Source organism: Phoca vitulina, unplaced genomic scaffold (assembly GCF_004348235.1).
Source record: "Phoca vitulina isolate PV1807 unplaced genomic scaffold, GSC_HSeal_1.0 scaffold80, whole genome shotgun sequence".
Classification (NCBI taxonomy): domain Eukaryota; kingdom Metazoa; phylum Chordata; class Mammalia; order Carnivora; family Phocidae; genus Phoca; species Phoca vitulina.
Window position 1 is genome coordinate 3,078,794 of NW_022589783.1, and position 67,223 is coordinate 3,146,016.

Here is a 67,223-nt window from a genome sequence, read left to right on the forward strand (position 1 = left end):
CGTTTTGATTAAGAAATCCTTCCCTACGTTTGAGCTCACAGGAATGTTCTCCTGAGTTCTCTACCGGGAACTTTACAGCCCCACCCTCTGTTGGCCGAGGGACACCTGCGCACCCGGGGTAGACGGGGACCCGGTTTCAGTGTTTCCCTGGGAGAGCCCATTTTAATCCATAATGTGACTCACACCTTAATTTCTCAATTTCTTCCTAGGGACGGATTTTTTTCCTTCTAATGATGCAGTCGTTTTTCTCTGGAAGAAGACTGGTACTTTTTGTACAGGAAACCGAGCTCTCAGCTCTGGTAGCTGCGATTTCTTGTGAAAATACGGTGTCTATTGGTGACCGAGCAGTGGCACGATAAATTAGGTAAGAAATGGATTTCTGGCTTAGTGGTGGGAGGAATCATTAAACTTGACATTTTGTGCTGTTTGAAGTTAGAGCCTCTATAAGAACTAGAAATAATTCCAATTTACTTCCTCTCTGATGTCTTGGAGGGGAGGTTCCATGTCCTATACATAAAACATAATGAGAACGAGACATCCCCAATTCTAAGGGCAAAAACTTAATTTTATCACCGTAACAATTGGGGATGTTGAATCGCCTTCTTTGTGTGTCTTCGGTCGCTTTACCGTGCTCAGTAAAAACACTGATTTCTATTTTTTTCTCTTTCTCTTTTTTTTTCTGTTGGACTCACACACTAACCTCCCTACTTTTCTGTCTCCAAATTTGTAGTTAATTATGAAAAATGGAGAAATTTGAGTAAGCAAATATCTAAGTCGACTTTTCCCTTTTATTTTACTGCATTTAATTAAAGTATGACATGCAGACAGAAAAATACGCAAACCATGAGTGTACAGCTCAGTGAATTTCACAAAGTCAATGGATCATATAACCAGCTCCCAGGTCAAGAAAAAGATGCCCCTGACATCTCAGAAGCTGTCCAACCCCTTCCAGGAGTTACCCCTGCCCAAGGGGAGCACTGTCCTTCCTGTTGGCAGCAAAGATTAGAGTTGCCTGGGTTCTTGAACTTTTTCTCAGAAGAGTCACGGAATGTGTACGTGCTTCATACGTTTGTGGGACTCACCTGCATCGTGCTGTGGGCCGTCTGCGTGGCTGGGTGGCAGTCCTTCGCGTGGGTGTACCGCGGTTTATCACCTGTTCCCTCGTTACCAGTGTGGGTTTGTTTCCTGTTCGGGGCAATCGGGCTTGGGGCTGCTGTGAAGTTGTTGTCTGTGTGTTTGGGGAACACACGGGCGTTCTCTGCTGGGCTCGGGCAGCAGAGAAGTTGCTGGAAGAGGGTGCATGCACGTCAGCCAGCCAGAGCTCCCGCGTGAACACACCATTCACCCCACCAGCAGCGTGTGCACTGAATTCTACACATCTTTGCACACGTTTGTTGTATCTTCAGTTTGTCACTCCGCCGGGGATCTCATTGTGCTTGGATTTGCGTTTCGCCAATGACTAATGAAGTTGAGCACTTTTTCATCTGTTTTTGGCCTTTTGGATAAACTTTATTTTGAAGTTCCTGTTTTTCCAGTTTTATTGGTTAGTCTGTCATTTTCTTATTGACTTTGGTCAGATCGTGTGTGTGTGTGTATATATATATTCAATATCACTCCTTTATGTATTGCAAATATGTCTCTTCAGTCTGTGGCTTTTTTTTTTTCTTAAAGGTATCTCTTTATGACTAGACATAGCTAATTTCAACGTAGTTCACTTTACTGTCTTTTTTCTTTAAGGTTAGGACTTTTTGTGCATCCCGTTTAAGAAACATTTGCCTATTCCAGCAACATGAAGCTGTTCTCCTAGGTCTTCTTCCAAAAACCCATTATCTTACCTTTCATTTTTAGATCTACGATCCTCCTAGAATTGCCTTTCTGAGTGGGTATTGCAGGAAGTAGGCGTGGAGATTCATCTCGGTGTTTCATTTGGTGGCTGTTTGACCCAGCAGCCTTTACTGAAGACCGTCCTTTCTTTGCCGTGGTGTCACCTTTGCAACAGACAGGTGACCGTGTGTGTGTTGGTGGCAGGTGGTCTTCCAAGATGGTCCCCCGCATGTCACTATCCTCCACCCATCGAGAGGGTGGGGGGTAGCTCGCAGTCCCTCCGCCAGTCCGAGCAGGCCTCCTGACCCATCTCAGCAGCGGAGGATGGTGGGGCGTGGCCATGCCAGTTTGGGCCCCGCCCTAAGACACCTGGCCGCCCTGCTCTCGTGTGGGGGCAATCGGGTGCTGTGTCAGAAGCCGGGACACGGAGGCCTGAAGCAGAACCGTCTCCGTGGCCTGTCGCCGTGTGATGGCCTCTTGTTACAAGTGGAGTCCACTCCAAGGGTGGGATCCCCCGGGGCAGCACACCCACAGGGACCACGGTGCTTACTGTGTACTTGCTCACGTACCCTCCCCACCACCTTCTGGAGGAAGAACTGCTGTGGCTGATATTTTACACATGAAGAACCGGGTCTCAGAGGGGGTAAATAACATGCTCAAAGTCACCCAGAGAGTGAGGGGAAGTCCAGGGTTGGGACCAGGCTGTCTCTGACCCGCCGATGAACAGTTTGAAGGCCCCAGGCCCCAGGAGGGTCACGCCATCCCTGGAGTCCCTGGAGTCTTGTTCTATTTTTCATTTTTCCATCTGTTGGCTCCAGCAGCTTTGGCCATATGGTGACGTCAACTCCCGTGCAGGTTCATTTTCTTCTCAGGAAGGGGTGCCCATACACCAGTTGTTGCAAATCACGGAGGCAAAGGAGAGGGGGACCCCTGGGGCAATGGGGGCTGGGGCACAGAAGCTCTGAGGAATGGCATGCGGGGGGGCTCTAAAGATACACGGTGTGCTACCAAGAAGGGAGTGTCGTCCCTGTTGGCTCGGAGACTTCTAGGACCATGTGGTTGAGTAGGGTTGTGACAGTGTTAGGGTGGAGACCCCAGCTCACGAATCTTTAGTCTGGGGCTCTTTGCAGCACACACGGACACCCAGACACAGAGAATCCCAAATGCCAGTCTAGAAAGAGCTTGGCCTGGCCTGCAAAGGAAGCAGCACTGCCCACCGGCCCCCCAATAACACTCTCCATAAGGAAAGCAATCGGGGGATCCTTCTAGCTGCTCAGCACTGGCCGCCACCAGGGGCTGATGGATCATCCCGCATGCACAAGTCATGCCTTTAAAATCTGTCTTCCAGGACTCTCAAGCTGGGAATCCAACGGTCTGGGATGTACTGGCCTGGAAAATTGCCATGTTTGTATTCTTTTTGTGAAGCTTATGAAATCGCCACTTTGCAGGTCAAATGGTTGAATGTCAGAAATTGCATTTGGTCGAAATGAATAAGAAGGGCATTGCGGGCAGTTAGGATGGCTGTGAGACCGGAGATGGTGGGCAGAAAGTGGGCGGCCAGGCGGCGGGGGGAGAGGTGTTCCCGCTGGAACTGAAGGTCCGCTGGTGGGTGCTCAGGCAGGTGGGCAGGAAGGCAGGTGTGGGCAGTGGTCAGAGCCGGGAAGCTGGGGGCCGGACTTCAGGGAGGTGGGGGGACAGAGGACAGGAAGGCGTCCATTCCCAAGCATAGTTTCCCAGACCTGCTGTCCCTTCCTCGCCCCCGCCCCCCGGAGTTGCGGAATGCTGGGGGTCGGCCCCCGCGGGCCCTCACTGCCGCCACCAGGAGTCCTCGCCGTGACTCCGCTCTGCTCCGCTCGGCCTCTCGGCAGACAGCTGCTGCTTCTCTCAAAACTTGGTTTTTTAATTTTTAATCTACTTTATAGAATAATGGATCTGGACCTCATTCTACCTTTTTATAATCTAAAGTATCATGTTTGCTATGCCATGAGGATAAATGTGATGTTTATTCAATAGTAACCGAGTTAGTTTGAAAAGATGTATACACATACGCCGCGTGGCCGTGAAAGAGGCCGCTCCGTTTTAAATATCAGGCTTTCGTTGCTCATCAACTACTCATTATGTTTTGTGAAGAGAACATTTTGAGAGTCATTAATAGTACTTTGTTACTTTTCTTTCTTAAAATATCCACACATTTCCCACAGTTTTGAAGCTAAAAATGTACCAGAACATAGGAGTCACTCTGATTGACTTATTTTCCTAGGTGGGATTTCCTCTCCACTCTCCCTGGTGGGGGCTCGTCCTCTGGTTTTTGTTAATAAAGTTTTATTGGAACTCAGGCGACTTCTTCACCCTTGTCCTGGCATCCCTGGAACACCGACCTGAGCCACCAGCCTGCTGGCTGACTTCCTGACTATACTACTTGCACTGATCTTTTAGAGTCTCTTTCTTTCATATTTGTTTTATTTTATTTTTTGAGACTTGGTGTTTTTCTCAAGGATTTTTAAAAATTTTTCCTTTTTTCTCTTTCTTTCTTCTGTGGTGGTTGGGGTTACTTGACCACTGACCTGTGTTCTACTATATTAGCATCTAGAGAAAAACTTATTTATCCTGCTCTTGGGCTAACTGACATGTGGAGTCACCGATGGAAGCTTCTCTGACCCGGTCCCTTTATGTGGCCCCCAGTGCTGATCTGTTTTTCTCTCCTGACTTGTAGTGTTTACCTTTTCCGGGAGTGACTCTCAGTTTCCCGTGTTTAGTCTTGGTTCGCCAGATGGAGACAAATAGATGCCTGTGCACTGTAAGCTGATGTGTCACAGAAGAAGCAAAGCACTCCCATCCATAAACATGCTCCGCTCGTGAAGACCAATACAGGCTTCTCACGCGCAGTGCAGAGCAGTGCCCGGTCCCCTCACTGGGCACCACTTTGAGGTGTGGTGCGTCTTTGAGTCGCTGCGAGTAACTGACGTTTCTATTTGTTTGTTGTCTTATTTATTGTCTCTTTGCCCTGGACCAGATGGAGCCCCGTGAGTGTAGCCAGAGGGCCAGAAAAGGTGACTGGCACAATATTGGGTTTGGCAAGTATTTCTTAAATAAGTACATGAAAAGGAAAGTCTGAGTCAGGACACAGAGGAGTCCAGATGTTCTAGGGTGCTTGTGGGTAGGGGTGGGCAATGACGTGGGGGTGCAGGGGGGTGAATGTGGGAGGCCAGGGGGCATGGGTCCACACGGGGGGCTTCTGTTGCCTGCTCAGCTTGGGGGCCTGTGTGCCTTGGGACCTCAGGGAGGCTCTTGCCCAGGCTAGACCCCAAACACAGAGCAAGTGGGGCCACATAGGGAGGGTAGGCGGGACCAGGGAAGGCAAATGGTGGGGGGGGGATTTAGCTTCAGGACGGGGAGGTGGCTGCCCTGCCCTTGTGGAAATTCTCCGGGCCTGAGAATCCAGGAAATATGCATGGGGTCACTCCCCACACCACCACCTCCAAGGGCATGCAGGTTAAGGTATGTAGCAGCTCTAGGAAGCCAGTCTGGCTCTTTCCTGACCCTTGCTCTCACTGCTTTTGGGTGGGAGCGGCCCAAGCCCCGATAGATTCCCAGGGCCTCTGCACGCCACTGTCCTCCCTCCGTGCTGTCTGTTACGCCAGGCCCTGCCCGGAACTTTGGGGTTGGCGCCTAGGAACCAGACCTCTGCTGTCTCCTCCGTGACATGCCTCTGGGGGTTCAGCGGGCACCTCGGTTTATAATCATCTGCCTTAATTACCGAGGGCCTCTCCCCAAGCCAGTGGCTGTGGCTTGCATCACGTACAGCGTTGAAAGGACGGGAAAGAAGAGGCTTTACAGGCGGGAGGGCTGGTCCAGACAGGGCTGGAAGCATCTGTCACCTGTTCCTCATTCACTCTTCACGGCCCCCTGGAAGTCGGTGCAATTATTGTGCATTAGATTATAACCTGCAGGGATGTGTGGGCAGTTCAGAGAGATGCACTCCGAATGACACCTGGTCTAATCAATTCTTTTAGTGTATGTTATTTCAAATTGGGCTCTGGTTCCAAATGTTGATATGACCCACGGGCAGGAATTACAAGTCCTCTCTCCATCACAGTTGCACAGCCCGGTGTCAGCACATAATTGTCTGCCTTTTGCCCATTATTTCCAACAATAAATTGTGGGCCTGTGGCTCTCCAGCCAGGACATTTCTGATGATGTCAGGGGTGCCCAGGAGCTGATGACTTAATTTTCTCGGAAACTGCAGCATCATCTGTCACTGCCCAGGACAATGGGAGCCACAGCCGCCGGGCCGTCACTTTTGATTTGGGGAAGGCGAGGCAAGGGCGGACGTGTCCGGGTTAGTCCAGATCAGTGTGAGGCAGGGAGAGACAAGACAGCCCCCAAGACCCAGGAGCTGCTTGACGTCCTGGGTGACGTTCTTCTTGTGGGAACACGTGCCAACCCCAGCGGGGCCACCTCAGGACAAAGAGCGCTGTTGGGCCCCTTTGTGCTTTCGGAAGGAGATGTTGATCGCTCCATGTCGATTTTCCTCACCGGAATAAATACTCCAAGAGGGCAGGGGCCACAGAAGCTTGGCCCCAGGAAGGCAGCAGAAGCGTCTGCGGCCCGAAAGAGAAATCCCAGCGGAGGGCGAGGCCCAGGAGGGCTGCGAGCCTGGACAGGGCGGCCAGACCCAGGGGGCCTGCGGCCTGGATGTTGGGGGCCGCCGCTGGTCAGCCCCCCCGGGTGCTGCCGGGAGTCACCTCACCTTGGACACTGCGGACCAGGGAGTAGAGCCGAGCATGCCCACGAGACATCGCGGGCACTTGTCACGTCCTGGTCCTGGTCCCTCTGCGTGTTCTCCTGGCTCCTGGGCCGACCCGCTCCACACGTGGGGAGGCTGATCCCTGGAAGTCTGTCTGTCTTCCAAAGGAGGAAAACACATTTGCGTGATAGTATCCTAGAATTTTAGAGCTGAAGGAACTTTATGGGGTTTTTATAAAATATACAATAAACAAGGGACTGTACTATTTCAATGAGAAGGACCAGCAGGCTAGTGGTTCTGCGTGAGAAGGGCTGGAAGGTAGGTCCGTCTGACCGCACAGTGCAAACCCTGGGTCGGGGGGCAGGGAGGTGTCCGCAGATGGGCCCGGAGGTCATACTGCCCGCAGGATATGGGCAGGAATTCGGCCAGTGTCTGCGGTCTCCTGCAGAAGAAATAGTAGAAGGGAAACTGATATGGAATACTAGGTCCTCCCTTCGGAGATGTGCAATCAAGTTATGCAGTCAGTTCCGCAAAGGAAATCCTCTCTGGGTATTCAGATCTGTGGTAAACACCACTGTAAGCTGTGTCAACTGTAATGAGCTCCTTCCTTCCATTACTTCTCCCTTAAACTCGTGAGGCTGGAGGGGATCGCTACCTTTGCAAACTCATCATCTCAGCCTCAGGCAAGCTGGTACTTCCTCCAGTCCTCAAAGTCTGAAAGCCAAAGTTATTTGCATAATCAGGAAGAAGAGGGTCAGATGGGAACGCCTTTAGCTGAGCGTTTAGTGTCCAGCCGGCAGAGAGGACCCGAATAGGTAGACTGTAGATCTCATTTACATCTGAGGCTGCTACCTTCAGCTACCCCAGAGCTTGTCCTCACTGGTTCTCTGCCTATTTCTGAGTCCTTCGACTTAGTCATTAGTACCATGAGCAAAGTAGAGAAACCTCAACTCTATCAAGTCTGACTTCCTGAGCAAAAGGGTGTGTGTGCGTAAAGTCCTAAGAAGTCAATATAGGTAAAGAGACTGAGTGCTTTTCTCATAGAAAATCCTGGAATTCTTTCTGATCCTTCTGCTCTGAAGCTAGAAGCATCTCCATGGAACAGGTGCCTTTTAGGTATTCAAAGACGTTACAAGACCCTGTGCCGATCCAGACACCTTACATGCAGGACACTCCTCTGCTTGAGACAAGGTGCAAGCCTCCACCGAGATGTCTTCCTTCTTGGCTCTGCAACACAACTCCTTTCTCGTCGTGTGCTCGAGAGCAGGCCTCACCCTGTTTGTGCGAGGGGCGTCTTCAGCGCAGGATTCCCGGACAGCTGTTCTCAGCGGCCAGAAACATGAGACAAGGGCTGAGTCGTGCAGGGCGTGTGGAAAATCTGCAGCCTGTGGGAGCTGTCCTGCCCAGGCCCGCTTCCCCTACATTCCTGGCACTGTCTGGACACCTGGGATGCATTCCAATCATGGCGAGAGAGCCCGTGTGTGCTCACCTCATTCAGCACTGGTCTGTAGAGCGTGACGTCCCACAGAATCCTCCATCTTGTGTTGTTTTCTAGAAGCGCGGGCGTCTGTTTCAGCACCTTATAGGATAGAAACGTTTTCCCCCATGTAAAAGAGGTTTTCTCAGAACTCTAGATCAATGGTGCCAGAATGCACAAATCAGCCTGAGGGGCCCCGACCAGGTCACTGTGTCCCAGAGCTGGGTCTCAGGAGTGTATGGATTGCTGCATTAGCCATTCATTCTTGCGGTGGAAACTTGTTTCTAGCCAACTGCTCATGCTATCATATTTTCTTTTATTCAGCTTTATTGAGGTATAATTGACAAATAGAATTATAATATACCTAACATGTATAACATGATGATTTGATACGCATATGCAGTATGCAGAGATGTTCACAATCAAGTTAATTAACACACCCATCACGTCACACATTTACCTTCCTCTTTTTTGGCATTAACACTTAAGTTGTACTCTCTTGGCAAATTTTAATCGTACAATATAATGTTATCAACTATAGTCTCTGTGTTATACATTAGCTCCTCAGACCTTATTCATCTGATAACTGAAAGTTTGTACCTTTTACCAACCTCTCTTCACATTCCCTATCCCCGGCCCCTGGCCTCCACCACTCTACTCTCTCTTTCTATGAGTTTGACTTTTTTAGATCCAAATATAAATGAGACCATGCAGTATCTGTGTCCGTACTACCCCAAGAAATCGAATTCAAAGCAATCCCTATCAAAATTCCAATGGCATTTTTCACACAAATAGAAAAAACAATCTGAAAATGTGTATGAAACCACAAACGACCCCAAAGAGCCAAAACAATCTTGAAAAAGAACAAGGCTGGAGGCATCACACTTCCTGATTTCAAGCTATAGTACAAAGCTTTAGTAACCAAAATAGTATGGTATTGACAGAAAAACAGACACAAAGATCGATGGAACAGAATAGGAGGCCCAGAAATAAACTCATGCATATATGGCCCATTAATTTATGAACATGCAAGAATATGCAACGGGAAAGGAACATTCTCTTCAATGAGTGGTGCTGGGAAAACTGGACCATTATACCATACACAAAAATCAACTCAAAATGGATTCAATTGTCTTAATAATTACTAATCTAGAGGGTTAGGTTATGAAAGTTGTTTGAGGTTGTAACATCCTAGGAAAAATCACAGAAGTGTATCTGATGAGGGTGTTCTAAAGTCCACGGAAGGATGGGGTGCCTGGGTGGTTCAGTCGGTTAAGCATCTGACTCTTGATTTCTGCTCAGGTCATGATCTCAGGGTGGTGAGATCGAGCCCCACGATGGGCTCAGTGCAGCTGAGCCTGGAGCCTGCTTAAGATTTCCTCTGTCCCTACCCCCACTAAAAAAATAAAAATAAATAAACTATAGTCTGTGGAAGGAGGCAGGGAGGAGCGGGGAGCACATTTAGGAGATTGATGAGGCTTCTAGGAAAACAATGGGAGACTCCTTACCAGACAGTCATTGGATGGGAACAGACGTGTCTCTGGTGTGCCCAGTCTTTGATTCCCGCTTCCTTCCAGGAGCCAGAGCCAGGAGGTGGACTAGACCCTATTGACTGTTGTTTGAATCCCCTACTGGCACTGGGGCAAATAGCAGGGCTCCTTGGGGAGCAGCTGGCGAAACAGTAGGTGATCAATGAACACCTTGCCCTTGGGCGTGGCGCTGCGCTGGGCGCGGGGGACAGGGTCTCTAGCGTGGTGCCCCGGCTGCAGGGTGGCCTGCACATGCCGCCCTCTGGCGGCGTGGCCCCGCACCCTTGCAGGAGCAGGGCAGGGGGCCTTCGTGGCCTCAAGCCTGGGGCTGCCGAAGGATGACTGCCAAGCTTGGCTTCCTGTTGGTAGTGCTTCGGACCCGGAGAGTCCAAGCTGGTCCTTCTCACTTGGGACAAGGAATGGATACACGATGATTCCCTGTGTTAGAGGACATTCCCCATGCTTGGTTGCCCGGCCTCTGCACCCTTTCCCCGCAGCTGGGGGCTCTTGCATTCTTACCAGGCATCACCTGCCACCCTCCACATCTTCCGTTTCGCTTCACGCGGAATACGTGACCGGCCAACGTTGGCCTGTTGGTGGTGGGGCCGGGCCGGGAACCTCATCTTCAGACTCCCTGCAGCTCCTGTGTTGTGTTGTTCGAGGACAGTCCCTGGTGCAGGGAACCAGAATTGCCCCTGAATGTCATGCTTTTAAAATCTTTCATGGGCATCTTTGAGAAGGTTTAGGGTAAAGCTGGGAAAGCAACAAAGCGGAGGTCTGGATTCATTTTTTTTAAGCCATCAAGGACATTTCTTTAATGTGACAGAATGTGTCTAAACCCCCAAACCAGCACCATGCTTAATGGTAAAATGCCCCAAGGATTCTCATTAAGGAGGCACAAGAGAAAGAAACCCACTGTGGCTGCTATTGAATACTATTGTGCTGGTGGTATTCGTTGACAGAATCATGAAAGAGAAAATTAGGAATACATAATTTATTATTGTTTGTAGGTTATATGATTGTATAACTAGATAATCCAAGACAAAACCCAAATCCACGACCAAGCAAGTAAAAGAATTCAGCAAGGTGTCAGGGTACAAAATTATCATGCAGCAATCAATAGCTTTCACGTACCAAACACAAAAAATAACTAGTTGGAAGAAATCCATTGCCAACACGAAACTAAAAATAATCAGAAATAAACTTAACAAGACATTTATGGTATCTGTACAAGGGATGCTTTCAAATACTCCGCAGGGATACAAAAGACGCTTCGACAAATAAAAAGCCATCCTGTGTTCTTGGTTGGGAAGACAGCAGGGGGGTCACACCTGCCCGGATCTCCCCGACACCGATCTCCCGAGCGGCTGGTGGACGTCCCTGCGGCTCACCCGCCCCTCTGCCGGTCCCGCTGCGTTCCACAGATCTGATTCTTCAGTGGATGGTTTGTTCACGATGTCTCATGTGGGAGTTACTGCTTGCCGTGTGAGAACTCACCCCAGAAGTTAGTGTCTTAAAACCACCACAAACATGTATGGTCTCACGGTTTCTGTGGGTCAGGAATTCAGCAGTGACTGTGCTGAGTGGTTCTGGGGCCTCCTGTGGAGGGTCCATCCAGCTCTGGGGACGGGGCTGAGGTCCTGCTGGTGCGGTGCCCCAGGGGCAGAGTGGGCAGAAGCCTCCGTTCCCCACCGGGGACACCGTGTCCTCGCAGCATGGCACTGGCCCCCGCGGGGGCACCCACCCGCACGGGGCAGCTGGGCAGATGCCGCGTGTCCTATGACCGTCACTTCTGTACCTCTCTGTTAGAGCGGAGTCACGGAGCCTGGCCCGCAGTCGCGGGGAGAGGATCCAGCCGCCCCTTTCAAGGGAGGAGTGTCCTTTCAAAATATGGAGATATTTTAAAGCAACCACAGTGGGAAAGTGGGCAGACATCCGTATAACAGTGAAGTTGGGTTTGCATCTCACACCTGACTCCAGGATAAATTCCAGAGGGATTAAAAACTTAAATGCAGGAATAAAACCTGCAAGTACAAGGGAAATCGGCAGCAGATGTCTTCCAGCCTGGAGCCGAAAAGGCCAAAATGCACAAAGCCCAGAAACCATAAAATCAAAGATTAATAAATCTGACTGCTTATGGTGCTTTTGCCATGCAGAAATTTCTTTCTTTCTATTTGGTCCAGAGAGACATAAAATGGGGGAGGGGGGAAATGCTTTCTGGTAACATCCCGGACAAAGGGTTAATTTTCCTAATAGGTAGAATGTCTACAGGTGGATACAAATAAAGACCCGTGACTCACAGGAGAAGGAGTAAAGCATAAGGAAAATTCACAGCAAAGGAAATAAAAAGGGCACTTAACTTACAACAAGAAGTGCAAATAGAAGTATTTGGAGATGACCATTTTTTTACCTTCCAAATTGGCCCCATTGGTGACAGCAGGGAAAGAGGCTCCCACCCCCCGTGCTCTGCAGAACGGTACCGTGGTGTGACTGTAGAGCTCAAGCTAGTTATACTCACTGAAATTCTAAACATACTCTTTAGCCTAAGAATGCAGATTATTTATTGTAATACAAATATCCACCAATAGAATAAATAGTATAGTCTAGAATACCATGCGCTGCACACGCACACGCAGGTGGAATTCTTCATATGCTCGTGGGGAGAGGGCACCACAATTTATTAAGAGAAAGAAAAAAGGTGTGCATCAGTATAAACTGACCGTTTTTTGCGGGGGGTAGGTAAGGGATATAGCTGGCTGTGACAGACGTGTGAGTGTGACCCTCAGGTGGGAGCTCAATTTCAAAATCAGCCTGATTTTATTAGGAATGAGAAGGGTCCCTGTCCACTTCAATGTCTACAAAACAGCACTCATGTTCTATGTCCCTTTTATTTCTAGACAAGTAGATTGTGATAAAAATTATTTCTCTTTACGAGGTATTCCATCCTCTGCCTTGAGGCCACCCATCTCACCCCAGAAGGAAGGGTTGGTTAAGGAATGTGTTTAGATCTGCGTCCCTGGTGTTCAGACGTTGCTGCTGTGCCAAACGTCATGGGCGCATCAGGAACCAGTTAGATCATGTTTGTGTGCAGGCAGGAAGGGCAAGGGCAGAAAAGGGAGGAACCGTGACCCAGAGAAGCAGGTGGCTCCTGAATTGTGCTTGGGGAGGTTGCAACCCCCCCCCCCCCCCCCGAGCAAGCATGCTGGCTGCCCAGGCCTGGGCTCATGGGTCCCCGGCAGATGTGGGCACAGCGCGCAGATGCTGGACCGCGGGCTTTGGGGGCGGGAGCCACATTTCTGGGCCTGCTGACGCTCAGCCTCACACCATCACTGGACCCCGATGAGACGGCTGCCCGCTGAGCCCCGCGAATGTGGGCTCAAGTTCTGAACTCTCATTCAGGACGGCAACGGGCACGTCTTCCTGGGGTCTGCGGTCCGAGTGCGGCGTTGGCTGCCATCTGAGAGGCTGGCGTGGGGACGCGCTTTCCTTCCTTGTGCGCTGTGCTGGGGCACAAGTCTGCACCTAGACCCGTGACTCCTTAGAAAATGGGCGAAGGACAAGAAAAACCCAAGACAAGCAAATAAAAACAGGCCCGATACCGACACCTGTCTTCAGGTTGTGCCCGGAGCCTGCTGCCTGCCTCTCAGCCGGGCCTGCATCCTTCCGTACGAGCCCCACGGTAGAAGGTGGGGGCCTCTGAGCAGTTCCCTCTTAAAGCGAGCACGATGTAGTCTCTCTCAGTAGAAGGTGCTGCAGGCGCATTGTGTGCGGAAGAAGCTCTGGGGCGATCCTGGCATGGTGGGGGCGGCGTAATAGGTGTGAGCACCTCCAGGGAGTCACCCCTGCTGTGGCCTCGACCGTGGTTCTCCTGCCATCTGGCAGCCTCAGCCTGGTGACAGCCTTCCTGCGGCCCTCTCCCCACGGACGCAGAGCCCCCGCGTGCTCCCCGCCTCCCTGCACACCCGCACCTCAGTCCCTGCTGCCTGTTCCCCACCCGCACTCTGGCAGGTGGCCTTCTGCGAGCCAGCTCAGACCAGACTGGAGGCAGGGGGGCCTCGGGCCCCAGGACAGCTCCCAGGGGTGGTCTGGGGGGTGCACAGGGGGCTGGGCCCCGGGCACAGGGCTCACCGAAGAAGCCACAGCCCAGAGACATGCAGAAGCAGAGGGAGCCAGTCCGGGGACGGGAGACTCTTCGCGGGCAGATGTACGGACCGATGGCAGAGCGGCCTCCCTGCAGCTTTGGAACCGTGTAAGAAGCCAGGACTAACAAACACTTAGTAAGAATAATAGGAACACGAGCATCCTTGTTTTCATGTAGGGGTTTTAGCCACCCACATATAATAAATGTTAGTATTATATCATCTCTGCTTCAGATATGTTTAATCAATATGTATGTTCTGCTAACATAGGGTCTGGGTTTGTGCTTTAATGACTCATATAAATCGTACAATGACTTTCTGCCTCCCTCTCAACAGTACGTGTCAGGTTTACTCATCACCCAAACAGAACGAGCTCACGCGTCTAATTACTAGGAAGGGTTCTCGTTATGACTGTCCCGCAAGTTATTTACCCATTCCGCTACCGACAGTCAGATTTTTCGAGTTTTTCACTGCTACCAAGTGAAGTGGCATTCTTGTGGGCAAGGAAGAGTCTTGTCTGGTTTCTCACACACAAGGGGAGGACTTTCTCCACAAAGGCATGCGACGGGTGCCCTGTGGCGCTCTCTGGAAGGAGACTCTGGGATGGGGATGCGGGCGCGGGGTGTCGCTGGGCTTTCCCTCCGAATCACACCTTGTAGGGGAGCGAGGGAAGCAGGGCTTCCCCCCCGGGGGACAGGGGACTGCAAGGCAATGTGCACAAAAGTTCGGCTGAAGTGGCCAAGCCCCACAGCTGCTAGCGTCTTTACAAAGGAACCACACATCCCGGGTAGAGAGTTTTCGACAGAGGCTACTGCACTGAGCCTGTGCTGGGCCTCTGGGCGGGATCCCGGGCTCATGCTCCCCCTCACCCTCTCCCTGATGGAGGGCTGCGCCTTCTAAGAGAATGGGGGCCAGTCTGTTTTAGTTTTCTGGCACCAGGTAGATGCTGCTCCAGAATTTTAATTGCTCCCTCAGGATGGAGCAGCAGCTCCCAGAAATGTCACTGAGTCCTGAGCGGCCAACGGGGTAACTGATACTGTCAATTTACCTTCCAGCAGTGAGGGAAGCCCTTTATTCTTCCGCAGAAATAGACTGGTTTCCTAGGGTAAGTGACCCCACAGAGAAGGCAGACAGACGATGGGATCATTACAAACACAGCCCCTCCCTAAACATGGCACTGGGTTAAGAATTCGGGACATGAGCGTAGAACTCTCTAGTTACCACGCAAGCACAATGCCGGGGCAGACTGGCCTGGGCACTGCTCAGGTTCAGTTGTCTGAGCAGCAGGTGACGTGTCATTAGAGAACAAGGTGGCCAGTGACGGAACCTCATAGCTGCTAAACAGGTGGAGCTTTTCAGACTGGAGTGTCTATCTGCACGTGGGAGTAAAGTCACTGCTCTGTACACAGAGGTAACCAGAGATACCCAGTGCTGCTTTTGCAGGATGCAAAGCCTCCTCAGTGTACTTCCATCAGCAGGCAGGAGGAGCGCAAGGCTGGAGCCCAGATCTAACTGTCAGAATCCCACTTCTTTTCGGCAAAACAGATCCAACACCTGTTGTACCTATCTCACAAGTTCTGCTGAAATGAGAGCATGGAAAAGAACTATAAACACCATGTTAGCACCAAAAATGTTCTCGCAGATCAATTCCTTGCTGATCCAGACACCAAAAATCTCCTTATAGAACAGTTCTTTGCTGATTGGAGCATGGACCCCAAGGGGAACTCATTTGTAGGTAATCGGAGGGAGCCCATCTGGATGGTCAAGCCCACGTGCTGTGCCCGGAGAACATAGAAACTGATGCCACAAGGTGGCCCAGGTAAGGAGCCATGCTTCGGGTCCAGCAAAGAAGGTGTCCAGCAAATAATAGCCTCATAGTCAGCAGGATCTTGAGCCAAACCCACGCCTATTGCTTCAAGGGGAAAATGTGTTTAGGCTGGAAGTGGAGAGAGCCCCTAAGTCTTCCTAGTGAGTTTCCAAAAGCCTACATTCCAGAGAAATTGAGTTTGAACAGGTGGTCTTGAACAGAAGTTGAGCCCAGAACTTTCCCGCCTGCAGACGAGAGAAAGTCTTCCATGATGGCGGGGAGAGACTGCAAGAAGTGGGCTCGGCATGGGTGGAGTGCACCTGTCACACCCCTGGAGCGGGCCGGGCATGGACTTGGCTTGTGGTTCGGCAGGCCCATGATGCTTTCATCTGACTGCATTGTAGGACCATCTGGGAGGAGCTATATAAAAACCAACATCCGAGCTGCTGGGGCAACGTGACGTCCACGTGCAAAAATAAGCTGGACCCCTACCTCACATCATGTGAATTAACTAGATGTGGGTCAGTAACCTAAATGTAAGACCTAAAACTGTGGAACCCTCAGAAGGAAACACGGGGTGACTCTTCATTACCTTGGGTGTGGTGATGGATTCTTAGATGTGATACCAAAAGCATGAACGATGAAAGAAAAATAGATCAAATTTCATCAAAACTGAAAACTTTTGTGTATCAAAGGACGTTATCAAGAAAGTAAAAAGAACTTACAGAATGGGAGAAGCTATTTGCAAATATGCAGAACATATAACGGACTCCTACAACTCAACAACAAAAAAGACAAACAATCCAATTCAAAAACAGGCAAAGGACATACGAGAGGATGTAGAGATGGCCAATATGCACACAAAAGGATGCTGCACATCCTGAGTCAGGGGGGAAATGCAAATCAAACTGCAAGATGCCGCCTGTCACCCACTCGGGTCTATAGGAGGGCTGGAATAATAATAACTAAAAAAAAGGCAAAAGAGAAAATAAATATTGGCAAAATGTGGAGAAATAGGAACCTCTGTCCAGTACTGGAGGGCAGGTAAAATGGTTCATCCTTGTGGAAACAGTGTGGCAGCTCCTCAGAAAGTTGAACATAAGATTACAGTCTGACCCAGCAATTCCACTCCTGGGAATATGCCTTCAAGCTTTGAAACTCACACAAATACTTGTAACCGACTGTCCACAGCAACACTCTTCATAGTGGCCCAAAGAGGGAGACAACCCAGACGCCCATCAACAGACAAATGGATGAACAACCAGTGGTGGACCCGTACATTGTAGTATTCAACCCTAAAAAGGAATGAAGTAGGGACATGCTACCCCATGGGTAAGCCTGGAAAACACTATGCTAAGTGAGAAAAACTAGGCACAAAGCTCCCACATTGCATAAGCCCATTTATATGAGATGTGCAGAATAGGCAAATCCGTACAAGCAGAAAGTAGAATGACAGCCAGGGGTGGGGGGAGGGAAAATGGGATTAACCACTTAATGGGAACAGAGTTTTATTCGGGGGACATAAGATGTTTTGGAGCCAGATGAGGGCGATGCTTGCAGTAGGTGTTGCTGGTTGTTCACCGTCAATGGTTATTTTATGTATCGTGAATTTTGCCTTGATAAAAGGAAATCACACCCGAGAGCAGTTGAACTCAGACAGAGGAAAGGCCAGGAATCAGTATTTTTTTTTTTTAAAATGAGATTCTAGAATCACAGGTTTAGCTGGGCAGGCTCATCCCCAGCCTATGGCGCTGGGTGAGATTCTAGAATCACGGATGTAGCGGAGCAGTTGAAAGAAGATTTGAAATGCAATTAAAGTGATATTTGAGTACATCTGAGTTTATGACTGGAGCCTAAAAGCTATGTGTTCTCATACATTTTAATTCTCCACATGCTGGGTCATACCATAAAATTCCTGCAGGGTGCTGCAGAGTGGAATAGGAGTCTGGCTCCCGTTTATTCATTCAACAAATATTGACTGAGTCTCTACCAGGTGCCTGGCACTGTTCCAAGCACTGGAGTCACCGCAGTGAACCAGCAGGCTTAGCCTTGTTCACACTGCGGGGGGAACACTGCTCTGGCCTTTGTCCTGAGAGCCCCCAGCCCAGGTGACCCCAGTATCTGTGTGTAGTGTAAGGAACCCCTGTTGCTGTCTTTGGTAGATGGTTGCTCGGGCAGATGAGACCACCTGAACCTTATGTTCTCTTTGCTCCTGAGGCCGGGAGCTGGTTTTTAGGGGTCCCGTGTTTGCATTCCTGTTGTCACGTGCAATCCCACTTCCTCAAACCCTTTCCGACCAGCTTCCTTGGCTCTCTGCGGGTCCACTCAATAAAGAGTCAAATAAAAATTTAACAGGTGCTTATTTAACGTGTTATTTATTGCAACATTTAAGGATTGTGCTTTTATAGTCTGGTCACCTTAAACTATGAAATCGTACCAATTAGCATCGGCGAGAAGCTTCTCCTCAGTATACGAGGCAGTCTTTCCTAATCTCAACCATTATTCTCAACACGAGATGGGGCCAAATTGTAACAATTCCATACAAAAGAGGTTTTATTTTTATTTTTATTTTTTTTAAAGATTTTATTTATTTATTTGAGAGAGAGAATGAGATAGAGCATGAGAGGGTCAGAGGGAGAAGCAGACTCCCTACCAAGCAGGGAGCCTGATGTGGGACTCGATCCCGGGACTCCAGGATCATGACCTGAGCCGAAGGCAGTCGCTTAACCAACTGAGCCACCCAGGCGCCCCAAAAGAGGTTTTAAAAATTAGTTCTCGGGGCACCTGGGTGGCTCAGTTGGTGAAGCGTCTGCCTTCAGCTCAGTTCATGATCCCAGGGTCCTGGGATCGAGTCCCGCATCGGGCTCCCTGCTCAGCGGGGAACCTGCTTCTCCCTCTGCCTCTGCACCCCCTGCTTGTGCTCTCTCTCTCTCTCTGACAAACAAATAAATAAAATCTTTTAAAAAATAAAAAATAAAATAAAAATTAGTTCTTATTGCCAAAGGGACAGCCACTGTGACCCTCAGCTTCTGTCCTGTCTCCCAGAGCCTTTTCGTCCTGTTCAGTGACCATTCGAGTCACCTGAGGAATAAAGTAGCTTACTTCAGAGCAGGTACAGTCCACGGCCCAGCCCCGCCAGGCCTTGCTTCCTCTTTCCCAGCTGCTCCCGCTTGGTCATGACCCAGCTTCTGCCTCAGTTTCTACCTGGGGGCAGCAGATGAGTCTCAGGGCGGGCCTCCCCCAGGCTAGCGGCTGTCATGGATATTGCAGTGTTTAAACAAGTCTTCACCAAACATAATTTGTAACCAACTGAAGCTAAATAATTGTTATCCGATGTCCTTTCCCCTGGTTTACCCCCTAAGCCTCTTCCAGAAAGTGTACCATTCCCACCCAGGGGCTGGCTCGTGGGCGTCCGCCTCCAGCTTCACCCCGAGTGTCCCTCCCCGTCCTCGCTCTGGGGATCTGGCGTCAATCCCACTTCATCCTCTCTAGCGTCTTCAGAGACAGAAATCCGTCCCTCCTCGATTGCTGTCACTCACCTCCAGGGTGGGTTTGGGGCTTTTCTGAGGGTGTGGGGCACTGATTTAGAAGCTCTGTGTTCCACAAGCAATAAAACTGCTTAAACGTTTATTAGGGTAAAGAGGAATTCAGTGCTAGGCCTTTTCTAAATCCTTCAAGACCTGTCCTCATTCAAATATTTGGAGATGAGCTATGACTGGATGTGAGATGCCGGGCGCTGAGGCCGCCTCTTTAGAAAGCTCTTGCCCCGGGCGATCAGTGTCCCGACAGAGGCTTGCCCACCTGTGGGAGCGTGGAGGCAGATCCAGGGAGGGGGTGCCATGCCCCAGGTGGTCTGCGGGGACACGGACCATTTTCGGGGCCTGACACGCAGCCTAGCGCGCTCCTGTCACTTTAGGGTAGGCGTGCCCGCACCCCTCCCTTGCGAGCGCGTCCAGCCAGCTGGCTGCTGCACGGAGAGCAGGGAGGGCGAGGGGAGCGCAGGGCCGGGGAGGGGATGTCATGCGTCTAGCCCAGCACCACTGACCTGTTGGGCTTGATAATCCCTTGTTTCCGGGTTGGTCCTCTGCACACATGGGATGTTGGCAGCATCCTGGACCCTCACCAGCGATCTTTACAGGAACGGTCTCCAGACATTCGGATGTCCTCTGGGGGACGTTCCCCTAGGGACTCCTAGAGATTCTCCGTAAGCGCATAGGTTTCCATACTTCTCCTCAGAGACCTTGAAAGGCCGTTTTACTCTGTCTCCTAAACTGATTTGGACGCAGAAGAACGCTTATGTTCACGTAATATCTATTAACGTTCCTCGGGATTGAGGTTTTATGAAACACACCCTAAAAAAGTCTGGTTCAAGAAATACTGCATGCGTAAGGGTCCTGGTGGAGGGTCAGACACTGATGACTGGTGCTGCCCAGCATCCCAGGGAGAGGACTCGGCTGACGCGAAGGTGACCAGGAGCACGTCTGCCCCCTGCACTGCTGTTCCTTCCGACCACCCTGCTTCTGCAGGTGCCCCTTCAAGCAGACACGTGCCCATTATCTTTCTGGGGCGGAAAGTGGGGAAGAAGTACCTTGTCGAAGCCAGAGTGGGACCCCCGAGCCTCCCCCAACACCCGCGCCCAGACGTTCCCTAACGGCTCCCCCTTCCTTCCCTCTCTCCTCTTCAGAGGCTTCAACTGGTGACTTAAAGGCCACTTTCCGGCTGAATAGAAGTGTCTTGGGGAGATTCTCTCCCCACCCCAACCTGTGAACAGCCTCTGATCAACTAAGGGAGCCCCGTGGGAACTGTTCACTAACCTGGGCTTATCCACGCAGAACCGTGCACAGGTACTCACACACCCACGTGTCTCAGCTGGACTCTGTGTGAAGTGTCAGAAGATGCTTTTTTCCCCTTGTAGAGCCTGGGCCCGGGCAAGAAGAGATTTGGGGTTGACAAGGTGTTCTACTCAGTAAAAACGTACTTCTCCTGCCCTACATAAAGCATCAGGGAAACCAGATGTGTCCCCTTGAATATTTATGGTCTCGCAGCTTCTTCCATTAATAATTCATCCTCTACACATCAACAGGGCTGCGCAGGGAGGAGACGCAGCAGAAAACCCTCCTCCTCCCACCAACCCTGGAAGTTCCTGAACCCGAAGCAGACAGATGGGGAGCCACATGCTTTGTGCAGATCACCCCCCGTGAAAGATAATAAGACACACTTTGTTGGAAGTTTCTACAGCAAGCCTTTATTACTGTGATAAATCATGGGGGGAAATCATCAGGAAAAAAGAGCATTGCTTTTCCAAACAAACTTCTAAGAGGAAAGTTTGGCTTCTTTTGTCATTATGGGACCAAATATGGCTGCTAAGTTGGTCTATTCTAAATACACAGGGAAGCTTTCTGCCCCAAGCAAGCTAGCTGTCTCCAGCTCAATGCCATCAAAATTACAAACACCTTTGTTTCTGGTTATAAATTATATTCATTGCAAGAGTGTCGGAAAGTATTTCAAAAGTTAAAAGGAAAGTCACCTGTAATCCCAACACATGGAGATAGGCACTATTTATGTCTTGCTTTGTAATCTTCGAAGGTATACAAACCTATATAAATAAATATGTGCTTAAAAATAATATCGTGTGATAAGTTCTTATAAATGTCATTCCATAGAAAGGTACTGTCTTCCTCATTTCCTATAATTTACACACACACACATGCAATATAATGTCTTCACGGCCTTTATTAGTACAGATTATTCTGTGACGTTTTATCAAATTCCCTGATTAATATTAATGTTGCTCCTGCTCTTTTCTATTATTACAATAATGCCGTGAGGAGCGCCCTTGCATTGCCGCATCCCGAGACTGACTTTCCTCCCTCCCTCTGTCCGCCCTGGGAGGAGTGTGTGTCCGAGGTGACGAGGTCTGTGATCACCGACCTAAGGTTTATGGCTCTTCTCCACTGTTAGGGCACCGGGCAGAGGTGGTGCCAGTGGACCACAGGACGACCGTGCCCAGAGCAGCCCCCGCAGCTCCCCTGCTCAAAGGAACAAGGGATCAGCCCCAGGATTGCCCGGCAGGGAACGCAGAGCCTCTATGATGACATTTCTTTAGTGACGAGCTGAGAGCTTTGGAGCCTAGCCCGTGGACTCAGGGTTTTGATGTTCTGGTAGAACAAGCGCGGGCCTTTCCTAAAGTTGATGGACCTCCAGATTGCTCTCTTGAGGACTTACAATAAGGAGAGTCAGAGCATCCAGCAAGAGGGTCGCACGCGCCCAAGCAAAGCCTGAGAACGCAAGCAGTGCTGGCACCCTGGCCATCCTGCTCCCCTTCTCCCTGCAGGCGGCCTGTCTGTCCATCTGCAGGCAGCCTGTCTGTCCATCCGCTGGCGGCCTGTCCATCCGCAGGTGGCCTGTCTGTCCATTGGCCGGCGACCTGTCTGTCCATCCGCAGGCGGCCTGTCTGTCCATCGGCCGGCGATCTGTCTGTCCATCCGTAGGCGGCCTATCTGTCCATCAGCTGGTGACTTGTCTGTCCATCCGCAAATGGCCTGTCTGTCCACCTGCAGGTGACCTGTCCATCAGCTGGCGGCCTGTCTGTCCATCCGTGGGCAGCCTGTCTGTCCATCCACGGGCGGCCTGTCTGTCCATCGGCTGGCGACCTGTCTGTCCATCCGCGGGTGGCCTGTCTGTTCATCCGTGGGCGGTCTGTCTGTCCATCCACGGGCGGCCTGTCTGTCCATCCGCAGGTGGCCTCTCCATCCGCAGGTGGCCTGTCCATCCGCGGGCGGCCTGTCTGTCCATCGGCTGGTGACCTGTCTGTCCATCCGCGGGCGACCTGTCTGTCCATCCGTAGGCGACCTGTCCATTGGCTGGCGGCCTGTCTGTCCATCTGTGGGCAGCCTATCTGTCCATCCACGGGTGGCCTGTCTGTTCATCGGCTGGCAACCTGTCTGTCCATCCGTGGGCGGCCTGTCTGTCCATCTGCGGGTGGCCTGTCTGTCCATCCGTGGGCGGCCTGTCTGTCCATCCGCGGGCGGCCTCTCCATCCGCAGGCGGCCTGTCCATCCACAGGCGGCCTGTCTGTCCATCAGCTGGCGACTTGTCTGTCCATCCGCAGGCGGCCTGTGACTCCTCCAGCCACACCAACTCCAGGCTGAGCTCACCAGTGTTTTCTTAAAGGTTCACTTTCCTCTAAAGTAATTCGCTTAAAAACTAGATCATATCACTGCTTCATAGTCTGCTGGCCTTGACCTTCAGACTCAGGACTCCAGATAGAGACAAATCTGGCAAATCCTGGCTTGTTTTAGTATTTCAGGGGTTTGATCTGATCTTCATAACACCAGAGCTGCCCACAGTGTGTCTCCTCCACCCCCTTCCTCCCTCTCCCCAGCCCTCAACCCGAGAAGCTAACGTAGCACAGTGAGAGTCTTAATCTCTGCATCTTCGAAATGATCCTCATTATGTTGTGGAGTAGTTTACACTCCTAGGCATTACCCTCACTTGAGGACAGCATTTTCATTGCACAGCCAAAGACTCTTTCCAAAGAAAAGATTCCCTTCCCCCCCGAGTGAAATCCATTCTCCACCCACAGCAATATTAAAAACAAACAAACAAGGATCCCAAAAAGTAACTTCAATAATTCCAGGCCAGCTAAGATCAAAGTATGTAATGATGTGAAAATGTTGGGGTTCAGGAACGAACAGCCAAGAAAGAATTCTTGAACCATCTTCAGTGCAAAAAAGGTGGTTTTATTAAAGCAGGGGGACAGGACCCATGGGCAGAAAGACCTGCCCTGGGGTTGTGAAGAGTGGCCCATTATATACTTTCAAGTCAGGAGGGAGTTAGGGACAGCATAAGTCTCTATGGAATTTGGAAGCAAGGTTTCGAGGACCTCGAGGGGCTAGCTGCTGTTAAGAAAAGTCATTTACTACTGTCTAGTAAAACTGTAGTCATGAGACCCTTCAGATGTGTATGGGTGGGCCATATGCTTAGAGGATGATTGCTAGCGTGTATCTTGGCGGGGGGCAGAGATAAAGGAGGTTTCCAAGAGGATTTTTACAGGATCCTGGAGGTTGGGCTAATGTCAAGCTAAGGTTGTCTTTTGCCTCTAGCAAAGTATCAACTTTGAGGCTAATGAGTTCCTGGAGGACAGTCACTCTGTATGTCCCAAGTACTCGTCAGTGGGCTGCAAGTTGAAAGGAGATATCATTTTTTCTTTTGCCTTTGTTCTCCACATCACATAACACAACTGTCATCTTCTCAAAAATGATTTTCTGAATGGAAAGCTTCTTTTCTGAGCTCCTGGGGACCCATCCCTAATGTGCGGCAGGAAGAGCAAGTGAAGCTTTTCTGTTATGCACATAGTCAGAGTTTCTGTTAAATAGAGAAAAATGAACTTCAAAAATATTGGGCAATTTTCAATCCCACCAGCTGGGAATGAGGGTGCTCATAATCATTCCAGCACTGGCCATTTTGGCCATTGTGTTATACACAATTTTGGCCATTGTGTTATAATTTCTTACACTTGCTGATTCTTTTCTTAATTAAAAGATTGACTGTTGTTTTAATAATATATTTATTATAATTATTAGTGATATGTAACTTTTTTTGAGCCGCCTACTTGCATTCAGATTTCAGTTTTCTATTCAGATATTTCTCTCGTGTAAGACATTTAACAAAGGCAGATGAAAACTATGACCATCTAATGTAAATTATATATAATTAAACAAGAAAAGAAGATTGCCATGAATCAAAACTGAAATTCAGAAGAGAATCAGAGAACTGTGAAGGGCATGCAGTGGGGACTCCTCAAACTCAGGAAAGAACCAGAAGAAAAAGACAAAGTCAGCTCAGAAATGACAAGTAGATCATGAACATGAACAGTGGATGAGAGGTATAACCAGAAGCACAAGGAGGAACATAAAGGAGGCAAGAAGTGCCAAGGGGAAAGAGAAAAATGATCAGAGAGATTTGTGAAACTAACAAAGAAGGTTCAACATGCAAACAAATGGAGCCAGTAGAAAAATGAAACAATGGAACAAACTATTTAGAATTTAATTCAGGGACATCTTCCTGAAATAAAAGACGGACCGAATCCACACATTGAAAGGTCCCACTCTGTACCTGGGAAAAAGGGGTGTGTCCACCCGGAGGTGGAAGCCAGTAAACCCCACCGTTCTCCTGGTGGGAAGGTCGGGTCACTCACAGAGTGAAGGATGTGAGGTTTGCATCAGGCTTCAACAGCGATGCACATAGGAAGGAATAATTGAGTAACATTTCAAGAAAGTTAAAGGAAGAATGCAAGCCTTGATTAAAAGTTTGCCAGAAAGAACAGTTCAAGATGACTGTTCTTCCGGAAGCAAGCAGTTTAAAGATTTTAAAAATTAGATCAGGGCTCAGATAATTTGTCTCTGTGCCCAATCTGCCACTTATTTTTGTGTGACACACTAGTGAAGGGTGGTTTTTACATTTTTTAGAGAATGGGGGAAAAAATCAAAAGAATAATACTTCACAATACAATACTTTCATGCTCCATGTGTAAATGGTGTGAAATCCAAACCTCAGTGTCACTAAATAAAATTTTATCAGAACACAGCCGCATAGACTGACTTTTGTTGTCTGTGGCAGCTCCCATGTCACCGTGGCCGAGTTAATAGTTATGACAGCAACTGTATGATCCACAAAGCCTAAATAAAATACTTACTATCTGACTTTTTACTGCAGAAATTTGCAAACACATGATTTTTGTTGAGACAGATCAGTCAAAACTCAATTTTGTTCTGAGGCCATTCACTCAAGAGGTCCGGGGAAATGGAGGTTTGCTGGCAGGAAGCCCAGGGTCCTGGGTTAATCCCATTATTTGGAGCACTTGTTTAGAAAGCGAACCCGGGAGGAATGAGGTGTGGCGAGCCTTGGAGGAAGGTGACAAGTCCTCCAGCATCTTTTCTAGCACTTAGTCCACTAATGTCTGTCTCTACCACGGCTACATTCAGTCGTCTTTTCGATGAGGAGGGCTCCTTAGGTGAGTGCCCATGTCTCCCCCTTTTCCTCCTGGAGAAGGCATTCCCAGGGGATGCCAGGCTCCTGACCCAGGAGGTGTCCCCTGGGCCCACCACATCTGTGTGCCGTGGAATGACCAGTCTGGCTTTCTTCCTAAACCCCTGACTCTGAGTTGGGACTGGCCCCTCTTTCCTCTCCAGACCGTGTACTGGGGCCTGCCTCTGAGTCATTTATGTCTCAGTTTCTGGTCCCTACCTGTGGCCCTTTTCATTACCCGTGTGTCCCCTCGAAACAGCACAGCAGGAGGTCCCCTGGGCGCCCACCCAGGTCGTGCTCTGTCACTCTGAGCCAGTCCGTAAGGCTGCAGAGCAAAGACACCACACCACCACTGCTCAGTCTCCCCCACATTAGCCAAATACTTCTAGAGCATCCCACGGGCCTGGAAGACAGGGACCATGGTGCCTGACCTCGTCGGTCCACCCCTGGGTCCATTCCCTCAATTCCCCAGGAGGAAAGCAGGGCTTAGCCTTCCTATTTTCATTCAGAAGATATATGAGCACTTACTGTGTTCCATGCACTGCCTGCAGCGCTGAGGCCCTTGTGGAAAAGAAATCAGGAATATACACCTTCTCTGCTGGGGCCACCAAGTGTCCTAGCTTAGCTGCCAAGGCAGGAGAGTTCACCTCCACAGTAGGGAGTTTTATGTGTCAACTGGGCCATGATACCTAGATACTGAGTCAAATATTACTGTAGATGTGAAGGTATTTTAAAAATGCGGTTGAGGGGCGCCTGGGTGGCTCAGTCGTTAAGCGTCTGCCTTCGGCTCAGGTCATGATCCCGGGGTCCTGGGATTGAGCCCCGCATCGGGCTCCCTGCTCCGCGGGAAGCCTGCTTCTCCCTCTCACACTCCCCTTGCTTGTGTTCCCTCTCTCGCTGTCTCTCTCTCTGTCAAATAAATAAATAAAATCTTTAAAAAAAAAAAATGCGGTTGATATGTGTATTAGTAGACTTTGAGCAAAGCAGACCAACCTCCATGATGCAGGTGGGCCTCATGCAATCAGTGGGTGGCCTTCATAAAAGACTGACGTCCCCCAAGGAACCAGGACTCCCGCCAGCAGATGTCCTTGAGCTCCAGCTGCAACATCCACTCTTCCCTGGATTTCCAGCCTGCAGGCCTGCTCTACGGATTTTGAATTTGTCAGCCTCCATCATCACATGAACCAATTCCTTCAAATCTCTCTCTTCTTCCATATGCGCATGCGCGCACGCACACACACACACACGCGTACGCGCACACACACACACACACACACACCCTCCCTATCGGTTCTGTTTCTAATTCTAATACTCAAAAAGGGGAGTTAGAGGAATGTAGAAAATCCTTCCTTCTCATTGTCTTTTCAAAGCTGAGTCGATCAATCCATCCCCTCCCCTGACAGTCTTAACCTCCAATCTGGATACCTTTGATGACTAGGGAGCAGTCTGTTTGCCTGGAAATGCATGAGAATAAGGCACATGAGCATATTCTTCAAAAAAGTATATCAATTACACCAGCATTTTAATTTTGAGTAAGTAACACTGGGTGTATGAGTGGGCTCGGGCTGCGATAACAAATAGCACAGACTTGGAGCTTATACAACAGATACTACTTTTCTCACCGTCCTGGAGGCTGCAAGTCCAAGATCAAGGTTCTAGCTGCTTCGGCTGCGGGTGTAGATGGTTGCCCTCCCACTGAGTGCTCATATGGCCTCCCAGTGTGTGCATGGAGAGAGAGCGAACAAGTCCTCAGGTGTCTCTTCTCAGGGGGACATTAGCTGCACTATGGGGGCCCCACCCTCATCACCTCACCTAATCCTAATCACCTCCCAGAGCCCCTGTCTCCAAATGCTTCCCATGGGGGACAGAGCTTCAACATATGAATTTGGGTGGTGGGTGGGTGGGACACAAAATTCACATCGACTAGAGGATATGGATACAGATAGGATGGACAAAGGGGCGCACTTGGGTGAAATTGGAGTTTGTCCTTCCTTGAAATCAGCTCCAATGATCACTACAAAAAGTAGCTTTCAATTTGTTGTTGAACTATCGGAGATTAAGTGTTTTGTTTTGTTTTGTTTTTTTACTTTTTTTATAAGTCAGTTTATCTTGTTTTAAAAAATCCATGTACGGGTGTGACTAGTGCAAAAAGAATGAACCCATGATTGTTAAAGATTCCATGGTTTAGATCCCATTAGTTCTGCAACCTCTGCAAAGGACCACTGGTTCACACAACAGATCTGTAAACCATGTCGTAATCTCTCATTGGGACCTCAGCCAGCAAGGATGCCTTCCATTTTTGGAGAAAATGATCTAAGGTCCAGTGCTCTGGGGATAAACATGACTTGTCATCGTACTGATTGTTGCCCTAGGATCTGCAAGAGGGCTGGAGAGAAACAGAGAAGCTTGGCTCCAACAGCACCCAAGGAGCAGGAGATGAGCTCATTCCTCCCGCCTGGGGAGCCCTGGGAATATGTTACAGGGCCCGTCCCTTGCAGCCAGTGTGAGTCCCTTGGAGCCCTTCACAGAGGTGCGGGCACGGTCTGAGAGCCAGGGCCTCTGTGCATCAACAACGGCAAAGCCGGGCTCTCCACGGCCGTGCGGTCCGACGGACTGGGGCTGCTCACGGGGTCCACTGTCATGCCTCCAGCTTGATCCCCTCCGTACTTTGCGGCACGGGGCTCAGTTACCATGCTCCCCAGAATTTGTAAAGGAAAAGCGCTGTGATGGTAAGCACCATTTACACTTGTAGAAAAGCGATCATTCCTCCTAGATGTTCTGACAAGGCTTCCCAAGCGTCTACAACTTTTATTACAATGACATTGTTGTCTGGTTTTCTTATAAGCTGCCTCAGAGTCTTCTGAGGACCAAGGAAGGAAATAATGATTTCATTGCAAGTTTAACACTGCAGCAAAAGCGCAGAGGCATCGCGAGGTTGGGAGGTGGGGAATGAAATCCGTTCATTATTTCCTGAAGTAGTCGGTTCACACCAGGGAGAAATACCAGCTCAGGCTAGCTGTTCCCTTCCAAAGCATTTATGTCGGAAAGCGACTTCATTTTGGATGTGGAGAGAGGAGACACGCAACTTTCAGAATGTTACTGTCTCGACAAGTCCCTGTGGGGATTTTGGCCACAGGGAGCTGAGAACAAATCGGTGTCTGCGAGGCAATAACTAAACCAGCAGGCTTCCCAGTGTCGTGCTCTCCGGGAAGGGGAGGAGGCGGAGGGCCACCTGCCCCCAGCGGTCTCCAGTTTCTTCCAGGAAGAGTCCTCTGAGGAGTGTGCACGCTTGAGCAAGGGTCCCGTTGCTCAGTCGGCAAGCCGCGTGCCTGGGCTGTCGGTCTTCTGTGCAGAAGGGCCACACCAAGCCCATCCCGGGGGTAAGCGCTGCCCAGAGGGGAGGGCACTTGCTTGAGCATCCTCCACGGTGCGCCTGCCTGGACTTCGAGAGAAAGCTGGCTGCAGACCGTGGGTCAGGTACAACTTTCACTTAAATATATTCTTCCCTTCAGCTCCCCTCGAAGGACGGACCGTTGACTTCGAGGTGACACAGCATGACCTCCGTCTTTCTGTTTGTATAAACAAGTCACGCCCTGGCTCCCGTTCCCAGTCCAACCTCTCTGGAAGTTGTCCCTGAGCACCGAGGCTTCTTTCATCTTCCTCGAGAGGCCAGAGTCAAGATTCTCATGACCAGCCCCAAAGAGTGAAGTCCCTACATTCCTTGGCTCTGTGCTCCCTGATGGGAAACCACGGGCCCAGCATCCCGGGCCCCATCGAGGCAGAGAGGTCATGACCCAGGGGAAGGCTGATTTGCGCAGTCGCTGACACAATGGCCCATTTGGGGTGATTTAGGCACTGAGCCCTTCCAGGCTGGGAGATGGGCAGCCAGCATCTTCTCGTCAGGAAGCACCCTGTTGACTTCCCGGCCCATCTGCGCATGAAGCCCCGTGTTAGATCCCACATTCCAACTGCTTGGACAATTGACTGTGACGGCTTTGGAACTTTAAAGTGTTTCTTGGAAGTGGCCCCGGGAGTCAAACACCCATCCTGGGCAGGTTTGCTGGACCCGAGGCAGAACCACCCTTGGTAAATGTGTCCAAAATCTGAGCATGGTCAAAGGTCCGGAATTTGAGGGGGCTTGTGTCTTGTCCATGGCCCCACTGACCTGAGCCCCCCTCGAGCTACAGTGCATAAGCCACATGTGCACCCGCAGCCTCCCCGTGGACGTCTGAACCCCTCGGCTGCTTTGCTGAGAGGTTGCTAAACGGCAGATAGGAAGATCCTCCTGGATTATCTGTTTGGGCCCAATGTAATCAAGGGATCCTTAACAGTGGAGGAGGGAGGCAGAAGTGAGTCAGAGGGACGTGTGGGCAATGGAAGAAGGTCAGAGGGATGAACGTTGCTGGCTTTGCAGCCGAAGGAGAGGCGACAAGCCCAGGAAAGCAGGTGCCTCCAGGGGGAAACAGCCCCCTCACAGATGGTGTGAGGGCCCCGACTCTGCAGAGTGTAAGACAAGGCAGGCTGGTGAAGGAGTGGGAAGGAGTGAACGTGTGAACCTCGAATGAGGACGTCCCTTGCTCTCGGACAGGATGACTCAGCATCAGAAAGATGACAGTCTTCCGTAAGTCAGTTTAGGCACAGAGGCATTTACTTCATGCACCGTTAATAAAAAATACCAGCTACGTTTTATCGGGAGCTCGACATGTGGATAGTAGGGCTTCAACTGGAAAATAGTATTTAACAAAATTGGGAAAACCATGACCGTGAAGGTCAGCAAGAACAAGATGGGAAACCTACCTACCTACCAGATAGCTCAACGAACTCCAGGTCTCAGTGGGTAGAGTGTGGTGCTGGTGCCACGTGGGAGAATCCAAACCACCAGACAGAGAGAGAGGGCTGCGTATTAGTGGCCGGAGTCAGCGCCCTGGGCTGCGGGGCCGAGGCTCCCCTGCTGGACGTCGGGCTACCGGGCGAGCCCCCGCGGGCTGGTTGAAGCTGTGGAGCGTACGACCCCATAGCAGGCTGTTAGTTTTGCAGCCTTGTGTGTTCCTTGTAAATCACACGCGTGTGCGAGCATGCACACACACGCACGCACGCGCACAGAGGCACCCCAAACTCTTGTTTTCTACTGTGTTTTTGGTGACGCCAAGAACCATTGTCCCACTTGTGTCTCGTATTCACCTGTCGGCCTCACTTAAAGCCCCGGCTGAACGGACAGAAGAGCCGGGCAGCCGGTTCTGTTCCCGAGGCGGCTCTGAGCTCCCGTCAGCCCGCTCTCCGTGGCTGCACATGCGAAACAGCACACGGCACCGTGAGAGTCAGGACCCTGGATCCTTCCCCTCTTCGACCTCATTTGAACATTAGATGTGTTCTAAAGTGCAGAAAAAAATTAAGCTCATCAGACGAACCGTATGTGGTCAGAAAGATTCTAAAACACTGTCGGGTGACCTGGAAAGGCAGCCCCTCTGTGGTGAAATAGTGAAGAACGTACTGACTAGTGGTGTGGGTTCCTGCTGATGCTAGAGCAGCTGGGGTCAGCGGTCTGACTGCCGGCATCCTGCCTTCCCCGGAACCCCGCTGCACGTGCAGCTTGGTGCCCGCGGGGACCCCAAGCACCTCGAGGGGCAGGAAGATGCAGAAGGCCAATGAGAGGCGGCCCTCCCGCCCCCTCTGGACCCATGCTCTCCAGCCCACCTTTTCCAATCCAGGCTGGGGCTCTGTCCCCCTTAGGGTGCCTGGTCAGGGTAGCGGGGACGGGTAGCCTGTCTGATGCCAAACAGGAGGCTCTGGGTCATCTGCCTTTGTGAACCTTCTCCTTCAGGTGATGTGGAAACCCTGACCTGTTGCAGGCTGGGAAGGTCACTTGTAAGGCTCTGCCTGAAATCCCGGCCCATCAGGATAACCCTGACCCTGACCCTATCCTGTGTTAGTGTGTCTGGGCTGCCTTAACAAAGTACCACAGACCGGGCAGTTTAAACAAACGAAATTCATTTTCCCCGTTTTAGAGGCTGGGCGTCCAGGATCATGGTGCCGGCAGGTTGGTCCCTCCTGAGGCCGCTCCCCGGCATGTGGAAGGCCATCCTCCCCCCATGTCCTCACGTGGCTGTCCCTCCGTGTGCCTGTGTCCTCATCTCCTCTTCTTATAGGGACACCAGTCACACTGGATCGGGCCTCACCCTCCCGACCTCGCTTTACCTTAATCGCCTCCACGTCCAGTCACACCCTGTGGGCAGGGGGTTAGGACTTCACATACGAATCCTGGGGGGACACGACTCAGCCCGTGACACCCCCGGAGAAGTTGGACAGTGGAGCCTGGAGAGACTGTCGTGTGGAATGCCACCACCCGCGGAGTGTGCCTGTCTGGGTGGGGGGACTGGACCCTCTTCATTCCTGTTAACAGAGACACCGGGGTGGCCAGAGATGGTCTGAGTCAGGAAGGGCGTGCAGCCGTGCGTGCAAAGGGCGGGGGCAGAACAGAGCGCTGGGGTGTGGCTGGGCGACCCATGGAGGACGTGGCCCTCCGGGGCTGTGGCACCCTCGGCAGAGAGCTGACCTGGCCCCCATCACTCAGGGGCTGCTCGGGAAGGCGAGCACCCCAGCCTGGCAAACAGACGGAACTGAGCGTGCGGACTGCTGGTCAGCACCGGACGGCCGACTGGGGGCCGGGGCAGGGTCGCAGGTGACGAAACGCACCCCAGATACCCTAGCTTGACCACCATGTGCATTTTGTAATATTTCCTACCTAGTCATAGGCAACTTTTAGTATTGAAATGGAAGCAAAATGATGCATTTGTTGCCACTTCGTCCTCCTTGTGGACAGTGTTTCTTGCTCTGGGTGGTATATGTAGAGTGTTTCATACCATGAATAGTTTAAGTGACGTCTGGGAGGTGTTAAATACGTATTGAATACTAATAGGAATGGGACTTGTGCATCTCACAAAAATATTAATAACCTCAGTAGGAGATTGAAATGAATATAACAACATATTTCTCCAACAAGGAGTATAGAATCCTGGGGGAGTCCAGGAGTTATTGAAGCCACCAGACAAATGTGGCACGTCTTCCTAAAGCCTCACTTTACTGAAAAGTTTGAAGGAAAAAAATTTTTTTTTAAAAAACAGGAAGACAAACATTGAAATTATGGAGTATAATAAAGAATTTCACGTGGATTTTCAGAGAGAATAGACTTGAACAATTTTACCCTTGGTTCTGATGGCCCATCTCCAGGTTCTCCGTGTCTGAGTGTAGCTTCCTCCACTATGGGATACTAATGAAATTTTGGAAACACTTCCTTTATTATAACACTAGAATCTAATAAGATTTGGTGGCCTCTCTGGTTCCAAGTAATCGCGGGAAAGGTAACAAGCAAGTGAACAATCTGTATTTTAAAATATTTGTGGGTTTGGCACCTCAAGTGATATATGCAGAAGGAAGAAAAAATCTAAGAATGTTTCCAAGTAAATTCTTCCATGAATTTGCTTCAATGCAGACATGAGGTCTGCATTTAGCATTGTCAGTCATGACCTCACAAAAGTTGTGCAACATTTTCTCATTCACTCACATTCTTGGAGTAAAGATTCTTCGCAGTAAATGCGAGACTAAGCTTCCAACCAAGACAACAAATTAACATAAATTTCCTATTTTTTAAATCTTAATTGATATAATTTATTATAAACAAAAGAATATATATATATTTATTATAATAATTCAAAGACTGTTATAATACATAATTTTAAAATTCATGCATTCAAAGAATCAGGGACGTAGCGGACCACAGCCAGTTTTATTGTCTGAGACCTTTTTAAAGTTTTGTCTAATGGCCTGGGTTTTCTATGATCATATAAATGCTGCACCACCACCTAATTGCCTTGACTCATTTATATAAAGATGTCACTTTGTGAGGGACTGAGGCCACATTTTACCGTATTTCTGCCTTTCTCACTAGTTGCTAGTGTTGGCCTCCTAGCAGGGATTCACACACCAATAAGAAGACAGCAAATTAACCAACGGTCCCTTTAAAGTGTACGTGTTTGGGGAGTGCGCCTTCACAGTCCTCGGCTGTGAAACTGTACTGAGGTAAGCCACCCATCATGACAACTGTTTTCCTTGAATCCTATGATCCAAGGTTAGAGGTCTTAGTCCTGCAACATCTGAATAAATTCCATACAAATAAAACCCATAGAAAATAAGCAAGTTTGAGAGATTCTACAAAACCAGTGGATTGTAACATTTTTTTGTGCAGTTGCTTCAGAATGGATGGAGGTATTTGATTTTTAGTTCTTTTCCAAGTTGATGGGTTGAATTTTAGAATAAACTAGCCAAGTGGAACCTTCACCTCCTCCATAGTTGTGTGTGTGTGTGTGTGTGTGCACGTGCTCAGAGCACACGTGCGTGGTTGCCACAAACAAAGCCTTAAAGCCAATATTCACTGGTCTTGCAGCTGTGGCTATGTACTTTAATAGGTTTAGAGACAATATTTTGTAGCCAAACACTGGGACATACACAACAAGTACTAGGGTATACTTACCAGGACTACAGAATGGAATTTCAAACTAGGCACTATTCCAGAAAACTGGGAATTATGATTTCCTACCCCTCAGATGTCCCCATTCCGACTTCTTCATCATTTTCTATCCATTCCCAACCTGCCCATGTTGCTTGATTCCCTCCCTCTCGTCTGCCTTGTTTGACCTCTCTGGGGCAAGGACGATGACCACGCTGGAGTGGATTTTGGGGGGGGAAGGGCACTTTGTGGGCAAACTCTGTGGCTGTTAGGTGCAGAGTGAGCAATAACAGGTAAGTTAGATCAAGAAGGTCACCCAAACTGCCTGTGAAGACCCACATTCCTACCTAGGAGTTTGGAAGTGAGGGCTAGTTCTGAAGACAACCCTGGAGAGCCTCGAGGGCTTGTGTCTTCAATGTGGTGCTGGGTAGGGATGGGGAAGTAGATGGCGTTGGAAATTTCACTGAGTTAGGTGATAGCTCCTTCTTATCCCCAGGCCTCATGCTCAGTGTTGCCTAGAAAAGAAATTCTTAAAGGCGCTATTGTAGTTCTTGTTGAAAGCTGTGTAGATGAGGGGGTTAAAGAAGGAGTTGGAGTAGCCCAGCCAAAGGAAGATGCTCTTCCAGATGGTGGGGATGTCGCAGGAGCAGAGGGGGCTGATGAGCTCTGTGGTGAAGAAGGGGATCCAGCAGAGTGCAAATACCCCAATGAGGATGCCCACCATCAGGGCAGCTTTCTGCTCTTTCTGTTCCCTCCACGTGTCCCCTTCTGTCTGGAAGGTGACGGTGGTGTGGCGGACAGTGAACACCATCTGGGGCTGCTGAGCAGAGGTCTTCGCCTGGAAAAGATCAGCAGAAGCTTCATGAAGAGCCAGCTTCTCATGCCTGTTAGGCAAGGGTAAGGTGAATCCAGACACGGATGCCTGGCTCCTGCACACCCACTTGAAGAGAAAGTCCTCGATTGTCGGGTGTGGGAAACTGGCAGCCTGTGGAGCCCACCCTCAGCTGTGAAAACATGGCGACAGAGCTGGGGGGCTTGCTTACATCTTAGAAATGGAAGGAACGGAGCATCCATAATAAATGTGATGAAGATGAATTCCCTGTTGCTGCCTATTCAACAAGGAAAACAGAAATAACCTGGTCATGCAGTACAAATCATTTACTGACAAAGGTACATGAGTAATCGAAAGGGTGCTAAATCCTTACCAAACCCTTGGACAACTAAAGCCTGATTTTCCGAAATTTTAATAACTTTCTGTGTTCGTGTGAATCCTCCCTAAAGGAATTTTCTAGAATTTCTTCTGGTGTCAGTTTCCTATGACTGTTTGGGACAGTTCACTCACCGGGACACTTATCTCCTCTGGGGCCTATTCTGTGTCCTTCCCCTCCCCCAACTTTCATGGAAAACAGACTCCAAACACTTAGATTCTCCCCAGTTGGGTGCTCCCAGGTCTCCTTTGGGCAGATTTCCACAGAATCAGGCCCTCGACATAGTCCCTTCTCCAGAGAAGTGGGATTTCTGGGAAAGGGGCTCTTCCTTCCATTCCAGTCCTTTTACTTCCATCTTTGGGGAATTGAAATAAGGACTATCTGACGAAAAGACAGCCTAAATATGGAGAAATTACAATGGGTAGGTTTACTAAACTAGCAAGTTAATTGGTTCAGTTAGAATTTGGGACAATTTCTGGGCTGATCAATCATTCACTGGTAGGTGAGACTACACGGACATTAGATATCATTCTTCCAAACCCCAGCATTCTGTAACCCCAGTACATTTGAAAAGGAGAATTACACAGCTCTCTCTCAGGCAGCAAACAACCTTTCAGACAAAGGACCAGATCAGAAGGTCATTCTCTTTAACCTAAACCACTTAACCGGTTCATGGCTACATCTATAAATTGGAGTCAAAAGACATCGACCTATCTGTCATATAGAATAATGAAGTGTAAATAGGAACACTATGGTTAAAATAATATTAGTTGATATATGAATTATTAAATTTGTATGATAGCCTTCCTGTCATTTACTTGAAGAACAATGAAACACCAAGTATTGTACAATCAAAAAGAAGATCATCAATATTGGAACAAATAGTCCACAATACTGCAACCCTTAAAAACATACATAAAATGAGAAGTGAAAATCTCCCTTTCTATACCCCAATCTCACCCCGAGATGGAACAATAGTAAACTTTCTTATATTATTAGTGCATATCTGGTAGTACTTTGCAGGGAATTCATTTACAGAAATACAAACACAATATTTAGTTTCATTTTTCAGCATAAAACAGGGAAACCCACCAATTTCTTAATAAAACTCAATCCTAAAATGGCATCAGAGAAGTCATTTCCCCCATTTTCCAAAGATGGCAATTGAAGGAGAATTCTGGTCCTGACTGTTAAACCATCCCCCAACACCCCCCCGAAATTCTCCTCCCTCTCAGCACTTTTTTGGTGGTAACACTGGCCACTCAGGGTTGTGACTCCCTTGTGCCCACCCCTTAATTCTCTATAGCACAGCTGATATAAAGGTGGAACTCTTAAACTAGACTTTTGTCGAAGTGGAAATAAATACAGCAACACACAACCAGATATTCTGGCTTTTGAGATACGGCACACTCTTGGGAACCAGCCAGCCCCTCCCATCCTGACTGCATGTCTGCCTTCCCTGTGGTCATTAGCCTTTGCAGACTGACTCCAGAAGCCCATGTTTAGTCCTTTATATACTCAACTTTCAGTTGCAAGACACAGTGAGCCTCACAATGAAACTATCAATGTAAACCCAACCTTCTTTAAGGCTGAGATATAACCCCCAAAGTTGCACATTCTATTTGTAGGAGTTTTCTGTTGCATAATGGAAAAGGTTGCAAGATTTCCATTCTGGGGAGCCATCTTCTTTCCTAATGATCGGCATTCAGGGTATCTCCCTCTCTTGAGATTTTGCCCTTCCGTACACTCAGATCCAGTCCTATATCCGAAGGGGCTGCCATATCAGGATGTAGCTCATCATTCATCTGAGAGATGAGACCACAGTGGTTGTTTATCCAGGTGTATGACCTACATGCAAGTGTAGGACTTGAATATTTCTTTTTTTTTTTTTTTTAAAGATTTTATTTATTTATTCATGAGAGACAGAGAGAGAGAGAGAGGCAGAGGGAGAAGCAGGCTCCCAAGGAGCAGGGAGCCTGATGCGGGACTCGATCCCAGGACCCTGAGATCATGACCTGAGCCGAAGGCATATGCTTAACCATCTGAGCCACCCAGGCGCCCATGAATATTTCTATAAAAATTAGTCTTAGGAAAGGGGGGGGTCTAAGGATTATAAGACAGTTTCATGGAAGCCCATCACTTCAGTCATGGTCCCTGTAATTGAATGTAAAGTGCCCTCCGTGCAGGCCTGCTTGTATGGGTACTTGGCAGCGCACTCTAAAACCTTGTGTTCTTCCAGTGCAGTCTACCTAGGTTCTTACAGAGGATGAGCTATTCCCAAATAAAACTTACACTCATTGGATCTGCAAGGATTTGCCACGGCGTCATGGTTCTAATGTTGAGTGAAGTGTGTTCTTAAAGATGTTCCAGGTATTTTATTTCTAAGTTTGTATTCAGGATGATTTCTCTCATGTCAGTAGGGTGTTTCAGCTAAATGTTTCCTCACAGGTGTTAGATTCATGCTCCTTTCTCACTGAGTTGTTAGTACAGCAGGGTGGGAGCCCACATCCACAGGCCCTTCCAACAAAGATTCAAGTGTCATGTTTTAACAATTCTTGTCATGTTCCATGAGAACCCCTTAGGGTTCTACTTTAAATTCAAGTTAAATATTTTTTCTAAATACTTTCTTTTTATGGTTTGCTTGGAGTTAGGAATTGTTTGTAGGTGAGTCCTAGAACTCCATATGTCTCAGAAAAGCACATTTTCTAGGACCTCAATGCGAAATGTTGATCAGCATTGACATTTCTCTTGGTGCAGCATTCAACACCAACTCACTTGACAGAAGAAAGAGGGTCACTGATTTAAAATGGTTCTTTTGGGACAGCAGAGGCTTCTCTGGGAGGAGGATCTTTGTTGTTTGGGAGGTTTTAGGTTTCTGGTTGTCTAATGTCTTTTGGTTGCTCACCCTGTGACTTTCTGACTCAGGGACTCCTTAGATCTTTGCTTTCTGCTAATCAATGATTGCAATAAAGCACCTGAGTCTGGAGAATTGAAATCTATTAATTACTCTATCAATTACTCAACATGCTCATTAGATTTATAGAAAAAGAAGTAGTAGGGTAAAAGAAAGTGAGCTTTCAAGCCAAATTAGACTTTTTATAATTATCCTCATAACACTGTATCATTTATTTTTTAATTTATTTTTTTTTAGTGTTCAACAATTCATCAGTTGCGTATAGCACTCAGTGCTCATCACAGCACATGTCCCCCCTCAATGCCCATCACTTCACATATAAAATTTTTCTAAGTGAACAATTAGCCTCATCTCTCCAAATAAATGCATTCTTTGGGGGACATGTACTTATGTGTTAGACTTCTCATTTTTCCAAAATGCTTATGTGATAAATAACAATTCACTGGTTAATCATAAATCTAATATATTGCTTTAATTTCCTTTAATTTGGCTTCACTTTCCTATTAATATCACAGATAATCAATAGATTACCATCAATAGTGGGTACTGAAGCTTAGGGATGAAGACTCTTACCTCAGAAGTGTGATTTTGGGTGATTTGCAGGTTAGACCACACCACTGTCAGAATAGAAGATGGACAGATGAACCAGAATGCTCAAGCTAGAAATGGTCTTACACGTTAAGGGAGGGTTCCACAAGGGGGAAGAGTGAAAACATTCCTCAAACTTCCCAACTAACTTAGGAAAAGACTGATTGTTCTATAGCTATGGTAAGAAGGAACCTTGCTACGTGTTTAAATATCTTCAGTTGATCAGGGACAATACAGTTTTGTAAATACACATTTGCAAACCAACCAATCCTTGGCTGCCCTCACTTCTGAAAGTCAGCCAATTAGGGTAGGACTCACCCCAATAAACGTTCCTCTGAGTGCCAATCAATCGACAGCAGTCTCACTGAGTAACCCCACTTTAAGGTGATATCCATTCACTGCCCTCCAGTTCCTGAACTCCATGCTGTCCCAGTCCCCAGAGATTGTTGGCATTCTGCTCTGCTCTAGAGACAGTACCTGACAAATATAACTTTTTCTTATTGTAGTAAGCAGTAGGTTTGGCTTGTATTTCTATTTCAGATACTATGTGGTGCTTGTATCATCCTTAGACAGTTCTAGAGCGTCCACTGAGATCATTTTGAAGACCCTCTACAGGATGCTTGGACCACAGTATATTCACTGGGCCCCAAAGTCCAGTTGCATCAGGATCTGCCCCCAGGGGTGCCAGTCTCAGCATCTCCAACCAGCCCCACTGGGCTCTTCTTGCTCTGTGCATTTTGTTATCCTAGGACTTGTAACAAAAAGTGTCTTCATTTAAGGTCTTTAGGCTTAGGTCTTTGTATCAATTACCTATATCTTTGATTGAGATATATACCATTTGGTAATTGACTTAGATCTTTGGGTAAGCCCATTAGATCTCTTGTCCTGGAGGTGTACCATTTAGCAAATATTTTTTTATGCCCTTAATGTACTTAATTTACTGCTACTTGCTTTGCTTTTGCTGTTATTTGTCCAAATGTGCAAAGTCTTGGTTTCATTGGGTAATTAAAAAAAATTTTTTTTCCTGGAGAGCCTTTCTTTCAGTTGAATGTAAAAAGGATTGTTCTGTAAGGCATTGGCTTGATAAGCTACTAATCCATTCCAAGCCAGACCCAAGGGCTAATGTTTTGAGGACTGTTAGACCTAAGACCAATTTGTGGAAAAGCAATTAAAAAAAAAAAACAAAACATTGCTGTGTATTTATTTAATAAAAGGGCATATTTATGTTTACAAACAAGTTTGAAAAACAAAAGTAAAACATGTATGCTTCTACCTGTTAACCTTTTTCAAAATGCCAACAGCCCTCATGCTGTGTGAAGGTTTCTAAGGATTTATTAGAAAAATCAATACAGTTCACTCACAGTTCACCAAGACATCACTGAGCTAACATGTTGAGACAAAAACAAAAAGGACTAAGGTTCTCTTGTAGTTTGATAGTTTGATTTAATTTGATTTGCCTGAAATAACAAAAGCATCTCAAGCATCTTTCATTATGTAGTTGATATCTGTGGAAAAGCAATTAATCAAACTTTGCTTTGGGTCCTTTACAAAATTTGAGGGCACTCCCTGTCTTCTTAATTTGTGAAAGAATGTCACTTTGTTTAGCTGGTATTCTAGTTCAGTGAGTGTTGGGTTGGTGATTGTACGGCCCCTTGCTAGCCTCTGGTTAGGGATCCTGAGACACTATTCATTGGCACAGACTGTTGGCCAACCATGGAGGCTCTTTCTTGTGTATCATGGTTTGTCTAAGCCAAGATCTTGAACTTCTCCTTTAGGGACTTTGACTTTCTATTTTAAATTGCCATATAATCCTAACTCTTGTGCTTTTCTTGACAAATGCCTTTTTATTAATCTTTTTTTAAATTTTATTTTGTTATGTCACCATACAATACATCATTAGTTTTTGATGTAGTGATCCACGCTTCATTGTTTTCATATAACACCCAGTGCTCCATGCAGTACATGCCCTCCTTAATACCCATCACCAGGCTAACCCATCCCCCCACACCCCTCCCCTCTAACACCCTCAGTTTGTTTCTCAGAGTCCATAGTCTCTCATGGTTCGTCTCTCCCTCCAATATCCCCCCTTCATTTTTCCCTTCCTTCTCCTAATGTCCTCCATGTTATTCCTTATGTTCCACAAATAAGTGAAACCATATGATAATTGACTTTCTCTGCTTGACTTATTTCACTTAGCATAATCTCCTCCAGTCCCATCCACGTTGATGTAAAAGTTGTGTATTCATCCTTTCTGATGGCTGAGTAATATTCCATTGTATATATGGACCACATCTTCCTTATCCATTCATCTGTTGAAGGGCCTCTCAGCTCTTTCCACAGTTTGGCTATTGTGGACACTGCTGCTCTGAACATTGGGGGTGCATATGGCCCTTCTTTTCACTACATCTGTGTCTTTGGGGTAAATACCCAGTAGTGTCATAGGGTAGCTCTATTTTTAATTTTCTGAGGCACCTCCACCCTGTTTTCCAAAGTGGCTGTACCAACTTGCATTCCCACCAACAGTGTAAGAGGATTCCCCTTTCTCCACAACCTCTCCAACATTTGTTGTTTCTTGCCTTGTTAATTTTTGCCATTCTAGCTGGTATAAGGTGGTATCTCAATGTGGTTTTGATTTGAATTTCCCTGATGGCTAATGATGATGAACATTTTTTCATGTGTCTGTTAGCCATTTGTATGTCTTCTTTGGAGAAGTGTCTGTTCATGTCTTTTGCCCATTTTTTGACTTATTTGTTTTTTGGGTGTTGAGTATGAGAAGTTCTTTATAGATCTTGGATACCAGCCCTTTATCTGTAGTGTCATTTGCAAATATCTTCTCCCATTTCGTGGGTTTCCTCTTTGTTTTGTTGACTGTTTCCTTTGCTGTGCAGAAGCTTTTTATCCTGATGAAGTCCCAAAAGTTCATTTTTGCTTAATTTCACTAGCCTTTGGAGATGAATCTTGAAAGAAGTTGCTGAATCAATGTCAGAGAGGTTACTGCCTATGTTCTCCTCTGGGATTTTGATGGATTCCTGTCTCACATTGAGGTTTTTCATCCATTTTGAGTTTATCCTTGTGTATGGTATTAGAGAATGGTCGAGTTTCATTCTTCTGCATGTGGCTGTCCAATTTTCCCAGCACCATTTATTGAAGAGACTGTCTTTTTTCCATTGCATATTTTTTCCTGCTTTGTCGAAGATTATTTGGCCATAGAGTTGAGGGTCCATGTCTGGGCTCTCTATTCTCTTCCATTGGTCTATATGTTTGTTTTTGTGCCAGTACCATGCTGTCTTGGTGATCACTGCTTTGTAATATAGCTTGAAATCGGGCAACGTGATGCCCCCAGCTTTGTTTTTCTTTTTCAACATTTCCTTGGCAATTCGGGGTGTTTTCTGATTCCATACAAATTTTAGGATTGTTTGTTCCAGCACTTTGAAAAATGTCATTGGAATTTTGATCGGGATGGCATTGAAGGTATAGATTGCTCTGGGTAGCATAGACATTTTAACAATGTTTATTCTTCCGATCCATGAGCATGGAATGTTTTTCCATCTTTTTGTGTCTTCTTCAATTTCTTTCATGAGTGTTCTGTAGTTCCTAGAGTATAGATCTTTTACCTCTTTGGTTAGGTTTATTCCAAGGTATCTTATGGTTTTTGATGCTATTGTAAATGGAATCATTTCTCTAATTTCTCTTTCTACAGTTGCACTGTTAGTGTATAAGAAAGCAACTGATTTCTGTGCATTGATTTTGTATCTTGCCACATTACTGAATTGCTGTATAAGTTCTAGTAATTTGGGGGTGGAGTCTTTTGGATTTTCCACATAAAGTATCATGTCATCTGTGAAGAGAGTTTGACTTCTTCTTTGCCAATTTGAATACTTTTTATTTCTTTTTGTTGTCTGATTGCTGTGCTAGGGCTTCTAGTACTATGTTGAACAATAGTGGCCAGAGTGGGCATCCTTGTCGTGTTCCTGATCTTAAGGGAAAGGCTCTCAACTTTTCCCCATTGAGGATGATATTGGCTGTGGGTTTTTCATAGATGGATTTTATGAACTTGAGGAATGTTCCCTCTATCCCTGTACTCTGAAGAGTTTTAATCAGGAAAGGATGCTGTATTTTGTCAAATCCTTTTCTGCCTCAATTGAGAGGACCATATGGTTCTTCTCTCTCTTATTAATGTGTTCTGTCACATTGATTGATTTGCGAATGTTGAACCACCCTTGCATCCCGGGGATAAATCCCACTTGGTCGTGGGATGATCCTTTTAATGTATTGTTGGATCCTATTAGCTAGGATTTTGTTGAGTATTTTGGAATCCATATTTATCAGGGATATCGGTCTCAAATTCTCCTTTTTGATGGGGTCTTTGCCTGGTTTGCGGATTAAAGTAATGCTGGCCTCATAGAATGTGTCTGGAAGCTTTCCTTCTGTTTCTATTTTTTGAAACAGCTTCAGGAGAATAGGTATTATTTCTTCTTTGAATGTTTGGTAAAATTCCCCAAGGAATCCAACAGGCCCTGGACTCCTGTTTTTTGGGACGTTTTTGATCACTGCTTCTATTTCCTATTGGTTGTTGGCCTATTCAGGTTGTCAATTTCTTCCTGTTTCAGTCTTGGGAGTTTATAGGTTTCCAGGAAGGCATCCATTTCATCCAGGTTGCTCAACTTATTGGCATATAGTTGTTGATAATAATTTCTAATAATTGTTTCTATTTCCTTTCCTGATTAAAACTCATCAATTGTCATGATCTCTCCCTTTCATTCATAATTTTATTAATTTGGGTCCTTTCTCTTTTCTTTTGGATAAGTCTGGCCAGTGGTTTATCAAAAATTCATGGAAACCAATGAGAACGAAAACATATCGGTCCAAAACCTATAGGATACTGCAAAGGCAGTCCTAAGGGGGAAATACATAGCCATCCAAGCCTCACTAAGCCACACATTAGAAGAGAAATAATTAAGATTAGAGCAGAGATCAATGAATTAGAAACCAGAAACACAGTAGATGAGATCAATGAAACTAGAAGCTGGTTCTTTGAAAGGATTAATTAGATCGATAAGCCTTTTTATTAATCTTAATAAGGAATTTCTGACCAAGTCAAAAATCAATAAATTAAGCCATTTAAGAGCAGTAGAAAAATTAGGAGAAAAATACCAAACAGTTAACAGCTTCTCTAATTGGTATGTCAAGGTCTTAAACAAAATTCTAACTCTAAAATAGTCTCAGAGATTTTGTAACACTCCCAAACCCACCTGCCTTGCATAACTAGGTCTTGCGTATTTCTATTCAGCTTCACCCAACCTCCTAAATGCACTGTCCTTTCTTTAGGGTTTTCTCAGAAAAACCAAAGTCACACAGTAAGATTGCCAGATAAGAAGACAAACGTATATATTTTCAATTAAAACTCTGGCCTAGAGTTAACAGTGATAATTTAGAACTTTCCTAAACTTCATAGAGAAAGTAATAATAAAAATTGTTATAGAATTTAAAACTTCATGAGAGTATTGAAAAAATTTTTATTGTCCTGGACTACAAGTCTGTACTAGTGAGTGAAGTTAATTGACGTCTCCTCAGATGGGGATAAAGTAGAAGGGTAGAAAAGAGAGGAGCTATATAATCCAGCTGTGAAAATTTAAAATATAAAAATATAAAATACATTATATAAAGCAATTTCAGAAGCCCTTATTCTTTTAAATTTTATTTATTTATCTGAGAGAGAGCATGAGCACGGAGGGGCAGAAAGGGAGGGAGAAAGAATCTGAAGCAGACTCTGCACGAGCGCAGAACACAACGTGGGGCTCAATCCCACAACCAGGAGATCATGACCTGAGCCGAACTGAAGAGTCTGATGCTTAACTGACTGAGACACCCAGCCCCCCTCAGAAGCCCTTTTTTTAACCCCTAGCCAGACTTATGTAAAAAGAAAAGAGAAAGGACCCAAATAAGTAAAATCATGAATTAAAGAGGAGAAATCACAACCAACATTGAAGGAATGCAAACAATTATAAGAGAATATTATGAGCAATTATATGCCAACAAATTAGGCAAGCTGGAAGAAATGGATAAATTCCCAGAAACATATAAACTACCAAAACTGAAACAGGAAAAAATAGAAAACCTGAACAGACCCATAACCAGCAAAGAAATTGAATTAGTAATCAAAAATCTCCCAACAAACAAGAGTCCAGGGCTAGATGGCTTCCCAGGGGCAATTCTACTAGACATTTAAAGAAAAATTAATACCTATTCTTCTGAAACTGTTCCAAAAAATAGAAGTGGAACAAAAACTTCCAAACTTATTCTGTGAGGCCAGCATTACCTTGATCCCCAAACCAAAGACCCCACCAAAAAGGAGAATTAAAGACCAATATCCCTCATGAACATAGATGCAAAAATTCTCACCAAGATACTAGCTAATAAGATCAAACAATACATTAAAAGTATTATTCACCATGACCAAGTGGGATTTATTCCTGGAATGCAGGGGTGGTTCAACATCTGCAAATCAATAAATGTGATACACCACATTAATAAAAGAAAGGGTAAGAACCATATGATCCTCTCAATAGATGCAGAAAAAGCATTTGACAAAATACAGCATCCTTTCTTGATTAAAACTCTCTGCAGTGTAGGGATAGAGGGAACATACCTCAATATCATAAAAGCCATATACAAAAAACCCACAGAGAATATCATTCTCAATGGTGAAAAACTGAGAGCTTTTCCCCTGAGGTCCGGAACACGAAGGGATGTCCACTCTCACCACTGCTATTCAACACAGTATTGGAAGTCCTAGCCTCAGACAACAAAAAGAAATAAAAGGCATCCAAATCGGCAAAGAAGAACTCAAACTTTCACTCTTCACAGATGACATAATACTCCATGTGGAAAACCTAAAAGACTCCACCCCAAAATTGCTAGAACTCATATAGGAATTCAGCAAAGTGGCAGGATATAAAATCAATGCACAGAAACCAGTTGCATTTCTATACACTGAGATAGAAGAAAGAGAAATTAAGGAATTGATCCCATTTAAAATTGCACCAAAAACCATAAGATAACTAGGAATAAACCTAACAAAGAGGCAAAGGATCTGTACTCTGAAAACTAGAAAACACTGATGAAAGAAATCAAAGATGACATGAAGAAATGGAAAAACATTCCATGCTCATGGATTAAAAAAACAAATATTGTTAAAATGTCTATGCTACCCAGAGCAATCTATACATTCATTGCAATCCCTATCAAAATTCACAAAGCTGGAACAAATAATCCTAAAATTTGTATGGAACCAGAAGACCCTGAATAGAAAAAGAAATGTTGTAAAAGAAAACCAAAACGGGAGGCATCACAATTCTGGACTTCAAGCTCTATTACAAAGCTGTCATCATCAAGACAGTATGGTACTGGCACAAAAACAGACACATAGATCAGTGGAACAGAATAGAGAACCCAGAAATGGATCCTCAGCTCTATGTTCAACAAATCTTCAACAAAGCAGGAAAGGATATCCAATGGAAAAAAGACAGTCTCTTCGACAAATGATGTTAGGAATTTTGGATGGACACATACAGAAGGATGAAAACTGGACCATTTTCTTACACCATACACGGAAATGAACTCAAAATGGATGAAGGACCCAAATGTGAGACAGGAATCCATCAAAATCCTAGAGGAGAACAGAGGCAGCAACCTCTTCGACCTCAGCCACAGCAACGTCTTGCTAGACACGTCTCCAAAGGCAAGAGAAACAAAAGCAAAAATGAACTATTGGGACTTCATCAAGATAAAAAGCTTTGCACAACAAAGGAAACAAGTTGACAAAACTAAAAGACAACCTATAGAATGGGAGAAAATATTTGCAAATGTCTTATCAGATAAAAGGCTAGTATCCAAAATCTATAAAGAACTCAACATCCCAAAAACAAAAAATCCAGCCAAGAAATGGGCAGAAGACATGAATAGACATCTCTCCGAAGAAGACATACAAATGACCAACAGACACATGAAAAAATGCTCAACATCATTCAGCATCAGGGAAATACAAATCAAAACTACCATGAGATACCACCTTATACCAGTCAGAATGCCTAAAATTAACAAGTCAGGAAATGACAGATGTTGGTGGGATGCGGAGAAAGGGGAACCCTCTTAACATTATTGGTGGAAATGCAAACTGGTACAGCCACTCTGGAAAACAGCATAGAGGTTCCTCAGAAAGTTAAAAATAGAGCTACCCTACAATGCAGCAATTGCACTATTAGGTATTTACCCAAAGGATACAAACGTAGTAATTCAAAGGGGCACCTGCACTCTGATGTTTATAGCAGCAATGTCCATAGTAGTCGAACTATGGAAAGAGCCCAGATGTCCATCAACAGATGAATGGATAAAGAAGAATGGTATATATAAACAATGCAATATTACTCAGCCATCAAAAAATGAAGTCTTAACATTTGCAATGATGTGGATGGAACTAGAGGGTATTATGCTAAGCAAAATAAGTCAATCAGAGAAAGACAATTATCATATGATTTCACTCATCTGTGGAATTTAAGAAATAAAACAGAGGATCATAGGGGAAGGGAGGGAAAGATAAAATAAGATGAAATCAGAGAGGGAGACAAACCATAAGAGACTCTTAACTCTAGGGAACAAACTGAGGGTTGCTGGAGGGGAGGTGGGTGGGGCAGGATGGGGTAACTGGGGGATGGACATTAAGGAGGTCGCGTGATGTGATGAGCACTGGGTGATATATGTAACTGATGAATCACTAAATTCTATCTCTGAAACTAATAATACAGTGTATGTTAATTAATTGAATTTAAATAAAATAAAAAATAAAGACAAAAAAAGACTCATACATATGTCAACCCACCTCCCCCTCTCAAAGTCCCTGGTGTCTGATCTCCATGCTTCCCAAAAATGCCATTTAAGATTAGCATTGTTCTCTGCTCGGAGCGATTGTGCCTGGCCAGCACAGCTCTGCTGCAGACTAGTAAGCAATAAATTCAGCATTATCTTTTTATGCCAGATCTTTAGTAGTGGTTTCATCATCCTTTGCCAAGGGCAAGGCCCATCTCTTGTGTTGCCAGCTCCCATCTCAGTGTCTGACAGAGGTTAAGCTCTCAGTATGTATTTGAAGAAAACGCAGCAGACAAAGAAGCAAGGAAGAAGTGTTGTGTTTCCCTAGGTAACACAGCTAGGTGGTGGGAGAACTGTATTTAGAAACTTCGGCACCTGCTACCAGGGAAAAATCAGGAGACCTGGTTTGTAATTCACCCTTCACAGTAACAGTGGAGCCCTGGATCATTTGGACATCTTGCAAAGCCAAGGGACCCATTTTCTTAAGTTATGTGGCAGAGAGAGAGAGAGAAAGAGAAAATTAAACAGTGCAAAAAAATGTATAAAAGCAGAACAATGTCAAAATGCTTGCTAATGCTGTCTCCAGAGCAGAGCAGTGAAAGGCTACATCACTTTGCCGTAAGTTCCACAAGACAAAACTGTGACTGCTTTTCCTTTTCAAGCTGTATCTGGTATTGATTGTAAACCATTTAACTGGATAAGCATCCTGGCAGAAGAGGGTCCACATAAGGAGGGCCATTGAAGGTGGCGGGTGCTCTTGTTCCTGGCCCAGAGTTGGGGTGGACTCTCACACATGTGGAAGCTCCAGGCAGTTTGGTGCTGCGAGTGCTCTTAGCCATCAGCACTCCTTGTTCAGTTCAGAAATCTAATAGATCAGGTTTTCCCAAATCTGGCACTATTGTCATTTTGCTCTGAATAATTTTTTTGTTGTGGGGGCTGTCCCGTGCACTACACAATGTTTAGCAGCATCCCTGGCCTCTACATGCTACATGTCATTAGTACTCTCCCCCAAATTTTACTAATAATGTCCCCAGACATTCCAAATGGTCCCTGGAGGGGACAAATCACCCCTGGTTGAGGCCACTGTTCTAGATAAAAGGACAGGTAGCCTCTGACCCCCTTTTCCTTCTTCTAGAATGATGCACTCTCTCCTCCCTTACCTACACCTCTGGTCCCTCTGAGCCTGATTGACTGGTTATTGTTGGAATTAGCTATTGATCTGGAAAACACAACCATATTACAGCACTCACAGTAGGTGTCTATCTCCCTCACTAGAGGGAGCTCTTCATGGGAAAGATGATGTCTTTATCATTCTTTACTCCTTGCACCAAGCCCATACATAGTGTGTGTTTAATATGCTTAATGGAATTTATGTTGTCCCAGAGCCAATAACAGAAAATGGGGCTGCGTAGATTTCTGACCTAACTTAAATGTATGAATTAGGCTCAAGGGATCACCTTGGCAATGAGAGTTGTTCAGGGGGGAGCAATCTCCATATCCATTGGATTCAGTTGTCATATATTTCCTGAATCTGCAGTCATAGGGTTGGATTATTAAGAGTTAACAAGACAGGAAAGCATGGTGGAGAGAGGGCAAGAAAAGAGCCCTACAGAAAATGCCACTTGTAAAGAGCTGGGGAATTGTCTGCCTTAGATTTTTAATTTCCTCCTGTAGCTTGTTTGGGAAGGCAAACAAATGATCCTCTCCTGCATACAAAAGGCCTGATGGGGCTGGGGATAGACCCAGAGAGCAGCACCACAGGCCGTGGAAGTGGATAACAAAAGCAGGCTCTGAAATAGGTAAACATCTTGATAATCTTGCATCAGGGGAGGAGGATGCTGCAGAACAGCAGGTAGTAATCCAGGAGATACTATGTTTTTGAAAAATTAGTTGCTTTAATTTGCAAAGAAAAAAATAGACTGGGCTAAAACATTACTCTGCTTTGCCTGATGTTGAGCAATCTTTCTGCCAGTCACGTTACCATCTGTCCCTTCCCTCCTCCTTGATCACCCCACTCTAGGTGCAGCAAGCAGCAAGTTTATCCAGTAGCCCCAGACACTGACTTCTTCAGACCTTCTAAAGGGTGTTATAGAGTCACAGAATTTTAGAGCCAAATGGGACCCTGTGGAAGTATGTAGTCCAAACCTCTCATTTTATATATGGAAATAATCCATCAGAGATGTTAAGGCCATTATTAGCTCTGTGAAGCTGAGCATGTTGACACAAAGTCAGTCTCTTATGCTTTCCCCCAGTCTATCCCTTCTCCTTTCTCCCCTCCCCTCCCCCCAAAAGAAAACTAAATTCACTTTCTACAAACTTTGGAGTCAGCGTGCGGGAGATAAAGCCTGAACGAATGCGAGTGAAGTATTTACAAGGATCTCCAGAACACCCACCTCCACGGCCTCCGATAAGGGTGAGACGCTGTTGGTCTTCCTGGAGCCCACACGGAACTTGGCGGCCTTGTAGATCTTCCAGTACACGAAGAGCACCACGCAGAGCGGCAGGTAGAAGGCGCCCACTGTGGAGAACACGGTGTAGGAGGGCTCGCGGCTCACCTGGCACTCCTCGCTGCCCTCAGAGTAGGTCTCCCCCCAGCCGAAGAGCAGCGGTGCCAGGGAGATCACCGCGGAGAGCGCCCAGGTGAGCACTATCATAACGTTGGAGACGCGCTTGCGGGCGCGGAGCGTGTATTCCAGATGGCGGGTGATGGACCAGTAGCGGTCCAGCGCGATGGCCGTCACGTTCCAGATGCTGGCCGTGCAGCAGAGCACGTCGCACGCGATCCACAGCTGGCAGAGCCGTCGGCCCAGCTGCCAACGGCGGCCGGACAGCTCATGCACCAGGCTCAGTGGCATGACCAGAGCGGCCACGAGCACATCCGAGATGGCCATGGACGCCACTAAGTTGTGCGGAACTCGATGGAAGGTGCGCACGCGGAGAATGGTCGCCAGCACCAGGAGGTTCCAGGAGAAGGTCGCAGCCACCAGAAAGCCCAGCAAGGTCAGAACAAGCACACCGAAGACAGAGAGGAGGGGCGGGCTGGGGCGCGGGTCGTCGGCGTCAAGGCTGCTGCGGTTGGTCTCCAAAGGGGCGGGGGTGGAGAGGGAAAAGTAGGTTAGGTTCAGAGACGAATCCATCGTTGGGTCAGGAGACCGGCCCAGAGTGAGTGCAGAAGGGGCGTTCAGGAAGATGGACGGTGGCCACTGCGCGCAGAGCCACTCTGGATGTTTGCAACCTCTGGCTGGCGGCGGGGTTTCTGGGGATTGTCTATGAAACTGGCCCCAACCTCCTGCCAGTGAGCATACGTGGGAGATGGTGTGGCAGAGAGGAGGGTGCTGGGCTGCGTCTCGCAGCCAGGGCCCTCCTAAGCTGTCACATGCCCAGGCTTTTCACCTCGGCAGAGACAGCTGTCTGGTCGCCCAGAGCTGAGCATCTCCCAAGTCGGGGGGCAGCTGGGCGACCCTGGAGCGTGTGGGTGCGGGAGGGGGTGCTGGTGCGTCAGAGCAGTACTCTCGCTGCGCGCGTCGCCTCGCTACCCGCCCTTCTCTCCAAGCAGCAGGCTGCAGCCTTAACTCCGTGCCAGGGAAGCCCAGCGGGGACCTGTTTTCTGGGATCTGCCTTCTGCTATCCCCCCAGGCCCAGCCCCACCCCGTCTGGGGCCACGGCTTTGGAGCGCAAACGCCAGCGCGCCCATCCAGACCTGCCTTCTCAAAGTGGGGATCCAGCCTACGTAAGGCATCAGCTGATGAGGTCGCCTCTCCCCGCCTCTCCGCCCCGGGCACTCGCGTTGGTGCTGTCCATGGTGCTGCTGCCTCTCCCCACCTGGGCGCGGGTCTTGGTGCTGTCCCTGGTACTGGCCCTGCTTCCTGAAATGCGCTTCCGGAGTGGATCAAGTTTACCAATGAACTCTCCTGGAAACATTCCTCGAGCCACTCCCTACCCACGTCCTTCCAGGGGGTGGTCTGGATACCTTGAGTGGGTTCTCAGCTTTCCTCAGGGGCTTAGTTTAGCACGCGTGTTCCGAGTTAAGTGTCTAAGATGGTATCGCTGGCTTTTCTTCTCCTGAAGATGTCAGTACATGATTGCGTCTTTCCTACACAACACCTGGTGCTTCCCCTAAGGGGTAGTTGTCCTTTAAGGAGAAAAGGCAAGAGAGCATTTACTGATGTTCCTAGAAATGGCTGAGGCATTGGAACCACCACGTTTCAACTATGTCCTCAGAATCACAGAGAGGCTGCAGTCTTTTCAGTGGTCCCCATTGGATTTGCTTCCTTTGAAGGGCAATACTGGATATAAATTGTTATAAAAACTCCATCTCACTAGAAAAAAAGAGGGAGCATTTAACTCTTTCCCTGCACATACACACATGACCATATACACATCCATCGTAATCGGGAAAAGATCAAAATTCCTACCCAGAAGTTATGATGAAAAGCACTTTGCAAAGGGAGACATGATATAGCAAGATAAAATAAACTAAAATAAGAAAAACGATATGACAGAAAGGAGTATAAGATGGCATTAAGCATTTTTAAAGTGCATACAATTGGTATTATGAAGTCCTTTACATACACGAGTGGTTCACCACAAGTCTGGTCAAAAGCTTTTCAGCTATTTGAAGATAAGAAATATATATATATATATATATTTTTTTTTTACAAGATTCAGTTTCTAACAGAGTACAATAAGCATCAGGAGAATGCCATGGAAAGAAAGAAACTCCTCCAATGGGACCCAGAGGAGAGAATGCTGTTAGGAAATATTGATGAGAATATTCTTCATTAAATACAAGCTTATTCACAGAGCCGCTTCACCAAACATCCCTTAAACACAGCTGATGGTGGCTGCCTGTGCGCGGCGCTACCATGTGCAGCTGTAGTCAAGGGGAGAACTTGAGCTCATTCAGAGCACATTACCTTCTTGAAGCCATAGATCCAAATGGCATGAGATGTAAACCATGGATCTTTGTCTTTGAAACAAATGTTCTGAACAATTCTGAATTCAGTTTCAGGGGCCCACGACCTGGAATAATGGATGAGCTGCATATCCAGGAGGCAGCAGGCCTTGGGGATGGGCTCTCCTGACACAGATCTTAAAAGGCATCATGGGTTGCAAGTATATGCCCCACTGGCACTGTGTGTGCAGCTAGCAGTCTGCATTGAGAGTTAGGTGAGAAGCTGTCAAATAAGGGGCCAAGCCAGGGATAACTGAGGACATTTTGTAAAAATTAGAGTGTCACCTAGGTAAGAATGCAGTCAAATGCTCTTGCAAACAAGAAATCCAAAGGAGTATTTCCAGGAGAACCAAAGTTTTTGAGAAATTCTGGTTTATCTCTTACAGAAACACAAAGAGGAATCAGAACATTTCAGTTTCTTTGTCTTAGAGCATGGCCATAATCTTAGCTTGAAAAAAATGTAAACAGGTATAGAACTCCCACCTGCCATAAAGCACCTCCGAAATCCCAGTTTTGAGGAGTAGAATTTCCTGGTTTACCACATGCAGGCTGAATTGTGTCCCCTTCTCCCTCAAAATTCTTGTGTTGAAGTGTTAACCCCCACTACCTCAAATGTGACTGTGTTTGGAAATAGGATCTTCAAAAAGATGAACTTAAACTGAAGTTCTTAGGGTTAGTCAGACTGGTGCCCTCATAGCAAAAGGGAATTTGGACCCACAAAGGGACACCAGAAATGTGTGCACACAGAAGGAAAACATGTGGGAACACAGCAAAAAGGTGGCCATCTGTGAATCAAAGAGAGAAGCCTCAGGAGAAGCCAAACTTGATGACACCTTGATCTTGGACTTCTGGCCTTCAGAACTGTGAAAAAAAAAAAAAAAAAGGAAAGGAAATTGCTGTTGCTTACACCACTCAGTGGGTGGTATTTTGTTATGGCAGCTCCCACAAATAAATACACCATCTAACAAAAGACATGTACAAATGCAACCAAGATGATATACTATGTAGGGGTTTTATAGACGTGATGACAAATTACAGGACATCTACTGAAACACATCTTTATAAAATGTAGTTTGTGCCCATTTAGCAATAACTAGATGCAAGTTCTGTTGTCTTTTGAAGTTACCTACAACTTGTGATTAAGCCGTATGATTGGCATATAGAAAAATGCTGATTATACATTTTTTTATAATGGGAGGACGTGCATTTATTTGATTCAAGTAGGAGCTTAACTACAACCGAAGATTCTTAATTGCAAGTTTAAAAGCAAGAAAAAATGGGGAAATGCTGAATATAACCTTATTCTGCCCCACTTGCAAAGATCGGAGGGAAAAGATTTTTCCTACCTACCTAAACCATCACAATTTTATGAGATCAATAAATCATTAAAGCATCATTGTTATTATATAAGGTCTATATTATAAGCCAGGTACCAAATAAGTATCCCTGTATGATCAAACCTCAAACAAATTTTAAGGAATTGTTATCCCTATTTTATTTTTATTTTTATTTTATGTTTTGAGAGAGAGAAAGAGCATGGGAAGGGGAGGAGGGGCAGAAGGAGAGAGAGAATCTTGGGCAGGTTCCACACCCAGCATGGAGCCTGACGTGAGGCTTGATCCCTTGACCCTGAGATCTTGACCTGAATGGAAATCAAGAGTCAGACGCCTAACTGACTGAGCCACCCAGGTGCCCCTATTATCCCTACTTTGTAATTGAGGAAATGGAGTCCTGGAGATGAAGGAACTTGCCCCAAATCACATGAGAGTTGAACCTGAGTGTAGCCCAGTCTGTGCTCTTGATCATTCTGTTTTACTGCACTAATAATCAGGATTTCACAACAGTTAACTACAAAGGATAAGCCTTTGTCTTAATTAGCTTGGGCAAATATAACAAAATACCACAGACTGTGGCTTACACAACAGAAATTGACCTGCTCACAGTTCTAGAGTCTGGAAGTCTGAGGTCAGAGTGTCAGCAGGGACAGGTTCTGATGAAGACTCTCTTCCTGGCTTGCAGACAGTCGAAGAGAGAGAGAGGGAGAGGGAGAGATCTTTCTCTTCTAAGGCCACAGTCCTGTTGGATAAGGGCCCTACCCTCATGACCTGATTTAACCTTCTAAAAACTATCTCCAGATACAGTCACATTGGGAATTAGGGTTTCAACATGAGTGGGGGGGGGTACAATTCAGTCCATAGCAGCCCTAAGAGACCACTTAATGGTAAGGGAAAGACCAAAACAATTTCTAGAACTCAGTGTTATTCCCAACCAATTGTTCCAAAGGTGATAGAGGATAAAAATAACCAGAGGAGCCATTCTGCATGGCCTAAAGGCTTACCTCATCCACATGCTTAATAATGGCCACAAAGATCCAGGCTTGCTGTTTTGTCAAGAAGAAAATGGAAATGGATCATGGATGGAATGACTAGCATGCACCTAGGCTGGAGCTTAAGAGACAGTGGTCCCCACACTTTTAACACAATTGCTTACCCTTGTTTATACATAAAAAGTCTATTTTTTTTCTTTATCTAATCTACTTAAGAGTGGAAAACAACCACAAGTCACAATATACTGACGGCTGAAGAATGAGGTGGGGTGGAGATCCTACGTTTCATTCAGGGTGTCTCAAGGTCCATACATATCCTATGACCAGAAGAAGAAATGTGCTAGTCATAATCTAGATTATATATGATAGAGTGTGTTTTTTTCCTTTTTCAAAGGATAAAGAGGTAGAAGTTATTTTTAGCCTAAGCCCCCATTGACTGCCTTACACACCCCTGTGTGCATGTACCTCATTTGGAGACCACTAACTCTGGGTCATTCTCTGGGTCCATCAGCATAGGACAACACACATAGACTTGGTCAGGGAGAATGTGTAGCAAGGATGACAGGTTATCATTCAGAGCAGCCCCAGGGTAATAAACCACCTGCTACACCCTTTCAACTTGAGCACAAACTACTGGCCCCTAATTCCATGTCTTCCTGAATGAACTACATTAACTGGTTGACCATTCCAGTCATAGGCAATTCATTAGGCTGAATAATTAATTCCTCGAGTCAGACAACGTTTCTTTATTGTTGTTTTCCTATCACACCCAACAGAGCCTAGAATGTATTAGGCTCCATAAATATTTGCTGAAAGAACAAAATCAGAAAAAAAAATGATCTCCCAAGTAAACTACTGTTTTTTGTGTTTAATGTAGGCACAATTAAGGCTCTCAGAGTGGAAACACTGTAACATAAAAATTAAGATAACTTTTTTTAAAAGCATAATTATTCCAAAGAAGGTGAAGTCAGGAATAAATAGATGCTAAATTGTTATTGAAATCTTATAAAATAAGATGGACATGGTTATGGAAGTTGCACCTCTCAGATAACATTGTGCTCCTCCCATAATTACTGCAACAAATGACAAGTTCAGAGTGGCTGACAGGAGGGGTCCATTCACAGTGAGCAATGGAGATTGTGAACACAACACAGTGACCACTGAGCCTAGATAGATGACTAGTTGGCAAGACTACTGGTTAAGGTATGCACTGAAAACAAACCAAGCATAGATGATGAGGAGGCTGATGGTAGATAGAGCTAAGACAAGAGCCACAATATCCTGCTCAGTGATCACACCTGAACCACTTCTCAGGCCCAGAACCCATGGGCTGAAGGAGAAGATAGGTGCCTATGATGAAATGACCCTACAACACAGAACTAGGTGTACTCAGGAGAAATAGCCTCAGTCCTTCCCCCAAAGAACTGGCAGCTATATTCACAGGTAACTTTTTCATGGAGGATAGGAAATAACTGGACCTTCTGAGGACTGTTGGACACAGTCTGAATTGACACTGATATTTAGGAATCTGAAGTGCTACTATGGTCTTGTCAGAGCAGGAGCGATTGGAGGCCAGCCAATAAATGGAGTCCTGGTCAAGGTCCAGATCAGGGTGGATGCCCTGGGTCAATGGAACCTTCCCCAGTGGTTATTTCTCCAGTTCCCAAATATAGGATTAGAATGTATTTATGGTAGTTGAACCCCACATTGTTTGGTGACCTGTGGGGTAAAAGCTGTTCTAATAGGGAAGGCCAAGAGGGAGTCTCCAGAACTCCTCCCCCAACCCGCAGCCAAGATAGCAAATAACAACAACACAGCTGAAGGGAAATGGCAGAGATGATCACATCCCTGTCTTATCCATATGCAATTCACTACTTAATCCCTACAACATCAGTTGGATCCTGGCCGATGACAGTGATCTACCAAACTTAATCAAGTATTATTAGCACAGTTACACAGCCTGTGCAGATCCAGCTAAACCAGCATATCTGCTGGAGTGGATTAACACGGCTTCCAGGACTGGTATGCAGACGCTGATCTGGCCACTGCGCTATTTTCCGTTCCCATCAGACAGGAGAATCAAAGCAGTTGGAACTCACTTGAAACAGCCAATGGCCTACATTGACGTTCTTGGTCCGAGGCTATCTTAACTCCCCCCCGCCCCCGGCATAAAACAGTCTGAAGGACCCTAGATCATCTAGATTAGTGGTTTTCTAAAGCGTGGTCCGTAAACCCCTGGGAGCCCCTCAGCCCCTTTCAGCAGGTCTTCAAGGTCAAAACTATTTTCGCAATAACATTAAGATACTGTTTGCTTTTTTTCACTGGGTTGACATTTTCACTGAGGGTGGGAGAGTGATGGTGAGTTAACCTGTGGGCAGCTGAGCACAGATCAGAACAATGGAGTGAGATTGTAGCGTCATCGATGGGGTTCCTCAGTCTGTACACGCGTAGGGAGAAAACAAAAGACAAAATGACCAGTTTCACTTAAGAATGTCCTGAGGAAGCATTAATTATATTAAATTACATTAATTATAGTAATATAACTCTATTATATCAATATATTAAATTATATATTAATTATATTAAATCTTGACCTTTGAATACATATCTTTTTAAAAGTCAGCGTAACAAATCGAAGGTATGCGTACAGCATTTCCCATATGCACTGAAAGAAGATGGTTGTCTTAAGGAAAAGCATGCATGTGATTGAGTTGAACGAATAGCTTTTTTTTTAATGAAACACCATTTTTACTTGAAAGAACTATTGACAGATAATAAACTATCATTATGGAGTCTTGGGTATTTGGCAGGTATTTTCTCAAAACGAATGAAGAGAGCCTTCACTTCAGGCAAAACAGCTGATAGTGTTTGTTACCCATAATAAAAGGTGAACTTTCAAGTGAAAATTAGAATTTTGGAAAACTCATATACATCACTGTGAACTTGACAGCTTCCCAATATTTAAAGACCTTTCTGATGAGATTGGTGGTGATATTGACAAATGTGAGTTTTTGACGTTACATAATGAAATGTGTCAACCTCTGGAAGATCTGCATAGTTCAGTGAGCCAGTGACCAGTGCATGATGTTACAAAAATCACAAAGGGATAAAAGATCCATTTCAAAAGGCAAAATGGGCCAATGGACTTTAATCTATCAGAGTACAAAAAGTACATGATAAGCTTTCAGATTCCACATCACTACAAGAAATTAAGAAACTAAGAAACTAAGTTTAAGATTTCAGATTCCACATCACAACAAGAAACTAAGAAACTAAGTTTAAGAAACTACCACATATTGAGTTTTGATATACCATCACAGAAAAATACCCATAATTATCTAAAAATGCTATTAAAATACTCCTCCACTTTTTAGCTATATATGTTGGGGAGACTAGGTTTTCTTCATAAACTTAAACCAGAATAATGTATCACAACAGCCGGAATGCAGATACGAAATTCCAGCTGTCTTGAAAAGATTTGCAAAAATGTTAAACAATGCCACTCAAAAATTTTTTTGAAAAAATATAGTCATTTTTTCTTAAAGACATGTCATTTATGTAAACATGTAATGGGTTTATTGTTTTATTGCTAACAGGTTAATACGCAAATAGGTCTTAAATTTGTCCATTTAAATTTATATTCCAGTAGGTATACATAGATATAACTCATGTAAACAAAATCTCTTTGGGAGACTCAGTCATTCTGAAGAATTGAAACGGAGCCCTGAGACCAACATTGAGAAGTGCTGTTGTTGGCCTTCATCAGAACGTCACACAGGTCCACTGTGTTAACACAGAATATTGATAGAGCTGGATGGCAGTTGCTAGTCCTCAGTAACATATGTGTGCTGCAAAGGGAAGGGAATAAACCCTCGAGGATCCAGGCAGCTGCTCTATCAGTGAAGATGTTAGGGGTCCAGTTGTCTGGGACATGGCAGGACATTCCTTCCAAAGTAAAAGAAAAAGTACTGCATCTGGGACTGGCCACCACTATAAGGGAAGCATAATGCGTGGTAGGCGTTTTGGATGCCATAGGCAGCATGTCCACACTTGAGAACACCGCTCTGATTCATATACCCGGTGGCATGAAAGGCTGCCAGTTCTGGTTGGGGCTAAGGGCAGGAGAGGGATCTACCAGAGGTCCTGGGAGCAGGGAAAGTCGCCCTCCTGCTTGGATCTTGAGACTTGGCAAACTTTATGGTCCTAGATGGACCTTGAATGGGAAAAGACTCCATGTAGACTCTGTAGTGAGCACCAATAAAAGAGTCACAGTATAAACTCCTAGGGTTCTGATACGAAGTCAGGCCATCTGCACAAAGCCTTACACCATTGGAAAAGCAGCTTCGTGGTGTGCCAGGGCTTCAGCGGATACAGAGCATCTGAGCATGAGACATTAAGTGGCGCTAGAACAAGATAGAACCACCATGACCTGATTCTTGCAGACCCACCCGCAAGATTGGGTGGGTCCAGCAGCAAAACAGCATAAAATGGAAATGCTCCGGAGCAGAGCTAGAGACACAAGTAAGCTCCACAAACAGGTACCCTAGACCACCCTGTCCTCTGTCATTGCTCTGTGAGCACCTGCCCCTCAGTTCAAAGCTGTGGCTGCATGACTAGCTGATGGGCTGTGAGAACGGCTGAGAGCAGGTCACACAGATGGGTCAGCTTGGTGTTGGCCCACACCTGAGGAAAGACCACTGCTGCTCATGGCCTCACTCTGGGGTGGCCTTGGAAGACAGTACCTCCCACTAGACAGAGCTCTGGGTGGTGCACCCGACATCCATTTTGTGTGGAAAGAGAAATGGCCCGAAGTAAGAATATGTGAAGACTCGAGAGCAGGGTCTAAAGACCTAGAAGGTGGAAGATTGGGAAGAAGGTTGTCTGTGAAAGCAGCATGTGGAGGAACCAAAGGGAATACATGCAAAATTGGAACATCTCTCTCCCTTTTTCAGTTCCTTTCAGAGGGTAACCACACAGGATGAAATCCTGATGGCAGAATGGCCCAGCCAGCTGGGGACAGTCAGCCTGTCACCGGCCAACCTTGTGCAGGCCAACAGCTGCGTGGAGAAGCCATGGTAGAACAATACAGACTCCCTCCCATCAAGCCTCATTCAGTTACTGTCACTGCCAGTATCCAACCTGCCAATAGCAGAGACCAATGCGGAGCCCCCACATCGGTACCATCTATTGAGGGGATCAACCATTCACTGGCATAGTGTCCCAAACCGACCCACATTGGAACCGGCCACCTGTGGAGGGCAGCCGTTGCGCCTCCACGTATGTGGATGTGTCCTTCCTGCCCGCAGGGTCCCAGCCAGCACTACTCTCCGAGGACTCACGTAAGTTTTGAGGCTCTGGTGCAGAGTCCCTCATAACATCCTATTGAACCAATGTCCCCACTTCATCACCTTATCTGTGGGTCATTCCATGAGTAAACTGGCCCCTTCACCATGGAATACTACACAACACCAAAGACGAGCCGACTGCATCACACATACCACAACTAGGATGGATCTCTCAGAATTTCGAGCAAAGGATGACAGATGCAGAATTCTGCTTACTATGGAATTCCATTTATACAATTCCACCCACAGGAAAATGACTCCATGGCATCAGAAGTCAGGATAGTTAGCTATGGTTGGGGGGGCAGTGACGAGAAGGGGGTCGTGTTCCAGTTCTTGTTGGTTAGACGGTGCACCCACCTTGTGACATTCTTCCAGCTGTACATGTAGGACTTGTGCGTGTTACTGTACATTATGCTTCGTATAGGCATTATGCTTTAATAAAAAATTCAACAGTAAGAGCAGCTCAGTACCTTCCAGTTTAAAATGGTCTCTTGCAGATTAATTACCTCCTCCATAACAACTACCTTAAGCAGAATGGAGAACTCATGATTATTATGAAACCATTCATTTAAAAATATTGAAAATGTCACAGATTTCACTCTTCTTAGCAATATTAAATTTTGCCCTACTTTGGTAGATCATAATAAAATTTTAAAATCATAATGCCGTATGCCGATGTCAACCATCTGCTGCTCTAGGTTTTATTTTGTAGTCGTTTTAAAATGATTGTAGGGAACCAAGAATGTGGTTAGCTACAGGTAACTGAATGCCTCATGAGCGGCGGTTCCAACTGGGATGACCACATGGCAGCCTAGGGTTAGAGCAGTGACAGCAATATCACCGAGGACCAAGCTCTGTCTTTGCACCCCACTGTCCCCTGCAGGCTGGCTTACCACCTCCTGCTTTCACATTGCCTGTTACACATCCAAGCACCTCGTCCTTTTCCCAGAAGAAAGAGAAGGTTAGCGAAGGAGTGCAACGTTCTGCTCAGCTCTGCCGGCGCCCTCCGCACCTGAACGGTGAGCCAGGAATGTAGATTTTCCCCAGAACACCTCCACAGGAGACTTCTACTCATATTGGGTTGACAAGCATTGCATTACATGGCCAATGCTTGCTACAAAAGAAGCTAGGAAATTTCATATTTAGCCTTCTGGTCTGTATAGCAGAGAAAGCAGAGGACAAAGTAGGTTGGGGAATGACACTTAAGTTGGGAAACTTACAACGATTGCAGCTCTGTCACGTGATTTTCCCTGCTATTAAATAATTTAACGCTGTATCACAAATCTTGCTCTTTTACTCTATAGCCCTCCTCAGTTCTAGAGCTCTCAGAATCTTGACCCCTAAGGTCCACAAAGTGGTGCTGGCAGAACGGGGTCTGCATTTCGGGGGTCGGTAGCGCAACCTCACTTCTCAGGGAGCATTACCGTTCGGTGTTCAGGGGCAGGGCATCCATCCTGCAGATCAGCCAAATGGCGCCTTCCCCGGGAGCTGAAGGCAGAATGTGCTTCTCACCGCCGTCTGTGCTCAGCTGATAATTAGGGTGTCGTGTTTAAGAACCAAGGACCCCTGTCATGTTGGAACTCTGAGTAGTGCAGTTGCTCAGTGTCATCATCGTCTTGGGGCCCCCGGGCTCTCTGTGCTGATTAAGCTTTATGTGGTGCAGGAGTTTTTAAGCCAATCAATAAATTAGACCAGAGCCTGCTGTGGTTCCCGGCATTCGTTCCTGCTACCCACAGCTGTTGGTCGGACTTTAAATCTACCCCAGCCAGTGTTCATCTCCAGGTAGCCGCTACAAGGACAGCTTCCAAAGAATAGCTACGGAGCCTTTCTGAGGTAAAAGAAAAGCAGATCTTTCTGTAAGCAGCATTTTTTGAGGCCGATAGTATCTGAGTCTTGGAAAACCCAGAGACACAAGGTATACCACACTCACAACTGGAGAGGCCGCCTTTCTCCCACAGTTGATTTTGAAAAATGTTCAAGCTTCCAGAAAAGTTGAAAGAATAAAATGAGAACGCATATATCGTAACCTAGGCTCACCAATGTAAACATCTTGCTACATGTCTTCCATACACATACATGTGTATATATGTCTGTATTTGTATGAATTTGTATATGTATATGTATTTCATCCTCTTATACACACAAACACACGCTTGCCACCAATCACATCTTATGAGGGTTGAATTTGCAAAGCGTTCCTGATGTAGAACAGGAATTAAAAATGAGCATAACTGCTGTGCCAAAAGCAAATGAAGAATGAAAAGGTGCTCAATCTTACTTGCAGATAGGGAAATGCTGTCGTTTACTTTTAAAAACCTTTTTCATTTTTCTAATTTGATGGGAGAAAAATAGCATAACATCCAAAGTTGGTGAGAGTGTAGGGAAATGAGCTATCCTACACATTGCTGATAGTAATGAAAATTGCTGGTGGAAATACATTTTGGGAGGAAATAATCCCCAAAAGAAAAGGAGGATCTATTAAAATTAACAACGTGTATATTCTGTGATCCAGCAATGCTCCTTGAAGAATCGAAAGTCAATTTTACGGAAATGAAAGCACCAGTTCTTAATTGTAGTCCAAAGCTATTTATTGCTGTGTTCTTTGTGATGGCAAAAAAGTAGAGATATCTCTTTAAGTGGGCATTCAGGTTATGGTTCAGTTAATTACGGTAGAACCATGATATGAACTATATAACTTTTTTTAAGTTAGAAGCATGCATATTAACTTGGAGGCATGCCATGACATATTAAGTGGAAACTAGTTGTAAAATTATATTTTTTAAATAAAAGGGGACAGAAAGATTCACAAATATGTTTTGCTTATCTGTATAAGTAGAGAAAGTAGAAAAGATACACTAATCTGTTTGCTGTTATTGCTTCCACAGATCGTTTTCCTTTTCCTAAGACAAAACCTCAGTTACAGAGGGTAATTGCCATCCACCACCGTAGACAATTGTTAGAGGAACAAGAGGTCGAGACACCTGCCTACATTAGAGGTACTGAGAGACTCCAAACCTCCGTTGCCACCAGGGTGTAAAGAGAGGAGAGGCGTCAACGCAGGTTTGACACACGTGTTGCTCCCTCCTTTGACTCTGAATCTTGAGAGAAGGGTACAAGGATGGAAGAAATGGTTGTCTTTTATTTATCCCGGTGCTTGGGGACTGCTTGTATGCTAGCAGGACCAGCCCCACTACTTTCCCTCGCCTGCTAAGAGCCGACTTCATGCCTGTCCATTTTCATGCTTGTACCTCTGGTCTTGCATTTTATGGCTAGATTCTCCTGCAGCAGCGTTTGAAATCTCCATGGCCTACAACATTTTCTAACTCACATGCCAATTCCACTATGAGCTGCTCCTGAGGTTGCTCAGGGATCCGGGGTAAGAGAGAGGTTGGATTTTATAAAGTGGTAATATTTAAAAGCACAAGATTATTTTTTTATTTTTTATTTTTTAGATTTTATTTATTTATTTGACAGAGAGAGAAAGAGCACAAGCAAGGGGAGTGGCAGGCAGAGGGAGAGAGAAAAGCTGAGCAGGGAACCCGATGTGGGGCTCGATCCCAGGACCCTGGGATCATGACCTGAACTGAAGGCAGATGCTTAACTGACTGAGTCACCCAGGTGCCCCAGCACGAGCTTATTTAAAAGCTTTTTGGGGGCACCTGGGTGGCTCAGTTGGTTAAGCGGCTGACTCTTGATTTCAGCTCAGGTCATGATCTCAGGGTCATGGGATCAAGCCCCGCATTGGGCTCTGAGCTCAGCATGGAGTCTGCTTGAAGAGTATCTCCCTCTCCCTCTGCCCTTCCCCTGACTTTTCCACTCTCTCTCTCTCAAATAAATAAATAAATCTTTTTTTAAAAAAATAAAAGCCTTTTGGAAGACTCAATAAAGAGAGGTTGAGAGGGAGAGAAAGAATAATTGTTAGACGACTCAGGATGTAAACAGGTGGGGTAAGATCTAAAGCTTTAGAGTCAGAAGGGCAGTTTCTCTGTTCGAACCCCAGAAGAGGGCAGGAAGTTGTCTATGCACATGAATTTCTATATCACATACCCTGAATCTAGGCTTACTCAGAGAAGTGAAGCAACCACGAGATATACAAGGAATTTATTATAGTGACTGGACCTTACACAGTGGTGGAGCTGATCGAACAGTCTGGGTGAGGCTGGTGTTTTGCACCTGGGTCATGTGGCCACAGCTGGAATTTACTGCTACCTTCTCCCGCTATCCATTCTGTGATTCCTTTGTCCTTCACAAGCACCTGGGCTAGTTTTGGCTTCTCACAGCTCCCCACTGGCTCTAATCACAGGGCACAGGAGAACTAAGAGTCCCCTGCACTCCAGGTAGATGTGGAGTCATAAGGTGTAAGAACAGGGATAGACAAGTCAGCTGGAAGGCAGCAGTAGGTGGCCCTAAATTATTATGGGATGGAATAAGAGGAAAACAGGTCTAGGAACTTGATGCAAGGTACCAGAAGCCCATCAAGGACATGAAGAGGCAGTATGAATAAGCAAGCTTTTTCTTTTTTCTTTTTTGCCAATAAGAATGAACATCTGAACAAATATTTAATTACTATGAACAAAATTATTATTGCAAGATACAAGGTGAAAGCAGTCCTGTTTCTCCTGATTTGAACCTTCCTCTGGCATGTTTTATCTTACCAACCCCAACTTTTCCAAGCCTCCCATCTGAGCACTAAAGAAATGCAGAGGAGGCATGACACTGAGTCAAGCAAGACAGAAGAGAGGATCAGCGAGCACCAGGGAAGAAAACCGAGAAGAGAGTACAGAGGAGGAAGGAAAGGGAGACCTTGACGTGGCCCCTCTCAAGTCCCAGCAGAGCCTCTCATTTTTATTTGCGTTTTTTATCTTCATTCAGCATCAAGAAGACTGGAATTAATACTTTTATATCTGAAAATATCTGATTCACGGTATAAGCAACCATTCCTAGGATGGGTTCCAAGAAGGGACCGCCAGGAAGAATGCCCTGTGGTAAACATCAGTGGATTGAGTTTCAAGTGTGCTAATCTCTGATGAATCTTTCTGTAAATACCACTGCTAACGAAGGTATAAATGAAGGTTCTTTCTCTGATTCTAGTGAGCATGTAGATAAATAGAATGAAATACATAAATCGCAAAGCTTAAAATATAAAAATTCAGTGTTTATGATGTTATGATGCCTATCCTCCAATACACTGAAAATTCTCTATATCAATGGAACATGGAACTCATTTTTTATACTTCTGTGAACGTTCTCAGAGCTCCCACACAGAGGCAAATAGATTAAATAAATTCTCCCACTTAGAATTATCCAGAACTGTTAAATTATCCAGAACTCTGTTCAATCAATCAATCAGTGAGCTGGTTGCCTGGGCAAAGCGTTCATCAAGGTTGCTCTCTGCTTGTCATGGGTTTGCTTTCTTTTCTCTCAATGGGTATGGAGCAGACTCTTCTGAGTATGTGAGCAACACAGGAACAAGCTGAATACCGACACCCTCAGCACTGACCCCAGTGAGTTTTCTTATGTTGCAGAGGAAATAGCAGAAAGTCCGTGCCACCCAATCAAAGCACCCCAGCTGTTTCTTTCCTGTGACTTCCCTTCTGATTCGTCCTATAGCCTCCATACTCCCAGCTGGTAAGATAATTCCTGCGGTCTCTGCCTTTGAAGGAGTAGCGTGTGCTTAAGGGAAGGAGATGAACTGATTTTTTTTTTTTTTAGAGTTATTTATTTTAGATAGAGACACAGAGAGAGAGAGGGAGAGAGAGAGAGAGAATGAGTGGGGTGGGGCAGAGGGAGAGAGAGAAGCAGACTCCCCGCTGAGTGCAGAGCCCAATGCGGGGCTCGATCTCACAACACTGAGATCATGACCTGAGCTGAAATCAGGAGTCGGACACTTAACCAACTGAGCCACCCAGGAGCCTCAGAAGATGAATTGGTTTAAACTGAGTTAAGAGTTAGTTGTAGGGGCGCCTGGGTGGCTCAGTCGTTAAGCGTCTGCCTTCGACTCAGGTCATGATCCCAGGGTCCTGGGATCGAGCCCCGCATTGGGTTCCCTGCTCAGCGGGAAGCCTGCTTCTCCCTCTCCCACTCCCCCTGCTTGTGTTCCCTCTCTCGCTATGTCTCTCTCTGTCAAATAAATAAAATCTTTAAAAAAAAAAAAGGGTTACTTGTAAATCCTACTCAGGAAACAGAGGACAGTAATAGAACAATAGAACTTTGATGTAATTGGGTTTTTAATTTCTTAGAAAATGTGTCTTTAGAATTGACTAGGAATAGAATGTCCGTAAACAAAGAGTGATACTTTTTTAGATTCACAGTCCCTAGATTGGCTCTAAGCTTAAGGTCCAAAATACTTGTTCCTGTTAGGAAATGAAAAAAAAAAAAAGGTACTTTAACTCATTTAGAGAGCCACATACCTAATTTTGCCACCATTTTCTCTTTGTGAACATGTTATTCATAAAAATAATTATCACATGTTGAAATGTCTGGCTTTTTTCTGGTAATAAAAATGGTTTTTATTATTATCTTGTGAAAGGGTCCCTAAAATCCCTATGTTTATCTTGATAGACCCTGAATTATTTTAACTTCTTTTAGATTTTAGTGCTTTTCTTCTTTTCCATGAGCATCACTACACAATAGACATTTATATTCAATGTACTATGAACGAATTTCACTAAGACTACTCATTTTCACCTGTGCCGTGCTAATAAGTCTCAAACAGCTCGGTCAGGTCTCAGTAGCAGGCATTGTGCCCCACTGAGTATCACAAACTGAAAAACGATTATTTGGGGAGGCTTCATAATTACGCTAAGATGAAAATGTTGGCAGCCAGGAGATACATATTTTTCAAGATTTGAGAGAAAATTTAATGAAAGTGCCACAAATATATTACTTAGGATGATGATTTGCACTTCATATGAGGCCCTTTTCTCTCTGGATTTCAAAGTCTGGACTAATTAATTAGGCCTAATCCC

The 67,223-nt window shown here is 46.2% G+C and overlaps 1 protein-coding gene across 1 annotated transcript; it reads right to left on the reverse strand.

The window, feature by feature from the left end:
* Nucleotides 1-33,299: 33,299 nt before the first annotated feature.
* Nucleotides 33,300-51,534, reverse strand: HTR5A (5-hydroxytryptamine receptor 5A). The gene is made up of 2 exons (XM_032394429.1): nucleotides 50,024-51,534; nucleotides 33,300-34,893 (listed from the first exon to the last, which is right to left on the reverse strand). Exons 1-2 carry the CDS (start codon nucleotides 50,765-50,767, stop codon nucleotides 34,561-34,563), a joined length of 1,077 nt encoding a protein of 358 aa, XP_032250320.1. The 5' UTR covers nucleotides 50,768-51,534; the 3' UTR covers nucleotides 33,300-34,560.
* Between the last annotated feature and the right edge of the window lie 15,689 nt (nucleotides 51,535-67,223).

Bases quoted from the DNA above. Each gene is read 5' to 3' on its own strand.
- HTR5A (XM_032394429.1), bottom strand. From the start codon at position 50,767: ATGGATTCGTCTCTGAACCTAACCTACTTTTCCCTCTCCACCCCCGCC. The intron at 34,894-50,023 runs GTGGGTGTTCTG...GATCTTTTCCAG, and splicing joins CCTTATCGGAGGCCGTGGAG to GCGAAGACCTCTGCTCAGCA.